The sequence below is a fragment of the Ovis canadensis genome, chromosome 12 (genome assembly GCF_042477335.2).
Source record: "Ovis canadensis isolate MfBH-ARS-UI-01 breed Bighorn chromosome 12, ARS-UI_OviCan_v2, whole genome shotgun sequence".
NCBI lineage: Eukaryota > Metazoa > Chordata > Mammalia > Artiodactyla > Bovidae > Ovis > Ovis canadensis.
The window spans coordinates 14,632,411-14,703,164 of record NC_091256.1 but is presented as its reverse complement, the minus strand read 5'-3'; the positions used below and the strand labels follow the sequence as shown (position 1 = coordinate 14,703,164).

Here is a 70,754-nt window from a genome sequence, read left to right as displayed (position 1 = left end):
TATCAGGCTAGTGCCATCAGTACACAGGACCCAACTAGGGTCTGGACCCTTGTGTCCTTTAAAACAAACCTTACCTCCTCCTTGCAGGTCTGTGCCTTCTTGTTCAACACCCGGTAACCTGCTTCCTCCGCAGCTGGAGCAGTGTTTTTGTCCCTTCTCAGCATTTTTCCTTGGTCTCGGCGGCCAGCAGCAGGTCATCCCCGTATTGTAGGAGCCAACATCCATACTCTTCCAGATGGAATGAGTCCAGGTCAGAAGCCAAGGCTTCCCCAAAGATGGTTGGGGAGTTCTTAAACCCTTGTGGGGTAGTCCAGGTGAGCTGTTGTTTGGCGCCCCCAACTGGATCTTCCCACTCAAAGCAAAGATGGGCTGTGATGCTGGGGCAAGGTGTATGCAGAAGAAGGCTTCCTTGAGATCTAGGCGAGTATAAACTTTAGTCCTTGGCGGGAAGAGGCTGAGTAAGGTATAGGGGTTTGGAACAGTGGGGTGTAAAGTCACAGTAGCCTAGTTGACTACCCTGAGATCTTGTACAGGCCTATAGCCCTGTCCTTCCTTTTTGACTGGCAGGATCGGCGTATTCCAAGCCGACTGGCACTCTACTAGAATGCCCGCTTGTTTCAATCTATTGATGTGGGGCAGTATGCCGGCCCAGGCCTCTATCGGTAGTGGGTACTGGTGCTTTCTAACCGGGATGGTGCTTGCTTTGAGTTCTATTATCACTGGGGCTTGATGTTGAACCAGCATGGGGGGAGCAAGGGGGGTGGGGGTGTCTTCCACCCAGACATCAGGGAATAACTGAGTTAGCTCTCTCTCTCTTGCTCTTCCGCCCCACCTGGTTTTTCCTTCGGAGGCTCATGCAACCTCCACTCACCTTGGGGTGGTATTGAGAGAGAGAGCAAATAAGCCATAGTGCCCATCCAGAAGGTGGGCCTCTCCTCAGGGGAGAACGTCACTTGTGCTCCTAGTTTGGAGAGCAAGTCTCTTCCCAACAGGGGTACTGGGCACTCAGTGATGTAGATGAACTCATGAATCACTTGGTGCCCCCCATCTGACATTTTCTGGACTGGCAAAACGATTTAATCGTCTCTTCTCCGATACCCCAGTTACAGCAGTAGTCTTTTTGGATAATGGTGTCACAGGTTTTGTTACTACGGAAAGTTCTGCTCCTGTATCCACCATGAGGTCAATGTTTTGGTCCCTCACTTTTAAGGTGACCATGGGCTCTCAGGGACCTGATATCTCTGAGCCTGGCAGCCCTATATAATTTCCAAGTCAGCAAGCCCCACAACTGCGGGAGCTTCCTCTTCCTTCCTTGCCTTAGGGCACTCATTCTTCCAGTGGCCAAAACCTCACACCGGGCACACTGGTTTGGCTGTAATGGGGCCCGAGGCCTCCGTTGGGACTGGTTGAAGGACGTCCTGTCCCTGGGGCAGAGGAGGTTTTCCAAAGAGCCCGAGATAGACTTTCCCAGCGCAGCAGCTAGCATTGCAAATCTCTTGTCTTTTCTCTTTCGTTCCCTCCAGCTCTCTGGCAGAGTGCAGTCTCTGCTTAATTCCAACGTCTCCCTCCCCTTCTTGTCAGTACTCACCGGGAGAGGCGGGTATAGCTTGGGCGGTTCGGCTGGAGCCGGATCCTGGAAGTGTTGGCCAGAGGCTTCTGCCACCAGGATCAGAGCCCGCCAAGGTGGCAGCTCTACGACCTCCGGGAGAGCTGGCGGAGGAGCAGCGGCTGCTGCTGGAAACTCACCTGGCCCTGGATCGGGCATCAAGGCGGCCTCTGGTCATGGTGGAGAACTGGGCGGCGGGCGCGTCATCATCCTGTATGGGGGAGGGGCAGGTCGTCCTCGTCCAAGTCCTGCCAGATCCCAGAGGGAGAAGGGGGATCGGTGTGTCTTCACCTGCTGGTCAGCAAGGCCCAACCAGAACACCATGTGGTCCAAGACTGTTTCTCCCTTTAAGTTCTGCCTTGGTGGGCTTGATCAGGTGCCGATGAAAACATAGATGGGTTAAATATCCCATGTCCCAGGCCGTCTCCCGAAAAGCCAATTCATACTCACTTATGTATCCCCCTCCTTCCAGCCTGACAATTCCGAGGGGGTCAAGAATTTCACAGCAGACGGGACACCTCCTGGGAGAGGGCAGAATATGAGCATACAAGGACCAGTTTCCTATCCTAAAAATCCCCTGGTGATCGCTGGTAATAATTTTCCCTGAGACGGCATGGACACACCTCCTAAATGACCTTCACAAATTCCCTTCCTAACCCTAGCATGCTTGTCTATCTGTGTACGATCTGTGTACCAAGCAATCGCTGCCTGCCTATTCCAGGCTCCTGTGGGTCCCCGCTCCTTCTAGTCCCTCCCAGGGGGTGATCAGGCCCCCTCTCCCACCCTGCTGGGTGGGTTCCTCCTCACCTGAGTGCTCAGTTCCCCTGCTGCCGTCCACTACCTGCTAACGTGAAAGGTCCAGGCGTTGAGAAGCAGAATCCTTCCAGAAGGGTGAGGTGCCTTTCCCCCTCTAAAAGATTCAAGTCACAAGGCCTCAGAGTAATCCCAAATGGGACTTGTCTCCTCAAAGTAAGGAGTTTCCCGGCCAAAGCACCAAATGTTGTAGCCATGCGTTCTGGAAAACAAATTCACTCAGAAGGACAATGCAGATAGTGGAGTGCAGCTTATTACACCTGCGGGCCCAAGGCAGAGTCTCCTCTTAGCCAAGGACCCCAACCAGTTTTTGTGAAAACCTTATATACCCTAAGTGTGCTTGCTCAAACCCGCCTCCCCAGATTCCCTGAAACTAATCTGGGCAAGGTAAAAGAGAGATAGGATCAAAGTTAACACATGATTCAAGTGTCACAAGAGTAGATAAACAGTGGATATTTATCAATAGGCCTGTGGTCATATCCCAATAAACATAATGGAATTTACCACTTTGTTCTGTTACAGAGATAATTAGCATATTCTTTTATGCAAGGGAGAGTCCAAGTACAAGTCCTGAGGCTCTTTTATCTGGGCGCGGTGGTTGGGGGGGGGGGGCGGAGTCTGGTTTTCCATGGGTATGCCATTTCTATAGACACCAGGCACAAAGTTCAGAGTCCATTGGGAGGGTGACCATGCTTGTAGCCTGATGTTCGCAGCCTGGCCTGAGACGGAGTCCAGCTCTGTCTGTTTCCTCCTTCAGTGGTATATTAGGTCCATGAATCGAGGTACATTAGAAGTGGTCAAACAGGAAATGGCAAGAGTAAACATCAACATTTTAGGAATCAGTGAGATAAAATGGACCAGAATGGGCAAATTTAATTCAGATAACTATTTTATCCACTGCTATGGGCAGGAATCCCTTAGAAGAAATGGAGTAGCCCTCATAGTCAACAAAGACTCTGAAATGCAGCACCTGGGTGCAGTCTCAAAAATGACAGAATGATCTCTGCCCTTTTGGAGGCAAATCATTCAATATCACACTAATTTAAGTCTATGCCCCAACCACTAATGCCAAAGAAGCTGAAGTTGAATGATTCTATGATGACCTACAAGACCCTCTAGAACTAACACCCAAAAAAGATGTCCTTTTCATCACAGGAGACTGGAACTCAAAAGTAGGAAGTCAAGAGATATTTGGAGTAACAGGCAAGTTTATCCTTGGAGTACAAAATGAAGCAGGGCAAAGGCTAACAGAGCTTTGCCAAGAAAATGCACTGGTCATAGCAAACACCCTTTCCCAATAACACGAGAGACCTCTCTACACACAGACATCACCAGATGGTCAATACTGAAATCAGATTGATTATATTATTTGCAGCCAAAGATGGAGAAGCTCTATACTGTCGGCAAAAGCAAGACTGGGAGCTGACTGTGGCTCAGATCATGAACTCCTTATTGCCAAATTCAGACTTAAATTGAAGAAACTAGGGAAAACCACTAGACCATTCAGGTATGACCTAAATCAAATCCTTTATGATTATACCATGGAAGTGACAAATAGAATCAGGGATTAGATTTGATGGAGTGCGTGAAGAACTATGGATGGAGGTCATGACTTTGTACAGGAGGCGGTGATCGAGACCATCCCTAAGAAAAAGAAATGCAAAAAGGCAAAATGGCTGTCTGAGGAGGCCTTACAAATAGCTGAGAAAAGAATAGAAGCTAAAAGCAAAGGAGGAAAGGAAAGATATACCCATTTGAATGTAGCATTCCAAAGAATAGCAAGGAGAGATAAGAAAGCCTTCCTAAGAGATCAGTGCAAAGAAATAGAGGAAAGCAATAGAATGGAAAGGACTAGAGATCTCTTCAAGAAAATTAGAGATACCAAGGGAACATTTCATGCAAAGATGGGCTCGATAAAGGATAGAAATCGTATGGACCTAACAGAAGCAGAAGATATTAGGAAGAGGTGACAAGAATACACAGAAGAATGATACAAAAAAGATCCTTATGAGCCAGATAACGATGATGGTGTGATGACTCACCTAGAGCCAGACATCCTGGAATGCAAAGCCAAGTGGGCTTTAGGAAGTATTACTGTGAACAAAGCTAGTGGAGGTGATGGAATTCCAGTTGCATTATTTCAAATCCTAAAAGATGATGCTATCAAAGAGCTGTACTCAGTATGCCAGCAACTTTGGAAAACTCAGCAGTGGCCACAGGACTGGAAAAGGTCAGTTTTCATTCCAATCCCAAAGAAAGGCAATGCCAAAGAATGTTCCAACTACTGCACAGTTTTACTCATCCCAACATGCTAGTAAAGTAATGCTCAAAATTCTGCAAGCTAGGCTTCAACAGTATGTGAACTGTGAACTTCCAGATGTTCAAGCTGGATTTAGAAAAGGCAGAGGAACCAGAGATCAAATTGCCAACATCCATTGGATCATGGAAAATGCAAGAAAGTTTCAGAAAATCATCTACTTCTGCTTTATTGACTTCTAGTCAAAGGCCGAAGACTTTGACTGTGTGGATCACAATAAACTGGAAAATTCTGAAAGAGATGGGAATGCCAGACCACCTGACCTGCCTCCTGAGAAATCTGCATGCAGTTCAAGAAGCAACAGTTAGAACTGGACATGGAACAATGGACTGGTTCCAAATTAGGAAAGGAGTACGTCAAGGCTGTATGTTGTCACCCTGCTTATTTAGCTTATATGCAGAGTACATCATGCAAAATGCCAAACTGGATGAAGCACAGGCTGGAATCAAGATTGCCAGGAGAAACATCAGTAACCTCAGATATGCAGATGACACCACCCTTTTGGTAGAAAGTGAAGAAGAACTGAAGAGCCTCTTGATGAAAGTGAAAGAGGAGAGTGAAAAAGCTGGCTTAAAACTCAACATTACAAAAACTAAGATCAAGGCATCCGGTCCCATCATTTCATGGCAGATAGACGGGGAAACAATGGAAACAGTGACAGACTTTATTTTCTTGGTCTTCAAAATCTCTGCCAATGGTGACTGCAGCCATGTAATTCAAAGACGTTTGCTTCTTGGAAGAAAAGCTATGACCAACCTAGACAGCATATTAAAAAGCAAAGACATTACTTTGCTGACAAAGGTCCATCTAGTCAAAGCTATGGTTTTTTCAGTAGTCATGTATGGATGTGAGAGTTGAACTATAAAGAAAGCTGGGCGCTGGAGAATTGATGTTTTTGAACTGTGGTGTTGGAGAAGACATTTGAGAGTCCCTTGCACTGCAAGGAGATCAAACCAGTCAATCCTAAAGGAAATCAGTCCTGAATATTCATTGGAAGGCTTGAGGCTGAAGCTGAAACTCCAATACTTTGGCCACCTGATGCGAAGAACTGACTCCTGGGAAAAGACCCTGACGCTGGGAAAGATTGAAAGTAGAAGTGGATGACAGAGGATGAGATGGTTGGATGGCATCACCAATTCGATGGACATGAGTTTGAGCAAGCTCTGGAAGTTGGTGATGGACAGGTAAGCCTGTTGTTCATGGGGTCACAAAGAGTCGGACATGACTGAGCGACTGAACTGAACTGAGCTGACGGGTCAGTAATGTTATCTCTTTGAGCCTCAAATCTCTTATTGTAAAATGGAGCTACTGAGTCCTTGCCTACTCCAAAGGTTTAGGGGTCAGTCAAATAAACCACGGAAGTGCCCATGGTACACGAGCTGTGAAATGCTATTCCAGTGCAGGCATTTGAGACCTTGTTGTTCATGCCTCTGTTCCTGCCGTACTTGGTTCATATCTCTGTATGCTCACCACTGTTTCATGGTTGGCCATGGAGGTCTCTGTGTCTCTCAATAGACTGAATTTTTGAGGGCAGCAACAGATTTACGTTCAGAGTCAGTGTGAAATAAAGGTGTCATTATCCACATGAATAATCTCTATTCAGTGAACCCCTACGAGTGCCACAGACTTCACCTTCATATTATTTCTATTGCCAGAAGGGACTCAGAGAGGTGAGTACCCTGCCCACAGCCCTTCCCCAGAGTGACAAAACCAGGGTGGGAGCTTTCATCTCCCTGACTCCAAAACCCGTGGTCTGTCAGCAACCCCAAGCTATCACCTGATTATCCATCACACAACAAAATATTTCATGAACACCTGCTATGTTCCAGGTGCTTTACTAGGAGCTGGAGGCATGGAGATGGATACGGCAGGTGTGTGCTTGTACACACAGAAGACAGAACTGATACATTAACCAAGAACTAAGAGAGGCCTGCTTGGACATGCTGGGAGTCCTATCCAGGCTGAGAGAAGGAAGGCCTACCTGAGGCAGGGGCTACAGAGCTGAGCCCTGAGAAATGAAAAGAAGCTGACTTTCAGAAGATCTTGGAGGAAGGGCCAACAAGAAAATAATCTGAGGTGTGGATGAGCGGGAAACGTTCTCCAAGCAGCAGGGCAATGAGTCGGCCTGAAGAGTCGTGAGAAAGTAAGAGGTGAGGTAGGAAAGGAAGTCTGGATCTGCACCGGAGCAGGACCTCAGAGACTGTGCAGAGGAGCGTGGGGACCTTCCGAGGTTTCCCAGTGGAAGAGTGATGTGATCTGATGTATGTTTCAGAAAAGACATTAGTAGTAGTAGTAGTTGTTTAAATACAACTGGGGTTTGCTAATACTAATTATAACAACGTTTTAAAAAACATGTTTAGAAGACAAGAGACGGGGGCAAAAAGAGTAGGGAGTAGGGACGATAGTTCAGCAAATGATTTTTGCAGGTGTTTCCCGGCATCTGAACTTCAGCGGAATTAAGCCTCATTTATTTTATATATAACAATAATGGACTGTAAATGGAAAAAACTAAATAGATTTCCAGAGCTCTGCTGTGACAGGGATCAGATTTCTTCCCCTTTCTCTTCCCACTCTCAAGGAGAGAGGTGGCCCAGCACCCTAGGGCTGAGGGGATGTTATCTGCTGCTGTCTGGAGCAGGGTTGTCTGTTTAGCAGCTTCTCTGGTGGCTCAGATGATAAGGAATCTGCCTGTAAGGCAGGAAAAAAAAAAAAAAGCTGAGGTTGAGGAGCTGAGGAGACCCAGATCCAGTGTTCTTGCCTGGAGAATCCCATGGACAGAGAAGCCTGGCAGGCCACAGTCCATGGGGTCACAAAGAGTCAGACAAGGCTGAGCAACGGCTTCCCTGGCGGCTCAGATGATAAAGAATCTGCCTGCAATGCAGGAGACCCGGGAGCAGTCTGGAGAATGCTTCTTAAGACCATTCCCTTCTCCCCAGGAGCAAGACTCTTAAGTTCTAGACACAGTTCAGTCTTGGCCAGATTGTGGCCTGGGAGTCGCGGTTCTTATTGTACAGCCTTGGTTGTCCTCTGGGAAACAGGCAGACAGCCCAGCCTCACCCCTACTGTACCGCCATGAATTTGTGAATAGAAAGACAATCCCACAGAGTAGGAACAACAGAAAGGGGAGACGGAAAGCAGAGGCCTCAGATGTCTACACCACCCCTTCTCCGGTTCAGATGGCTACACTGCCTGTCTTCTGCTCCCCATCCCCTTTACCATGCTCCTAGCCAGTCCTCTCCAAGAAGCAAAAGAAAATTCATGCTGAGGTTTGACAGATAGCAGCAAAGTTCTGTAAAGCAATTATCCTTCTATTAAAAAGTAAATAAATTGAAATTTTTAAAAAAAGAAGAAGCAAAAGAAAGAAAACTCCGAGAAAGAAAAACTTGTAAGAAGCAGAAAAGATCGAATTTGAACATTTCTGGACAACTGAGTAATTGCACCCATGCAAATTACATCGGATTATGCTCATTGTGGTGTAGCTCAGTACACTGTCACATTTCCTCTGCTATTTCCAACCTCAGCTTTTTGTACCCTAGAGGTGTCTGAACTAAGGGGATCCTGGCAGAACCCTCTGTGCTGGTGCAAAGCTGGCAGAGTTGAGTTTCCCACTCCCAGAACTGCAGATTTCCTCCTTCAGTTCAGCTTTCCTCCTTCAGTTCAGCTTTCCTCCACTCTGGCCACAAGGCATCTCCCAAAGGGACCTGGGGAAAGCCTTTGCCCGTGCCTACCTCCCCAAAACACCCTTCGTCCTAGTGCCTGGACAGAATATTTATGTACCATGTATAGAGACGATGGGGCAAGTTTGAAGGAGGGAAGGGCTTAAAATAGATTCATGCAAATAGACCTCCTTTATGCTAATGATATGTAAATACCATTGGTTTTCTTTTCTTGACCCCGTGGAGCCAAGAAATGACTTGTCTATGTGCAGTGGACCAAAAAGAGGCACAGCGAGAGAGCTAGAGAGCAGGAAAGTAAGAAAGAGTGGCCTGAGAACCCTGGCTGACATGCCACTCACACACACACACACACACACACACACACACACCCTCCCCACCACCACCACCTCCCTGCCCAGCCTAGACTCTTCTGAGCCCTGGGCAAAGAACGCAGACAAGGCTGCCCAGGCCTCCAGGGGTGGGGGAGTATCACCTGGGCTCTGAGCTTCCAGGACAGGTGCTTCCCCTTCCTCCCCACAGGGAGTGCCTCTCACCACCTCCCTCCACCTGTGGCGAGACTGTCTCTCTCTGCTATTGTCTCCTACATTTGCTCGTAAATGACAACACCCCCCACAGCGGCCCGCCCAGCACTTGAACCCCTTCTGGCCAGGCGGCTTGCCTGAGGATTAGCTCCTCTTTGGAGAGTCCACAATAGCCCTCCACATCCTTTGTGCCTCTGTTTGCTGCAAATATTGAAGCTCTCTCCTGAAACTCATTACAGGCCATCAGGACAAAGGCTTTCCACAGGTCTCCAGGACAGAGCCAGCAGCAGGATGCTCCTCAATGCCATACCTGCTGCCTCACCTGCCGCTTCTTTTCCAGTTACCCCTGAAGGGAAATGACCCACATTCACACCAGCCATCTCTGCTCCGAGGCGGTGGGCAGGCAGAGGCCGTGATGCCCTCTTCCAGGCTTGCCCATCTGAAGGGAAGAGCAGGGCTGGGCATTCTGGGGGTGAACAGGAGTCCCAGGTAGTTGGGAGATGGAAGGATCTAGGGCGAGGGAAACGGATGGAGCCGGGGACACAGCAGCAGGGGCACTAAACGCTCACTTGCTATCAGGCCTCCTTCACCGCGGCCTGGAACGTTCCTCCTTTCCTCTCCTCAGCCTCACTTTCAGGGGCTGGTTTTACTTATCCCTCTGGTCTCACCCTAGACTTTGCCTCATCACCTCCTCCAGGAAGCCTTCCCTGCTTCCCAAATTTAGGTGTCCTTCCTCAGTGCTCACACCGAGTATTATAGCTGTTTGCTCACCCTCTGCTTCCCTCGTCCCTCCGACACCCAGGCCTCTGAGGTCCCCAAGGCAGCTCATCATTGCACCTCACATCACACAGCCCTTAGAGTGTGGCGAGTGAATACTTCTGAGCAAATGAATGACTGAATGAATTTAATCAGGTGTGGGCTATGCCTGGTCCTGAGTCCTCAGAATTCTGCTTTAGCACCACGAAGGGGCCTGGGGAGGAAAGGACCAAGAATCTCTTGCTGCCTTCTGTGGAGACGCCTCTGTTTACTGAAGAGTACGGGACTGAGTCTACCTACCAGGAGACACTGGGGGAGTCTCTGATCTCAGAGCCTCCGTCCCCTTGTCTGGCAAATGGGAAAAATAACACTGGGAAGGTGAAGCTGGAGGAGACACCAAACACAGCAACAGAACTGAAGTGTGAGCATTACCTGGGGGAGGGAGGGGATGTGAGACCCTGGCTTGGGGCCGGGGAGGGGCCTGGTGGGGACGCCTCATGAGCGGAGGCACCCAGAGGTCACTCTGGACTAGGGGCCGGGCTGGAGACGAGGAGCCTGCCCGCAGGTCAGGGGGCAGCATGTGCGTCTCTGGGCCTGGGACCGTCAGGAGGCAATCCCAGAGCCTGAAAGTCAGCCCGCTCTGCCCTGGCACCTGCCCTTTGCTCACCCGCTTCCTGTGAGTGAGGGACCTGGTCAGACGGCAGGGGCTGAGTACCGCCCCTTAGTGGGCAAGTTATTCGTTGCTCTTTGCTCTAATTTCCTCCTCTCTGTTTCACAGAGAGGAAACGGTGCCACCGCACAGGCCTGCTGAGAAGCCTGGACGAGATGAATGTGCAAGCACTGAGCCCTCCTCTCAGCACCTTGAAGCACCCCCATAAACACAGCCGCTGTTCCTGCCTGTCCCCATCTCACCCTCCCCTTGTTTCAGGGGAGCCCAGAGGTCATCCTCCCATTTTACACAAGGTGATCCCAGAGCAGTTCCGGGACTTACAAAAAGTTACCAGTGACTCAGGGAAGGTTGGACGAAGGCCTGGGCTGTCCCAGTTTCTACTCCCATTTCCTCGTGGTTTGGAACTTGACTCACTCTTGCATTGCTTCGTGTGTATAAATCCAGCCACCCTTTAGGCAAAAACAGAGGTTTCTCCTGTATCTCTTACCCTCTTGGTAGTGCTGAGCTATATAGAAACCTAAAAAAATAGTGCGATGGCTCACATACTGAGAGACGGACAGCAAAGCAGAAACGGTTCCCTAATCCCCTCGGGCTCCTCAGAGAAGCTGGCCAAGGGTATCTGGGAGCCCAGACGTCCAGAGGTGGACAGCAACGCCCAGGTGACTCTGGCAGCTGCAGGAAGGTTCCTGACAGGCCTGGCAAGCAGGGCCAGGGGCACTGGTTCTGACACAGGACTGCCAGGCATGGAGGCAGCCCGGGCTGCTCACTTGCCGACAGGCTTTAGTCATATGGAAGGAGGCTTCTGTGGAAGTGTGGCGACATGCTGGAGAGCTGGCAGCCGGTCAGCTCTCTGGCTGTGTCCCTACAGGAGCAGGGGGGCAGCTGTCAGGAGACGGGGCCTGCCGCTCAGGAGTCCACCCTCGATGCGGTTGCTTCATGAGGAGAAAGGCTTTCCAGACAGACGGGACTCTCCCCCCAGCCTTCAGCTCGGGAGGGCTGCCTCGTTCACGCTTTTTCCCCTCTGCGGAGCAAGAGCCATACCCGCAAGAAACACGAAAACATGCCCGAGGGACGACTGCATGAACTGTCCTCAAAAAACACCAGGATGGAGCCTTGCACAGCCTCTTCCTGGACCATGTCAGGCCCTCAGGAGTCCGTCCTCTCATCTCAGTCCAGACCTTGAAGCTGCCACTGAATCTCCGATTGTTGGGTCAAGAGTCTAATAAATAAGCCTCTCCAAGCTCTTGGATGGTGATAAGGTGCCCCCTCAGCCTTTTCTGGAATAAGTAATCCTAAAAATATCTTTCATCACTTCCTTGGCTCTCCGCTTGGCCCATCTCCAAGCCCTTCCTCAGATTTCCTGCCTGGACCCAAAGCCGCGCATTCCTCTGCCGGGGAGAGAGCTCTCGTGTGAAGAAGCCTGAGGCGGGGGGTGGGCACCCGGAGGTGAGCTGCAATCTTCCGCTCCAAGGGCCCGCAGCCAGGGCACAGCCTCCCTGCCTGGTCTCTGAAACTCTGCTCATTCAACCAGTCTTATCTTAGCACTACCAACCCAGCCTCCTTCCTGGAATCCCGGGAGACGACCCCTTCCCAGCAGGGTACGATGAGCTCAGGCCCTGGATCTTTCCCTTTACCATCCCTCAGAACTCCTTGAGGGAGCCTATTCAGAACGCAGATTCCCGAGCCCCGTCTTCAACAGCTTTGATTCCAAGGATCTGGGGTGAGACCCAACCAGCTCCTTTTTAGCAAGCCCCCCAGATGCTGATGGCCCAGGAATACTGCTTATGGACCGTCTCCCTTATGGACCAGGAGACCAAAGGGCTGACTGAGAGATGGGTGGCTCCTACAAGGAGCGCAGACCTGGTCTTGGTACCCATGCCAGGCATGAGGCAAATGGTGAGGTGGGGGCCAGATAGCAACCAGGACCTTGGAGCTGGTCCTGGCGGTGGAAAGTGAAGCCCTCTCCCAGGTTTCCCCCAGCCGGGGCCCAGAGCATCAGGAAGCCAGCGGAGGCAGGAGCAGGAAGGCCGCAGAGAAGAAGAGGCTTTCCTCCACCCAGGGTAACTAGCAGGCAGAGGCTGGGTGCCTAGCTGATAAAGGGTGCTGGGTGCTGAGTGGTGGGTACGGAGCAATGGTCTACCTCCCCCCTGAGTGAGTGGCCCCTTGGTGACCCGTGAGCTTGTCCAGTCGTCCCTCCAGTCTCTGCCTCCCTGCCCTTTGCAGTCATTCTGGCCCCTGAAACTGACAGCCCAGCTCAAGGTTCCTGAGCTTCCTGACACCACCTGTCGGGTCCCACCCACAGAGAAGCAGCAAACACTCCCCCATCACCCCCGGACCCATCAAACTCAGGACCTCCACCGCAGTCCCGCAGCCCCAACCCACCCTTGATTCTGTACGGCTCTGTGCAATCCCACCGCACCTCAGGGGAGCTGCCTGCCTCCCGGGCATCCTGGGTGATTTAGAGTCGAGCTAGGGCAGCCTCCAGGCATTTCTGAGCCCCAATTTCTTCATCTGTAAAATGGGGCCCACCTCCAGAGTGCCCTTGAGGATGCTATGAGTGCTTGATCAGTCGAACGCATGTACGGTTGACTCAATATCCCTGTCTCAGCTGGCTTGTCCTCTGTACCACGCCCACGTGCTCCCTCTACATACCCAAACCCTGATCATCTCTCTAAGCCTGCACACTCCAGCCTGTTCCCCGCATCAGGGTCACTTGTCAGTCTTCTCTCATCACCTAGACCCCACGCACCGCAAGAGCAAGCTCTACAATTTACCTGTTTGATCCTAGCCTTAAATAATCAGGTTCCAAAGCAGCCAATATCAATAACCTCAGATATGCAGATGACACCACCCTTATGGCAGAGAGTGAAGAGGAACTAAAGAGCCTCTTGATGAAAGTGAAAGAGGAGAGTGAAAAAGTTGGCTTAAAGCTCAACATTCAGAAAATTAAGATCACGGCATCTGGTCCCATCACCTCATGGCAGATAGATGGGGAAACAGTGGAAAGAGTGACTGACTTTAATTTTGGGGGCTCCAGAATCACTGCAGATGGTGATTGCAGCCATGAAATTAAAAGGCACTTACTCCTTGGAAGAAAAGTTATGACCAACCTAGACAGCATATTAACAAGCAGAGACATTACTTTGCCGACAAAGGTCCGTCTAGTCAAGACTATGGTTTTTCCAGTGGTCATGTATGGATGTGAGAGTTGGACTATAAAGAAAGCTGAGCACCAAAGAATTGATGCTTTTGAACTTTGGTGTTGGAGAAGACTCTTGAGAGTCCCTTGGAGTGCAAGAAGATCCAACCAGTCCATCCTAAAGGAGATCAGTCCTGGGTGTTCATTGGAGGGTCTGATGTTGAAGCTGAAACTCTAATACTTATGGCCACCTGATGCAAACAGCTTCCCACCTCCACTTCACAGCACATCTCTTCATTTGAAAAGACCCTGATGCTGGGAGGGATTGGGGGCAGGAGGAGAAGGGGACGACAGACGATGAGATGGCTGGATGGCATCACCGACTCAATGGATATGGGTTTGGGTGGACTCTGGGAGTTGGTGTTGGACAGGGAGGCCTGGTGTGCTGCATTTCATGGGGTTGCAAAGAGTCAGACACGACTGAGCGACTGAACTGAACTGAAAGAAGCCAAAAATATCATAAAAGACACATCACACATGCCATTCCCAAATCCATCCCTCTCTAGGAACTTGGAAACTAGCTGAGGATTTTCTAGTATCATGGTGGCCCAGCACAGAAATTCAAGCTTGGGGGCATCCCAGTGATGGCCTGCCAACCAGTGTTCATCAGATCGAACCAGGGTCTCCTGCATTGCAGGCAGATTTTTTCCCAGGTGAGCTACCAGGGAAGCCCTTCGAAATTCCTATTCAGGGGCTTTGGTGAAAGAAAGAGCCCCTCCCTGGTTGTGCTGGCCACTGGCAGAGAACTTTGTGCTCACATCCAAATGGTGGTATGAGGACTCAGGGCATTTGACTTTTCAGAGCATATAGAATTCTTGAGTTGGAAGCAGTCTTAGGAACCATGTCCCTTCCCACCTCCACTTCACAGAAAGTCCCAAGGTCAACTCAGGAGACAAGGACAGAGCCAAAAATTCTCGATTTCCTAGCACGCTGATCTCACTCTGAACTCCACTGGGAGGGATGTAGGCTAAAGAGCTACAAAATGTGCAAAGCACTCTCCCATTTGTATTTCAGTCTCCTCCTCTCGCATTTGTATTTCATTTAGTCTCCTCTAACCTTTGAGGTAGAGCTTCCCAGTGGTGCTGGTGGTAGAGAACCTGCCCGCCAATGCAGGAGACGTGAGAGATACAGATTCAACCCCTGGGTGGGGAAGACCCCCTGGAGGAGGGCATGGTAACCCAGCCCAGCATTCTTGCCTGGAGAATCCCATGGACAGGGGAGCCTGGTGGGCTACAGTACATGGGGTTCCGAAGAGTCAGACACGTCTGAAGTGACTCAGTACACACGCATGCGACCTGTGAGGGAGGTATAATTAGTAGCATTCTAATTCTAATATTGTGGAGGGAGGCTCAGGGGTTGGGGTACCTGCCTGAGGTCACACAGCTGACGCGTCTGGAGCTCTGGCCTCGGAGCCCGTCATACCAAGCTCTGTTAGAGACCCGAGCTCTCTGCGTCTCACTGGGCTTAAGGGAAAAGGGCCCTTGGCCTCCTAAGTGGGAGTGGGAGAGTGGCCACTGTAGGCGGTGGGAGAAAACCTCACTCCTTGAATTTTTAACCTTCACAATATCTCAAGAAGATTGTTCCCAAAGTTATACAACCGCTGTAAACCAGTGGTAGCTCTTGGAACCAGGCAACATGGAGATCTGCTGTTCTTGGCTGGTTTCTGTAGCCTTCCACTTGTGCATAAAATCCCATGGTGGGGACAGCTTCTGTGACCCAGAACCACTGACTCACTCACTCACTTACTCAACAAACAGCTACTGAGCAGCAACCACAGACCAGGCAGGGTGCTAGGCACTGAGGCTGCTCGAGCAACAAGGAGGGTCAGCAGAGCCAGAAGGGACGGGGCTGCAAGTGGGGCTAGGGTACTCCCTGGCCTTCGCCTCTTGGCCACTAACCTGTATGGCCTATATTCTAGTTGGGGGGTGGGGGCGGGCGGGGAATCAACTAGGACTTGTATATTCACCGTGGTAGGTGCTCTGATAAGGCTCACAGGGGCTCAGGTAGCCCAGGGAGGGGCACCTGGTCCAGGCTAGGGGATGACAGGTGCAGAAAGTGGGCTGAGTTCAGAAGTACGTACAGAGGTAAGCCTGGCAAGAGAGAAGAAACGGCGCTCCAGGAAGCAGGTTAGACAGCACGAGCAAAGGTGTGTAAGCTGTTTGTGCATGCTTAGAGAAAGATCTGGAAGGGGGTACCCTCAGCTGCTAGGCTGGCTATCTCAGAAAATTAGATTACGGAAGCTTTTGCTTTCTTATTTGCACGTTATTTCGCTTGAAATTTTTACAATGAGCTGGAATTACTTTCATTAGCAGAAAAAAGAATAACACACAAAGCAAGAATGTTTTGTGTATGACAGAAGTGAAAAAGCATAATGTTTGACGAGTGTAAAACTGAAGGAGAAAATGCAGGGAGCTGTCCCCAGGCCCTGGAGCAGTAGAGGGTTGACTCTATCTAGCCCGCAGGCAGCAGCTGGAGAGCTCAGTCGTTGGGTGTGTCCTTTCCTGGGGAGGCTCAGGGCAGCTGGAGCCGATCCCTTCCAGCTAGAGCTCCTTGGGGCTCTGGTGCCCCCCAGTTAAAGCTCCCACTTTCCTTTAGGCTGGGAACCGTGCTGAGGTCAGGCAGAAAGGTGATTCCACTGGCAGCATCAGGGGGTTCTAGGCTCCTATTGGGGTATTTCTCTTGGCCCCCATCTCTGTTCCACTACCTCACTCCCAGGCCTGCAACTGGGCTAGACCAGTGAAGGACAAAATGCCTGAAGCTCTTTAAACAAGGTCGTTTACAAAAAAAATATTTTGATCTTATTGACCTTTCAAAGGGATTTTCTATAGACATCATTTTTTTTTTTAACAACCTCAGTATTAGTAGGCTCTTTCCCTATTTGTCCTTAGCCAGAGAAGGAGGAAATAACTTGCAAGCTGTAACTCAGCTGTATCATTCAAACACATACACGCTCAGTTTGTTCATCCATTCAGCAGAATCTATACGAAGAGACTGCAACGAGCCCAATTCAATCCAATCTCCTTCACTTATATTTGGAATTTTATTTTAGAGTTAGACACTGCTCATCCTCTTCCTAAAGCTTCTATCTTCCCCCCACCCCCACACTATAAATGCTAGGATCAGGTTAGAGCCCAAAAAGTTAATGCAGGTTTGTGGGTGGTGCATATTTTTCTCAGCAGAGATTTCAGATCAGTTTGGTATTATTGGTTCCACTGTTTAAAAAGCTCAGAAAGTGGAGAGTGCCTGGGAACAAATCAGGGGTATGGGTTTGGTGTGCCTTATCCACGCCCTCCTCCCACTAAGGACTGTGAAGAGTCTCCCAAGAAAAGAACAGGAGAAGTCAGCTTTCAGAGGAGGAGCTTGGTTCAGAGCCAATCCCCAGTCTGATCACTTCTCTTTTGGTTAGAACTAGGTGGAACTGCTCTCTCTCCCATGAGGGAGGTATGCCTTCAGAGCCTCAGCAGATCAGGAACCCTCCAGAAGACAGGGACATGTCTCATTCAGCAATACCTCTGGTGATAGAGATGACAGGTGTCAGTATCAGGGTGGAAACGGCACAGGAGACAGAGGGACATTTCAGAGAATTTTTCATTTTAAAAGTGATGATGTGAAAGATCATCAATTACCGACCAAAATCGCATCGTTTGTGCCAGGAGACAAAACACATATTTGGGAGTCTAGGGAGGGAAGAAGGCAGGGTTTGAGTTACGGTGGGGCTTCCCTTACCTAGCTGAGTATTTAAATAGTTGACAGAATACTCATGACCAGGACCCCGGCAACACTGAGTTGGAGTATCTAGGGACAAAGCCTAAGAATGTTTTGAAAAGAAGCGTGCCCAGCTCATTCGGTCTCCCAGAAGCAGAGGCTCTGGCGGGGAGGGGTGGGGATGGGAGCGGGGTTTGCAGGGCGGGCTGCAGCCCACTCAGCACCCTCTCCCATAAGCAGTGTCCTGCTGAACAGACAGCTTGGTTTCCCTTCGGGGGCCAGCAGAAGGGACTCAGAATGGTTTTCCGGGTCCCTCAGATCCCATTTCCCAGCAGTGCCTAAAATGCCTTTGCACAAGTCTCATCTCCAGGGCTTGCTGGTGGGGTGGAGGAGTCAGAGAACCCCCCAGGCGAGGGGGAAACCTGCCAGATCCTAGAACCTTGCAGAGACCCCGCAGGGGGTTAGCGGGGGATGGGAAGGGTGGGGGTCATATTCCAAACAGATCCAGACCCAGTGGGCAGTGGGATGCCTCACACCCATGCGCTTGTGAGGAGGTGCCTCTTCAGCGACACTTCTCTGACACTGTTTGGGTCCCCACAGTCCCCTTTCCTAGTTTGTATTTGGTTTTTTCCTGAGTCTTCCGGCAGCCACCTTTGGATCTCAGTATGTTTCAACCTTTATTTATGATGATCATTTTTGCGCTGTCATCTCTGGATGGTGACCCATCTCCCCCCAGGGGAGGACACGGAACTGGCCCCCCAACAGAGCATTCGGCCCCTCCTCCGTCTCCTGCACAGCGTTGCCCACATGTCATCACAGAGTTGAGCCTCCTGGGCTGGACCTGTGACTGATTCCAAGAATGACTAAAAATCCATGACGTCAGAGCGCAGCAGCTCGGTGGGGGCCGCGGGGCTGCCTGTCCTTAGGGAGCCTCAGTGGGAGTCAGAGAGGTCCAGAGCCGGGAGCCTGTCGGCCACGATCGGAGATAAAAGAGGGGACAAGTCAGTACCGGTAGAGGCAGCACCTCGGTGGAAGGCGGTCCAGTTACAGTGTAACCGGACTATCAGTTATCTAGTGTAAATGACTGGTTATCAGATCCTCCTGGTGGGGGTTCGGGAGGAGGGGAGGGCGACACGGCCCGATCCTCAGCGCCGGAGTGGGGGAAGGATATAAGGGCCGGGGACCCCGAAAGGCCAGCTCAGTTCACAGCAGCAGGAGTAGGCTGGGGGTTCAGAAGTCTTGCCAGCCTCCCCGCACCCGCTCGCAGCTCTCTGGAGCCAGTGGGAGCAGCCCTGTTTACTTTTAGCTGGTCAAGGACACACAGAGTGGGCACTGAGGTGTCGATCATGCCTTTGTAAACACAGTGTCCCGGCTTGTAACGAAGATTAGATTTGGGGACGTGTTTCCTGCTGGTTTAAAAAAAAGTCTGACTCTATGTAAAACAGGCTCTTTTCCAAAGAAGGCAGGATCCACTCTGTGAAGGGAAAGAAGCCCTCCCAAGAAATCCAATTGTATGATTTCATTTGTGTGAATAAAGTTACAGCAAGGCCAAACTAATCTACGGGAGAAAGAAATCAGAAGAGGTTTTATTTTGGGGGGGTGGGACTTCTTAAGAACGGGTCTGAGGGGACTTTCTGAAGTCATCACCGTGCTCTGCGGCTTGATGGGGGTTGAGTTGCACAGGTGTATGCGCTTGTCAGAACTCATCCCTGGCACACGAGATCTGTGTGTTTCATTGTGTGCAAACCTTATCTCACACACACACACACACACACACAAAATAACTGCAACAAGTATTGACCTCTTGCTCATGATATGATGCTGACGTACTGGCCTAAATGGGTACTGATGTCTGCACCTCACTTTTTAAAATTGTGTGTGATATTAAACTATGGTTGATTTCCAATATTGTGTTAGTTTCAAGAGTGCAGCTTCAGATTCTTTTCCATTATAGATTGTTACAAGATTTATAATATAGTTCCCTGTGCATCTATTAATCTCAGATTCCTAATTTATCCCTCCCCCTCCCCTTCCCCCTTCACTAACCATGTATTTGTTTTCTCTCTGTGTGAGTCTGTTTTGTAATAGAGTTGTATTATTTTTTTAAGATTCCACATATAGTATTTGCCTTTCTACGCATGACTTACTTCTCTTAGTACGTTAATCTCTAGGTCCATCCATGTCATTGCAAATGTCAATATTTCATTCTTTTTAATGACTGAGTGATATTTTATTACATATATCATGTATACGATGTATGTACGTATATCACACCTCCTTTACTCTTCATCTGCTGATGGACACTTAGGTCGCTTCCATGTCTTGGCTATTATGAATAGTGCTGCTGTGAACATTGGGGTGAATGTATCTTTTCGAATTTGAATTTTTATCTTTTTCAGATATTTGCTCAGGAGTGGGATTGCTGTATCATATGGTAACTCTATTTTTAGTTTTTTTAAGGAAACTTCAGACTGTTTTCCATAGCTGTTGGACCAATTTCTATTCCCTCCCGCAGTGTAGGAGTGTTCCCTTTTCTGCACACTATCTCCAGCATCTATTATTTGTAGATATTTTGATGGTGGTAGTTCTGACCGGTGTGAGCTGATTGTAGTTTCAATTTTCCTTGGAAGGAAAGCTATGATCAACCTAGATAGCATATTCAAAAGCAAAGTCATTACTTTGCCGACTAAGGTCCGTCTAGTCAAGGCTATGGTTTTTCCAGTAGTCATGTATGGATGTGAGAGTTGGACTGTGAAGAGGGCTGAGCGCCGAAGAATTGATGCTTTTGAACTGTGGTGTTGGAGAAGACTCTTGAGAGTCCCTTGGACTGCAAGGAGATCCAACCAGTCCATTCTGAAGGAGATCAGTCCTGGATGTTCATTGGAAGGACTGATGCTAAAGCTGAAACTCTAGTACTTTGGCCACCTCATGCGAAGAGTTGACTCATTGGAAAAGACTCTGATTCTGGGAGGGATTGGGGGCAGGAGGAGAAGGGGATGACAGAGGCTGGATGGCATAACCCACTTGATGGACGTGAGTCTGAGTGAACTCCGGGAGTTGGTGATGGACAGGGAGGCCTGGTGTGCTGCGATTCATGGGGTCGCAAAGAGTCGGACATGACTGAGCGACTGAACTGAACTGAACTGAACTGAATAATCAGCATTTTTTTCAGGGCCTGCTCCTCACCTTAAAATGCATCCAGAAATTAGATGGATAGAGGGGTGGATAATGTGACATGTGATAAAGGGCATACAGCAAATGTTAACTGTAGAATCTAGGTGGTGGGTATCTGGTGTTCAATGGAGAAGTCTTTTGGCCTTTCTGTATGTTTAAAATATTTCATAATAAAATGCGGAAATAAAAGTAATTAGAGTATCCAGGAATCATCCTACCTCCTTAGGACCTTCTGATCCCCTCTCACAGGTCTTGGTTGGTTTGGCTCAGCAGAGTCTGGCTAAGTGAGCGGAGAGCCCAGCAACCCTTCTCTAGCCCCCCTCAGCCCTTTCCCACTTGTTCTGCCCACTGAATTCACATGCCCAGGCCGATCTGATGACAACTCTAGATGTCCCTGGCCTCCTGAATACAGGGAAATGTTCCTTCTCACAGACTCCTCACCATTTCCCTGTTCTAAGGATCAAAGAGTCCTTCTTCTTTGAACACTTTCTGTCCAGCAGTCAAGCAGTGCTCCCACTGTAATACTCCGAGCCCGAAATTTCCTCCCTCTCCCATTTCCAGGTACAGAAATCAGCAAGGGGGAGAGTCCTATGCGCCTCTCTCCTTTGTTCCTTTATTGCCTCTCCTTCTGCCTGGGCTTCAGGGTGTTCACCAGTAGGGACTGCACATCTTATTCATCTGGTTGTCTCTGGACAAGTCCCTCGGCCCTACCCTCACCCCAACAATCAGAGAGATAAACATTTTTTCCACATTTATAGGGACTCTCAAGCTTCCTTCAGAAGATTCCACACTGCCCAGTCTCTTATCTAATACCCTCACCCCAGAAGTTCTCCTTTGTGTCTAACTTAAATCCTGCATGCTGCTTTACTAAAGAAGCCAGCGGGGCCTGAACCTGGGGTCTGTGGTTCTAGACGTGTAGGTGTGCTCATGTTGGGTGCTCAGGACTGTTTGTGTAATTGGTGGGGCAGCAAAATCAGGAACACTGGGGTCAAAACAACCTTTCTTCTCCACTGGACTTTATCCTGCACTCCGCCCAAGTACCTGGTGTGGTTGAGCCACTGGAGGTGAAAGCGATCCCTGCCCCCTCCACTTGAGTCTTCCTAGGCTGAGGACTCTCTCAGTTAACACTTTCCAGGAGCAGTGTTAGTGGGGTTCACCCCACTGGGACATCTCTCCCCGCTGCCCAGACCCCACCTTCCCCATACAAGCCTCCAGACCTGTTTGCCTTGCAGTCTTGGAGTAAGGGCAGGAATTGGTTGGGGACAGGATGTGAGGGAAAAACAACAAACCCTTTATTTGGTCTGGGAACTTCAGGGAAGTCCTGGGGCTTCAAGGTGTTCACCAGTAGGGACTGTACATCCCATTCAACTGTTTGTCTCCAGACAAGTACAGTTTAAGCGTTTCCCTTGCCCCTACCCGCATATCGAGGAAGTCCTTCCCTTTTCAGAAGAAATGCAGGTCTGGTACTTCCTGAGCATAAGTCAAAACATAGCATTTTTTCAGCCTGGCAGGGTGGAGACATAAGAGCACAAAGCTAGAAAGTCGGGAACCCTGATGGTCTGATGCAAGCTTGGGCATTTCCCAGGCGTGGGTAACTTATCCTTGGTTTCCACATATGCAAAACAGTGATGAATAGCCCCTGTCCCTGCCACAGGGCTGTGGCCAACAATTAGATGAGATGGCGCAAGTGGAAAGCATCCTATAAATTGTAAGTGCGCTATAAATACAATGCCCCATTTTTCCTTAACCTTAGTTAGTAACACAGCTCCGTTTTTCATCTACTTACTAATCCCAGGGAGATCCTAGCAGACTAGAAACTACCAATCCATGGGGTTCCTTCCCAACCCTGAGACCCCCAACCCTTCCCATATCTTCTCATCCTAAGCAGAAGACAGAGGTGAACTAAGCAGGAGGGTAAAGCCCTCATCCAGGAAGGCTCACCTTAACCGCGGGCATCAACTATACAGATTTTGCTGTTGCAGACAGAGAACAGACTTCCGGTTGCCAAGGAGTCAGGGTCAGGGAAGCAAGGATTGGGAGTTTGAGATTAGCAAATAGAAGCTACTTCATATGAAATTGATAAACAACAAATTCTTACTGTATAGCACAGAGAATTACATTCAATATCTTGCGATAAACCATAATGGAAAAAAAATGAAAAATATCTATATATATATATATACAGAGAGAGAGAGAGATAGAACTGAATCACTTTGCTGTACAGCAGAAATTAACACAACATTATAAATCAATAATTCAATAAAATCTTTTTTTAAAAAAGAGAGAAAGGGAAAGGGGGAAAAAATGATTCTGTTGTTGGGAAGCACAGGGCTGGGAGTCTCAGCCGACCCAAATTGGGATCCAGAGACTGGGTGTGTCTTATAAGCCGGTGAATCAGAGGTCCTCCAGACCTCTGTTTACAGGAGAGGAAGAGTTCCTGTGGTCAAGTCTCCAGGGCAGAGGAGGAGAACCCAGGAAATGGGCGTCTACATTCTCTCTCCTGAGCCAAGCCGCGGTGATTACAAGCAAAAGCTGAAGGGCAGTGTTCTCATCATACTCGGGGCCCATGTGTGGGTTAAAGACCAAACTACAATGCAATGGAGAGGACCCCAGCACAGTGGCCTGCAGAATAAAGTCGCTCTTTTTTCCTACCGCAGTCTCAAGGCTGCCGGAGCCCTTGACGTCATAAGGTCATTCATGAGCTCAGAGGCTTTCCATCTGTTGCTTCCCGTTTGCCAGGCCACTGTCATTGTGCACGGTTGATGCTGGGTCATCAGCATGGCGGGAGGAGGAAAGAGCCTGGAGACTCGCCCAGCACCTCAAGGCCCAGACCTGGAAGGGGCTCCTCTGGCTCTGCGTTGCCTTAGGGCACACTCAGTCACACAGTCAGGGAGGCTGGAAGATGGACCCCAGCATGTCATCACACGCCCACAGCAATGCTGTCACTGGTGGTAGAGAGCAGTCTGCGCCGTGGCTTCACAGCCTGGAGGGGAGCTCCCGCCGTACTCCTGAGGGACACACGGAGTGCCGCTGGTCACAGGGCTCACTGAGACACTGGGCCTCGAGGGCAGGAGCCCCAGGAGGCAGCAGAGCAGAACTCCCCAGAGGGGCCCTCTCTCCATGGCCCGTGGGCAACAGAGAGCAAGAATGAGCTAAGAGCAGAAAAACCTACCCAGGGTTGCCCAGAGACTCCCAAGCCTGCCCACAGGAGCCTCAGCCCTGGAGGGGAAGTGGGTCTTCAGTCAGAGGGATGCGGCACAAGCAGGCAAAATGGGGGTTAGTCGTGACCCTTGACTGGGTCTCGTCAGCTGCTGGGACGCGGCTGCAAATGACGCACCTTCTGGAAAGCTTGGACCCTCACTGAGCAAGGTTGAAACCACAGTGAACGATGGTCCTTCTATAATTGCCCAGAGGCAGGACTCAGGATGGGCTCTCAGTCCATAGGTAAGCACTCGTATTAATAAGCTCAGGACATTTTGGTCCGTGAAGGACACAGTAGAAGCAAAACACCCAAATCCTATGATCCAGGAAGGGATCCCTTGTAAACCATTAAAGCCAAATCCCTAAGAGCACATGATCGAGTGTCTAGTTGCGGTTATCCCCTGAGAGAGCTGCAGGAGTCTGAACGTGGTCGGAGCAAACAGGCTGGCTGCACGGGGGACAGGTGGCTTGAGCTGAAGGACATGGAGAGCTGAGAAGGAAGGGAAAGCATTTCAAGGGACAGGGACAGGGGAGAAGAGAAAGGACCAAGTGGGTAGGGTGGGCCCTCTGAAAATTGCCAGATCTTGCGATAAATGTTTTTCCTGAATTGTTGTTGTTCAGTTGCTAAGGTATATCTGAGCTGACTCTACAACTGCAGCACGCCAGGCTTCTCTGTCCTTCACTATCTCCCTGAGTTTGCTCAAACTCACATCCGCTGAGTTAGTGATGCCATCCAACCGTCTCATCCTCTGTCGTCCCCTGCTCCTCCCGCCATCAATCTTTCCCAGCATCAGGGACTTTTTCAGTGAGTCAGCTCTTCACATCAGGTGGCCACAGTACTGGAGTTTCAGCTTCAGCATCAGTCCTTCCAGTAAATATTCAGGGCTGATTCCCTTGAGGATGGACTGGTTGGACCTCCTTGCTGCCCAAGGGCTTCATGAGTTACCTTGTTCAGTCCTCCCAGTATCACTCTGCGGCAGGTGCTGCTATCTCTCTCACTTTGGAGATGAGGAAGCCGGGAGCTCAGAGAGGCTCAGCAGCTTGCCCCTAATCACACAGCTTTCTCCCCAGGAGCCAGAGCCAGTCCCGGGACACGCTGGCAGTGGGGTCTGCTCTCAGCCTCCTGGCAGGGCCAGCAGCGGCATCAGAACTTCCCAGGCAGACTTGCCACTACCCTTGGCAAACAGCCCCAAGGGTCACATTGAAGGCTGGTGAGCGCCCCTTCTCCCAGCTCCCTGCTCGACGAAGCAGTCCGGGGCCTGCCCGCAAGCCTGGCGCCCTGCCTGCCTCTGAAGATGTCCTCAGTGGGAATCACAGCCAACGAATGTACCAGCAGGACAAGACGAGCTCGAGCGGTTCCCCGGGAACAATGCGGCTCTGTGAGCGGCCCGGGCCGGAGCTCAGCCCTGGACAGCTGACAGAAACTAGCCCCAGCGACCAAGTTGTCCTAAGGACTCCTCCAAAGCCATCTGTGCTGCGGCCTGCTCACTGAAATCTGGAGTTAGGACATGAGCTTCTGGAGCCTTGGACCTCAGAGCCTCACAGCCAGCCTCCGTCATACCCGCCTCTGCCTGCTGTGCTGGGAGACCCAGCGAAGCGGCCCCAGCTGAGGTCCCAGCACACTGGCCTAGGCCCCCTCCTGCACCATCCGTCAAGCTGGGACCACATTCTCCCACATTCTCAGGGAATTCCATGCATATCTTACACCCCCACCCCCAGACTCCCAGAGGGAGAATGGTGTTCAGACTGCTCAGGACTGAGGAGCTCTGAGTGTGTCCCGGGCTGAAGCCTTGAGCCAGCCCCAGTCCCCTACCAAGAGTGGACAACCTCTTCTCTGGGGCTGAAAACCTACCCCAGCATGCTCCCTCCTCTGCCTGAGCCTGTGATGGCTGGTTCTGGGCAAGAAGAGGGCGGAATCAGGATGCTAGGTGGCCTGACCTTGGAGGGCTGAGAAAACACAGCAAGGAAGGCTTATCTGGGGAGTAACTTTCTGGACGTAGCGCCCAAACACAGCCCCTGGGGGAAAACTTGGGAAGACACCTTCCCCTCAACTGTCCCTCTCTCCAACATGAACTGAGGGGAGTCCCAGCTGCAAGGCTCTGTTCCTGCAAGGGCTGCCCACAGCTAGTGCGGGTTCAGCTCTTGAGAGTCTGGCATATTCCTCAGGCAGGAGGGTACCAGGACCCAGAGAGTGAGGGGACTCACCCCAGCCCACCAGCCCACGGGCGGCAGGGTGAGGCAAAGACCACAGGCAGAAAGTAACTGGGGAGCTTGTGAGGTGGGGGGGCAAAAGTAGGGGTGCATACATGCCCCGAGCCCCACTCCCTTTCAGAAAAGCAACTCGTTCAGCGCCCACATCGTGCACACGCACACCGACGTTCACGCTCACACCCTATCTGCTTGGCACCTCCCAGAGGCAGGAGGGGAAGGGGGGTGGGGGCTCCAAGGCCCAGGCGTGACTAATGCCCTGATGTTTTGTTGCAGCAACTCGGGAGGAGAGCCTTCTTGAACCCAGTCTGCCACTTGGCTGCATCCCTGGGAGGCCAGGAGGGCAAGGCCTGCAAGTGGGAGCCCAACACTCCTGACTCCTGAGACGAGGGAGCAGGGTCATTGAGGTGCAGGGTGGCAAAGGGTGTCACTGGCTGGGGTGGGGCCAAAGGGCTGAGGGTAGCAGGTATTGGAGAGGTAATGGGTATGGGCGAAAGGCCAAGCAGTCATGCCCCAAGGGAAGGAACTTGCTTACAAAAGCATTTCCTTTTCGTCGTGTGTACCCTTTCACAGGTGGACAAACTGAGCCCCAGAAATGAACAAACCCAAGATCACATGACCAGCAAACCCAGAGCCAGAGTCTCAGCCCGAAGTCTTTATTCTTCCCACTACACCCTGATGCCTCTCACGTACCTGTGACATAGTCACTGGCTTCAAAGAGCTCTTGGGGAGACAGTAACTAGAAGACCCAAACTGCCTCACCTTTGGCCAGTCAGGGTTCAGCGAACACAGCTGTCAGCACGCAGAGGAGAGAGGCCTGTGTGGTCAGCGGTGATGGGGAGAAGAGCTGGGAGGACTGGACTGGCTGGTGAGTGATAGGTACCTTCCCGTTTTATTCTTTCCAGAAAAATGTGGGATAAGAAAGGGGAGATGCGGAGGCATCTTTTCCAATCTCTTTGCGAGGTCAAGTCCCTCTTGTGATCAACTTCTCTCGCTGCCCAAGCTAGACCCTGGAGCTAGGGCGAGACCCTGGAACCAAGGTTGTCAATGCCTTCTTTCTCCAGCTATCTCAGTTCTCCTGGAATTGGGAGGGGGTCTAGGTCGTCTTATACCCCAGCCTCTATACCCCTCTTGGAGGCAGCCCTTATACCAGGCTAATACATGCTTGGCTTAAGGGCCCAAAGCCAGAATTGCAGTCAACGTGGCTAGACTTGGAACTCACCCCCGCCTCACCTCCAGCCTCATTCACGGGGTTCCCAGGGCAGTGTGAAGTGCCTTGGACACCCTCACCCAGCCCGCCAAGGTCCAGTCCTGAGCAGAGTCTTCTCCTCTGTCTGGCAGCTGCAAGACCAGCACACGGGGGCTCCCAGGCTCGACACTACGGACCTGCTTGTCCCAAACCTCAGGGCAAAGTGCTCAGGCCCCACAAGCAGGGAAGACCTCTGCAGGCAGCACTCTGGGTACCCGGTGTCTCTGGGGAGCCCCTGGGTGACACAGACAAGGGAGGGAGGGTCACAAAGCCACCTCCCACCTGCTGTGTGGAGAGAGAGGCCAGACTGGAGGGCCAGGTTGGGGTCCTGGGTGGCGCCCAGCCTGGGCTCTGACACGGCCTCCCTGGGTGACCTTAGGCAGGTCTCTCCCATCTCTCTCTCACCTGTAAACTGAGAGAGAGGACTCAGAACCCTGAGACCCCTTCTTCCACTCCTCATCCAAGGGTTCAGCAACGTTCCCCTTCCTCTGGTCCCAGATGCTGTGGGGTCTTGGCCAGCGCTGATCCAACTCTTTCCAGACGGATCCTGTCCTCACTGTACAGCCTTCAGAGCCCCCCTTAGCTTCCTTCCGACTTACTGCCCACCAGCCTTGTGGCCATGTGTGCCCTCGGAAGCCTCCCTCTGCCTGCTCTTCAGGATCACGGCCTCACGGGGCCTGGCAGTCTTCAGCCTCGGTCGCCAGCACCTAGCACAGTGCCGGGCACACGGCAGAAGCTCCGGTTCCCTGAGTTAAGACTGGACACAGTTTGGCATCCCTGGGGCTAGCCTTGCCTCCCCTGTCCCCTGACCCATCTCAGATGCTCACCGCTCTGTGCTCTGGCTTCCCTGAGGAGAGAGGTGCAAGCTGGCTTCTCCGTGGGTACCCCTGCAGCCCTGCCAGCTCCCGGGAACTCAGGAAACTGGCACCCACAGGGCCAGGTCAGATCCTGCCACCGCAGGGCAAGGTGCTGAAGATTTTTCTGACTCCAGCCTTGAGGTGTTTGCTTAAGTTGCTGGGCTGCTCTGCCCAAAACATGATCCTGCCCGCACGCTTGGCCCAGGCCCCACGCAGGGCACAGGTACAAGAAGCCAGCAGGTGCAGATAAGGCTAGAGGTGGCAGGATTCGTCTCCTTCTTGAGGTCTAGCCTCAGTTTACTAGTGTGGAAACTAGCTGCTCCTTAGCTGGACCAGCTCCAAGGTGACATAGTCAGAAGAGTACTTTGTGACTACTTTGGCTTTACCTACATAACTCAGTAAATCCCCCAAATCTGTTTGGTGTGAGCTTATGTGTGTCTGTACACACACTGCTCTAAGATCTGCTGAAGAATAGGGTGGAGCTCTGGTCAGATGGAAACTCAGGGATAGGCTTTAAAGGGAGAACCTGGGATGGAGTCAGGGGTCAGAGTCTTGGAGACACGCTGGGACCCTTCCTCTATAAAAACAGTGCTTCTAGAACAGTCCCCATCCCCCTTCCCCCTGGGAGTGGCCACCTGGGGTTTAAACCTCAAGTCCCAGGCTCTGGCACGATCGGCCCTTCTGTGTCCCCTCCTGGGGAAAGCCTTTCCCGACCACCCCCACCATCCCCACAGCCTCTCCTCCGCATGGCCCTGGTACTGTGATTGCATGCGACAAGGGTCTCTTCACCTCGCTGTCTTCCCCCCAGAGTGAGATCTTCTTAGGGCAGGGGATGGGCCTTGTGGATCTCAGTATCCCCAGTGCAGCATCCTGGCATGGGGGCAATGATTAAGTTAAGTGAATGAATGGATGGATGGATGGATGGATGGATGAATACAGTCTTCAACTCTAGGGGTAAGGTTGTCACCAAAGAAGAATCTATACTCTGGGAAAGTACAGGGTTGATGCTGAAATGTTTTTACCATAAAAAATAGACAATGATTTAACAAGCATCAGGACTGTGAGCTGCTGGGATGCTGCTGTGCTTGCTCTCTGCCGCTTGCTCTTGGTTTCTGAGTCTGCCTCTTCTCTGCGCTGTCATTTCTGCCATCTGTCTCTCCCCACCTTTGTTTTCTCCCCACCTGCCCTCTGTTCCATAATTTAACTCTATCTAAGATAGCCCTAAGATGTCCTGTTGAGCCCTCTGCCTCTCCCTCCTGTCCTCTGCTTCTCCAGCTTCTGATCTGGCTTTCCCCAGATTCTGAGGGCTCCGTCTAGCTCCCTTGGTGACTTCAGAGAACCCTCTTAGGCTCCATGTTTCCTGTCACTATTATAAAAGATCAACCTCCCCAGAATTTTGCTAAGACGGTTGGAGAAGGATTAGGGAGGAGCCTTAACAAGTTGCCAGCCCCATTCTGTAGGCCTCAGCCATGTTTATCCAAGTTATCTTGGAAGGTATACCTGATGGGGAGGCTGAAAGTATATAAAAGGTGGAGTCTTAAAAGGTGGGTGTCATCCTTTGCTTTGTAGGTCAAAGGTTAAAGTGATAAAATGGACTAAGCATAGAATTTGAAGCCATAATATCCAAATTGGATTTCTGCCTCTTAAATCCAGGCCTTTGTGACTTTGAGCAAGTTATTTCGCTTTAGTCGACTTCAGTTTACTCCTCCTAAAGACGACAGTAACATGACTGCATCACATGGTTGCTGTGAGAATTAAACCAGATAACCTGTCTGAAAGCCTAGTGTCACTGTCGAAAGTCAATCAGATTCAGGAGAGACTGACTCACATTAACAAAACTCACACTAGATCAATTGATAGACGAAAATGTCCATGGGTCATTTAAAAGAGAGAAATGTACCTGCAGGCAGTCCTAGATGCTCCAGACAGCTGGACAGTACATTCTCTGCACTAAAAGAACCAAAGTACAACTGAAAGATTTCCCTTGCAGGCATGGTATCCCAGCAAGGGAACTTAGCTGTCTGTTCTCGGTATTCATGGTCACCTGGCTATAGGGAGAGTCTGATAAGGAAGCTCAGACTGTAAAGAATCCGCCTGCAGTGCAGGAGACTGAGCTCAATCTCTGGGCCGGGAAAATCCCAGGGGAACGGCTACCCACTTCAGTATTCTTGCCTGGAGAATGCCATGGACAGAGGAGCCTGGTGGGTTATAGTCCATGGGGTCTCAGTTGGACACAACTGAGCGGCTAACACTGATAACTCATCTGTGCAAAGTTTAGGCCAGGTCATGCTACCCATGCCCCTGGGCAATACTGGAGATGGATGTGCCAGCTCTGGACCTCTGGCTCTACTTTGTTTGAAGAATTCATCACACAGTCATTCACCCATTGCACAAATCTATACTGAACTTTTACTAAGTGGCAGGCACTGCGTTACACGATAGGGATGCAGGAGTGAATGAAACAGGCACAGCCCTACCCTCCTCGTGGAGTTCACGGTCCTTGGAGAAAGTCAGTGACTGAACACATAACTTCCATCCATTGTGACCTGAAGCAGAGGGAGCCGTGGAACACAACAGCTAGGCCTGTGCGGGGCCTGCGGAAGGGCTGCTGGAGGAAGCGTCCACGCACATACCCTGCCTTCGGCAAGTGGCAGGGCATTCTCGGGCCAGCTTCGTTCAGGCCCCTGGCTACACCCTGACAACTCTGAGTGACCTTGGGTGTTACCCTCGGCCCCAGGAGCAATGCGTCTGCAAACTCTCCCTTGGGCTGAGAGTGGCAGTCCAGTGGTTAAGACTCTGTGCTTCCAATGCAGGGGGCATGGGTTCGATCCCCGGTCAAGGAACTAAGATCCCACATGCTGCACAGCAAAATAAACAAATAAATAAATAAACCCACATTTTTTAATTGAATCCTTATTATGTGCTGAAGCTAGCTCATTTCACCTTCTCAGTGGGACTTTCTCCTTAGCTTCCAGGGGGACTTACTGAAACCCTCTGTACTGATTCCAACCCATCTCAGAGCCTATGTTGTCTTCTGGAGAGATGAGAGGACAATTCAGACTAACACAGTACCGCCCCAGATACGAGAAGGAAGGGGCTTCTGGCACCAGCTGGGGTCTCCCTCTCTCAGGAAATATGTCAAGAAACTCCCCTAACCCACCCCTCTGCCCTGTCTGAGGTTCTCAACAATGCTCAGTGGGCACGGAGTGGGTGGGCAGCTGTAACCCAGAAGGCACGTGGCAACGTGAGGTGAGCCACAACCGATGGGCGTTCACTCATTGATTGAAGTGACAGAGGCCTGAGACAGAGATGTGCAAGCCTTCAGGCCACCTTACAGATAACTGCTGGCCCTCCAGTTTCTTGAGTGCCTTTACCATATCCCAAACCCCCATGCACCCTGCACACCCTACCTGGGAAGTTAGGAGGGCATCGGTCCAGACACAGAACTTACGAGTACCTTAGGTTGGGGACGGACCTGGGAACCAGGTCTCTACCACTGCCCCAAGCCTCTCAAGGGCCCTCAGGCCTCCCCAAAAGTGGCCTGCAGCCTTCCTCGGGGGTTCTCAGAGCTCTACTGTCCCCCTCTAACACCCCAAGTCTCCAACCTTCAAAGCAAGAAGCCCCAGGCCCCCTCCCCTTGGGTGGCCTCAATGCGTCCCCTTGTCCAAGAGGCCATGCGGCTTGACCCCAGAAGCAGCAGGACAGCCAGCTCGGAGAGGGGTCTGCTTCGACCCCTCCTCAGCCACGGCTGGCTGGCCAGGGGGAGCCCGTGGGGCCGGGGCCGCTGAATGTGACCTATTGTCTCCGGGGTGGATTTAGGAAGTGCCAAGCTCCCATCAAACAGCCCTGCTCCTTGGGCAAAACAAAAAAAGGGCTGTTCATTTGGGACCTTTCTTCCCTTATCTCCTTTTCCTATCTCCCCAGGCTTAGCTATGGTGTAGTGTTCAAAACCACTTCCCCTCCGAGCCAATCGGAAGCCGGGGCTCACCCCGTGGCCCTGAGGTAAAGTTATTTATAAACGCCTCCCTGGATTATTTGAGCAGAGCCCTTTCGCACACCTCTCACACACCTTTCGGCTGCCCGCTCCCCAGACACGCCTGCAGCCCTGCCCAGACGGCCCTGCTCACCCACCGGTAAGCACCAGCCAGGTGCCCCTTGGACTGGGGTCATCCCTGGAGGAGGGCAGGGGTGGGGGGTCTGTGAGGGGAGGGATGACAGGGACCAGCTGGCCACGGCGGCAGCTGTTTGCCAACCTGAGCACCTGTAGGGAGCAGGCTCTGGGCCCCCAGGGTCTGAGAACAGTGCCCAGCCCTTCAGCCCTGAGAAGCCCCTGGGGCTCTCACTTCCATGTGAAGGTCTCAGCTGCAGGGCCAGGGGCCAAGGGAGCGAGCAGGACAGAAGCTCCAGCGGAGAGACCCGCCAGACCCCCAGGGCTTCTTCCCTTTGCAGAGGAAAGAACAAAAATATTGGACCTTCCCTGGGGCGCCAGCCTTCTAGGCTGCTGGCTGCACCTCTCCTTCTTTGCAGGTCTTGGAAGCAGCGGGTTCTTAATGCTTGGCTCTCCAGTCTCTATGCAACTGTCTCCCTGTCCTTCTGCCCCAAGGTGTTCTCTCTCACTTGTTTGCTTCTCCAACTACTCAAGGCACCTGCCCCTGTCCGCTGTGCCCCCTGAGTCCTGAGAGGTTGGAGGAGGTTGGAGGGCAAAGGGGCGCTTAGAGACAGCAAGCAGGGCTCCATCAGGCAGGCAGGCAGCAGCAGGACCCGGCAACCTGACTCCTTGGTGAATGTTTCGCTTAGGAGGGTTGGACCAGCTCCTAACTCCTCATCCGACAGCTCAGAGGGGGCCCACATCATCCTCAGGCAGGAACCGCCTCCTCCCAACGAGCCCACACGGTCCCCAGGCTCGGCCAAGCCGATCTGACATTCGAGCACAAGCTCCCCCACTTACACTTGATCGCACTGAGCCTGAGGACCAGAGAAAGACCAGCTTTAAGGTCGTGCCCCTTGGAGAGGCGCAGCATGCCAAGTAGGGCAAACCAAGAGAGGCCTTCCTCCCAGCGGCATCACTCCCACTGCCACCCCTCTGGCACGGCCCTCCCAGCCTCCCTCGGCCCTGGCATTCAGGGTCTGGCAAGACCCTCCCTGGGCAACACCAAGACTGGCACACACAGCTCTTTCAGCACCAGGATGGTCTCTGTGGGCGCCTCCCAGAGCCTGGTCGACTAACCTGAAGCCTCATTTCTATGAAAGCTTGGGGGACAGAGGAGGATTCATTTCTATCTCTTGGTGTCCAGTCTTTCAAGGGATGGTCACAAAGCAGGTATTTAGTGAATGCGTGTTGAGCTAAATCAACCAACCCACATCTGATCCCAGGGAAGTCCCTGAGGGAATGAGTGACCAGGTCAGCACTGAGGAAGCTCCAGATTTCTTAAACCAGAGCAGCGGGCCCCTCACTGGAGTCCTTGGACACCCAGCTGCTTCCAAGAGGTACACAAGACTAACCCTGGTCTCCATACAGACCTTCAGGAGCCTGACCTGAAGTGTTTCAGGCACCCATGACCTTGGCCAGGTCTCACTGCTGGGAAGTGCCTTCCTGCTGGAGCTGATTCCTCAGCCCAGCAGCTGTCTCCAGCAGAGAAAGCAGAGAGGGGGCTTGCAGGCTTAGAGACGAACAATGGGATGGGGTGGGTGGCAGGGATTCCCCCCGGCGGGGAAGCCAGGCCCTAGAACAGCCAGAGAGCAAGAAGGCAATTCAGGGAGATTTCACGCTCTCCCCTGGCATTACCGGTGAGGGAATCGGCCTGGGGTTTGGGGGTGGGAAATTTGCCCAAGAAACATGGAGGCGGTAGAGATAAAAGGAATGTTGATAAAAAGGTCTTGGAAACTCACAGGCCTCTCCGCCCACGCTCCTTCATGCCAGAGACGTGGTCGCCAGCGGAGACCCCAGCCCTCCTCTCCCATCATTAGCTCCCACCCGACACACCCCAGCACCCACCCTTTCCCTCTGGCTCCCACCCTGGATGAGACGGGGAGGAACCAGCAGCTAGAGCAAAGGGGAAGCCTGAAAGTGACCTTTCCTCTGCCCAGGACACAGTGATTGCTCGAGTAGGGACCAGTGATAAGAAGACCAAGGGGGGTTGGCCAAACTGGGCTTGTTCCTGTGCCTGGCACGTGCGCACATCAAAGGACTCCCCTCCAGTCACACACACGCCCCACAGGGCTGAGGAGGAAGTCAGCCTGGGCCACAGTGACGGGACCACCCCCAGGCCACCGAGACCCCACAGACGGGCTCTGCAGCTCTCTGTTTCCCAGGTGTCCTGCCCCTTCTGAAATGACTTCTCGGTCCTCCTCTCACCAGTCCTGGAAGCTTTCAGAGGAACAAGGGCATGGGGAAGGGCACATGGGAGGCAAGTAAGAGCAGAGTGGAAAAAGAAGCCCAAGAAAAGCAGAATGACCTGCCTGAGGTTACAGAGGCGCAATGAAGAGACCCCTCCAGGGTAATCGGAGTAATAATGATCACAGTGCAGATTTGTTGCTCACATACCGTGGCCGGGCACCGTTCCAAACCTTTCTATGCATTCACTCGGGCACGATGCCCAAGCCCATCTTTGCCCACAGTATTCTCGTGGGCATTGTAGACAGACCTTGTCAGAAATACAACTGGGAGGAGATTGCAGTGGGCTTTCTTTCGAATGAGCTCACTGCAGGGGGATTAAGATTCTGAGGAAGAACCCAAGAGGAGTGTCTGCTCTGTCTGTGCCCTCCCAACAGAGTCCATTTCCCCCTGTCCCCACCCCCAGCTCTGCAAAACCCCCATCCCCCCTTGCCCCAGATGTGACCCCAGTCCCCTGCCAAGCCTTGGGGACTATCCAGACACCCACTTCTCCTGCCCTCTCTCTTCTCTTCTCACCTTCTGCTGCCCTTAAGCCCCACGCCCCCCTCTAGGTCTCTCCGGTGACTCAGGACCTGCTCTCCTTGCCTCCACACTGGGGAGGGGCCGGGCACCCTTTTGTTCCTCCATATTGTCACATGGCACCTGCTGTTTGTCCCCGATCCAGTGGGGGATGGGGGGCTCTGGAGGGGCCCACACCGTTTGACGGGAGGCAGGCTGGGTGATACACACCTATGGCAATGGAGCACTTGACTTTTTTCAGCCATGCTGACATCATTTGGCAGGGCTGTGTGTTTGTTTAACCAGGAATCAAGTCTTCGTGTTCCCTACACCCCCTCCCTTCTTGCTCCCTCTTTCACCTTCGTGCCCCTAGCCAGGCATTGTAGGAGCCCTTTCTGGGGGACTGGGAGGCCCTGGACTCTCTGAGAACCTGGGGAGCCACCTAGGAGAGGTGCCTCCCACCACGCTGCCAGCTAGCCATTTTCCGCCTCTCCCTCCCATCCCCCTCTCCTCCAGGCCAGAAGGGCTGGCTGGGGATGAAGTAACCTCCCCTCCGAAGCCCCACCCAACCTCAACCCCTAGTCTTGGAATTAGGAAGTATGACTGGGGCACCTCCTCACCAGGAGCTGGGGAAGCTCGGGGGTTTGCAGGTTTGCCACTCTGTCCGTCCCTGTCCTGGGAAAGTCCAGGCCCGGGGAGGAGCCAGAACCTCCCACAGGGCCCTCAGGAGGAAAAGCAGAACCTGGACATCCTGTATCACTGGCTGGGGTGGAAGGTCACGGGGTGTCCGATACCACTCAGGGATGCCACAGAGCAGAATCAGGGTCGTCTCTGGAAAGTCTGGGGCCTTTTCAACAGGAGCACTTGAATTGGAGTCAAAGGCCTGGCTCAAAGTCTCATCTCTGAGACTCAGTTTCCTCGTCCACAAAATGAGAGATTTGGACCTGCCTGGTCCTCAGGTCCCCTTCTGAACAAAGCTTTCTGAGGCTGATGGGCTGCTGGGCTCTCATTTTTATACATAGTGCCCACTCAGGTTTGGGAAAGCTCCCAGGGCCTTCTTCCCTTCAGCACCCATGTCTAGATGAAGACAAGCAACCTAAGGGGAGAGAGACAGATTTTACATTCCACAGAAGGGAGGGATCTTTTCTCCTCTGTCAATGGGAACTCCCCCAACATCTAAGCCCCATCTGTAAAAAGTCTGCCCACAAGGGCAGCAACAGTCCCATGTCATCCAAATCCATCTGTGCTCTCGAAAGGATTTCCAGCACCAATGCCCTCTTTCCTGCCTCCCTTTGCTGGAAGCCAATAGTGGTGTGCAGGCTGGAGGGGTCCAAAGAAAGGAGTTTTGAGGAGAAAGAGATCCGAGGTGAGGGTGTTCAGGAAAGGCATCAGAGAAAAGGAGGAGGAGGGCAGGCAGAAGGAAGAGAGGGAGGAGGAGGAACCTAGCAGGTCTTAAGACTGGGCAGGGCTGAGTGAGGGCAGAATGAGTCAGGGCATCTCAGGTAAGGTGGAAAGTATGGAGGGAGCCCCAGAGGGAAAACTGAAGAAGCTTGCTCAGGTGGGGTGAGTGGACAGCCCGGATACAGAGGGCAGATGCAACCCACAGATCTACTGAGTCCACCAAAACAGGGTCAGCTGATGCATGGACAAGCATGCCAAAATAAGGAGTCTGGACTTGATCCCCTCCTGGACACGAAGAAGCTGAGAGTTTCTGAGCTGGGGGTGTGGGCTGGGGAATTGGTCAGAAGGCTAATGCAATAGTCCAGGTGTGAGATAAGACCTGGGAGTGACACCAGAAGGAAATGGCAATGGGGTTGGATGGGCTGCTGAATGTGGAGGCTGCAGGAGGGAAAGGGCAGGGACAAGTATGCCGGGTAGCGAAAGGTGCCACTGAGGACCTGAGGGAGCCAAGCAGGGGAGCCGGGTGAGTGGGTTCTGTAGGATCAGATCTGACCACCCTCTCCCCCAAACACGCACAGCCCTAGAACGCAGAGCCCCTGGTATCGCTGCGTGCTGCTTGGCATGGAAACAAGATCTTCCATTGCCTCCTCTTCCCTCTCCTGGTGCAGCCCCCTTGAAAATCCTGGCTATTCCTTTATAAGTGGTCCGTTTGGTGGCCAGGCATAGACTCCCCAAGTCTATGAGTCTTCCTCTGAAGCCAGGCTGGAGCTCTGGGTCCCTCCAGAGGGTCATGATCCCCACTCATTTCTCCCACAGAGCCCACCAGGCAAAGCACTGGGAAGGTCGGACCCTTCCAGACCCACTGAGAGGGTGGGGCGGGAAACGGGGAGCGAGGCCACCCTGCCTCATTGGAGGTGAAGGGCTGGAAGCCTCTGAACAGTCTCTCCCAAGAGGGAGGGAGCACCCTCCCATCTTAATCATAGTAATCATTGCCGTTACCATTCACTGGGTGGCCTTGGACGACCAGACTTCACACTCATGATCTCATTTAGTCCTCATGGCAAATGCCTGGGACTGTTATTATCCCCATTTACAGATGAAGAAAACTCTGAACCCAGGTCATCCTGGCTCCAAAACCTGTGCTGTTTTCCTTATGTCATGCAGTCTCTCTACTTGTCCCACTGAAATGTCTTACAGGCCTTTACTCTTATTCAGTTCAACCCATGTGTTCTCCAAAAAGAACATTTATTGATTCACTCAACAAGCAATTGTTGGATGCACACTAAGCACCAGGCAAAGGGCTGGGCGGGCCCAGGCGCTGTGGGCAGACTCACCCACACCTGCCCTGCCAGCTGAGTAGCATCTGGGGGCTTCTGCGGGGCACCGTGCTTACAGGTCCTGGTGGAACTCAGGGTCCTGTGACCCAGTGAATGGGACGCACCAGCCTGACCTTCATCTACCTGGACACAGTCTTATCCACAATAGCAATTTACATTTATATCACTCTTACATTTTACACAAGCCTTTCTTGTCCATTTACTCATCTGACCCTCAAACAACCTTGTGAGGTTATGGTCCCGCAGTTTTGCTGATGAGGAATCTGAGGTTCAGAAAGGAATGCTGTTCCTTCCACTTCACCCGTAAAGCCAGCACTAGAACCCAAGTCTCTGGGCCCTTAGTTAATGCATTTCCCTCCTCTCCCCCAGGGTGCTCTTCCACAAAAAGTATCAACCAGCCTGCTCCCCTCTGACAACCTGACACTCACCCAGCTTCTCCCCTGGGAAGCCTGCGGAGGAGCATCTTGAGTCCCCGTGTGGTTTCTCACTTGTAACTCTCTCTCAAACCTTTTGCCGAACTGGTTACAGCCATCCCACACTCTCCCCCTGGGAGACATCATCTCCTTCTAAGCGTATGCCATCTCTTTTCTCCCCCTCCTTCTTCCTCTGAGGTCGTCCAGGCAGGCTTCTCCCAGCGCTGGGGGGCAGGGGACAGGAGGGGGAGCCAGCAGTTGGAGGATGGAGGAGGGAAGATCTCTACCGGGAGCTCCTCTGGGCCTCGGGGGCCTGGCACTTAGCTCTGCTCTGCTCAGCTCCTGGAACGTCAGCAAGGTTGCGCAAAAAGCAAGGAGAGAAACATCAGTATACAGGGTGGGGGAAAGGTTAGACACAGGAAGCCGTGGGAGGGCCAGCCAGCGCAGACCATCTTGGTTTCCCCAAACACCACTGTCCCCCTGGGAAAACCTGTTGGTGAAGTCCTAGGCGGCTCCTTTAAGAAGAGTCCTCCCAAGGTCACCCTGGCCATCCCCCTGCCTCCAAGCAGCCTGCTCTCTTTCTTCCAAGCTGACTGACAGGAAGGTATGAGCCTTTCTGCCCTGGAAACTGAGGTGGGAGGGCAGGGCAAAGGGGCTTGCGAGGATACCAGGGGCCAGCGTGGGTCGCGGGGAGCATGACAAGGGAAGGAGGGAGAGGATCAACCCGCTGAATCCCAGCCATGACTCCTGCCCTTGCACTCCCGCCTCCTTGTTGCCTGGTGTTCAGCGGGGGTGACAGTGATGTCATAGACGTGGAGTGCCAGCCACGTGCTGAGTGCCAAGCAAAACAGCCAGGGCAAGTGTATGCATCACCTGTGCCTGGGAAGGAAGGCCACCAGGAGAAGTGAGTCTGGTGGAAAGACTTGAAAGAGGGAAGGGAGGCACCTTGCTGGCTGGGGGCGGGGAAGACAGCATAAAACCCTGCTGAGCTAGGACCAGAGAGAGATGGCCCAGGCCGGCGCTGAGAAGGGATGCCCCTCATCCTCCCGACTCTGTTTCTCCCAAAGCTTGTAAATGCCCTGAACATGAGCCAGCCCAGGCCCCGCTACGTGGTAGACAGAGCCGCATACTCGCTCACCCTCTTTGATGACGAGTTTGAGAAGAAGGACCGGACATACCCACTGGGAGAGAAACTTTGCAACACTTTCAGGTAACATGGCTGGAAGCCCAGATTCCTCTCCCCTCTGCTCCCCACCAAACCCTCCCTGCACCAGGGCACAGCTCCTATACCGCTGTCCCTCAGACGGTACTTGGGAACCCTGAATTTGAGATCCTACACCTCATCTTTACTGAGACCCTCGAGGAAATGGGGAACCGGGACAAGGACCACTCACAGGCCCAGAGAGGCTGGCAGGTGTCCCGACCCCTGCATGGGGTCTCACCATGCTCTCAGCCCACGAGAGTCCCTCCTGGTTCTCAAGGGTGCTGGGAAAGGGTGCGTCGCCACAGCAGGTCAGAGCCCTTACTTCTGCTGTGCCTTCTCCGGTCCTTTCCTCACCAAGGAAAATCTGAAGCCTCTCCCACCCCATGGCCTTTGTCCTCTTTCTCTCCTGGATGCTCTTTCCCTTCCGAGGTCCAGACAACGCTTAAAGATAGCACCTAATTTCCTGGGCTCCCCTAAAGGATACTTACCAGGATGTGGTCTCACCAGCTTGTCCCACTCTCAGATCCCTGGAACTGGGCTGGTGGGTAGTGAAATCACACCCATACTCCACGAGGTGACCAATACCTGCACTCCAGGAACCTGAGGCTATGAACTTTACCTTCCCCCCTTTGCAGACAGCTGGTAGACCTCCCTCAGGCCTCACTGTGGTCCGTGGTAGAAGTCACTTCCCCACTCCCCTGGGGAAACAGCTGATTCACTTACCTGAATTGAGGTCACTGTCAATGGCTGAAGTGGAGATGCAGGTGGAACTGGTTCAGGCTGGGGGATCACCCACTTGAGTCTTCACTAAAAGCACCAGCCCAGCCCTATCTCTCCTGGGAGGCTCCGTCTCTGCCTGGTTATATAAAGACCTTGTCAGCATTTGTGCCAAGGAGTTTAAGTCTGTGTTGTTTCTGTACTGGAGGGATGAGGATATCTGCTGTTGTCCTAAAAGAGGATGATGGAAACCATAAAAAGATGTAGGGAGCTAACAATTCCCATGTGGCTGGCAGGGGGGCCTTGAACAGTGCCTGGCACACAGAAGGTACTCCAACAAATTTTTGTTTAATGAATGAATGAATGTCAAGAAAACTAACCCACTTCCCACTATCCTCTTCCCACTTGGCTCCTAGAACCTCTCTATAGGTGTTTAGCATCTGTTTCCAGATCTTATCTCAGACTTCAGAGAAGTCAGATTGCTTTGCTCAACTATGGCAGGCTTGCAAGTAAGGCTGGACATGTACAAGCCCTTGAGTGGGTTGTTTCACTCCCCCAGCCAGCTCTCCATTCGTGAGTCCAGTTTTCCCTGCCATGAACAAACCTGAGAACAAACCTAGGGGCCTGCTTCTCTCTTAGGACAAGCCTATAGAAATGCTTTAAGCCATTTACTACCAGTCCAACTCCCTGCCCATCATCCCGGGGATGGGAGAGGCCCTACCCACTGCAGAGGGGCCGGGGGAGTCCACAGGCGATGGTGATGCTCTTCCATGAAGTGCTGGTTGGGACAGAAAATCTACCCAGATTTTAAAGGGTACAAAGCATTGTCTGTGTTGATTTCAGTTTGTGGTGACATCCAGGGGACCCAGGGTCAGGGAAACTATTGTTGAGCAACAGTAAAGAACAGGAATCGGTGCTGGGCAGGAAAGGAGGCCTAATCACAGCAAGCCAGTGAGTCACCAGGTGGGCCCTGAGCATTTGAATTCCCTCAGCTGGGAGAAGAAAAGCGAAGGCCTCCCCACCTCTTCCGGGCATCAATCCACCAGCTGTCATCCTTGAGATTGAAGGCCCTTGTTTTTACCGCTTCTGAGTTTCTGATGAAAGGACCTCAAGGTGTTCAGCAAACAGGGGAGGGATCAATGCTCCCCACCCTGTGCTGACCAACAAATAGTTTCCCCATTCTTCCCTCTTTTGATGAATTAACAGGGGAAAGAATTCCAGCATTGGAATCACCCACAAAGGATGGTGGGTCAGCAGAGGCGTACCCTGCGGGGACAAAGAAGCCTTCCTGTAGGGGGAGGTTCCAAAAAATACAGCAGCCGCCCCCATTCAGACTGAGTTCTGATTCAGGCCCATTCTTTCATTGTTCATCCACTCATTTTTTCAACAGATATTCACTAAGCATCCCAGTGTGACGCATGAGGTGTACAAAGCTGGACAAGAGACCAGGCTTCTTTCCATGCTAGTTTCACTGTGTAGTGGGGGAGAGAGATGGAAAGCGAGAAATTACAGCCCGAGGTATTGCTACAGGAGCCCAGGGGAGGGTAACCAAGCCTGTTTTCAGTCAGATCAGAGAACGGTGGTCTGAGCTGGACTTGACACCTCGGAATGCTAGGCATCCACCAAATCCATGCCTTTAAGAGAAGTCTTGTAGACTTCCCAGGTTAGCAGAAGGCAATCAGAAGACCTCCAAGCAGTGTCTGGAGCAAGGTAATGGCTCTAAAGAGAAAAGTCTCTGCCATATAGAGTGCGTGCTCACTGAATTTTGCATGAATGCATGACCAAGAACAGGATATTATGACAATTCCCAACTCTGAATGCAGTGCTAACTGAAAACCTGCCCTCTTCCCCTCCAGATGTTCCTCAGCCAAGATCAAAACCACAGTGTTCGGGCTGCTCCCCATTCTCTCTTGGCTCCCCAAGTACAAGATCAAAGACTACATCGTCCCCGACATTCTTGGCGGCCTCAGCGGTGGATGCATCCAGGTCCCACAAGGTCAGGGGGTCCCCTACGCCAAGCCTCTTCCCCTTCCCACTCCGCCTTCTGTGACTGCATCACCCAGCTGTGCCCCAGGGCCTTGACTCTCTGTGTCCTGTGCAGGCATGGCATTCGCGCTGCTGGCCAACCTTCCTGCCGTCAACGGCCTCTACTCCTCTTTCTTCCCCCTCCTGACCTACTTCTTCCTGGGGGGTATCCACCAGATGGTGCCAGGTAAGGCCCCTCCCCTCTTAGCAGGCGGGTGACCTGGACCGCGAGGATGGGTGGTGGGTGGCAAAGGGGATTCGGGTGCTTTCCCATCTGCATTCTCCCCCTGCTGGCGCTGCTTGGTCCCAGAGGGACCGTCACCATGAGTGTCCATCCCAGGTCTTCTGTGACCTTGGAGAAGCCGCACAGCTTCCGTGAGCTCAGTTAGCATGACCCGTTGAGTCTCCCTCCCTGGAATGTGGGGAAGACTTGGCAGAACAAGAAAGGCCATAAGGGGTTGAACAGATGCGAGAAATGGCCGTCCAACAGCCATCATCCATCAGGCCAATTCAGGGACATTCGGAGTTCTCTGGTGTGAAATGAGACAGAGGAAAAAGGCCTGGTCACAAAGCCTGTTTCCAAAGCAGGCTCTGCTTATATTTCCAAGCCTGTTTCCTCTCGTTTCCAGTAAAGTAATATTAACAGTTGGGGTGAAAGCACCTGGAAGAGTGTAGATCATGGTCAGATACGAACGGTGACTGTGATGCCGGAGAGGACCCTGGAGGCCCTGAGCGCCATCCCTGTGGGGCTAGGGAGCGTTCCGGGCCCTCTTCTGGTTCCCATGGGTGCCGTCCAAACCTCTGACTTTTGCTGGCTGGGTGGGGCACCACAGGTACCTTTGCCGTTATCAGCATCCTGGTGGGTAACATCTGTCTGCAGCTGGCCCCAGAGTCGAAATTCCGGGTCTTCAACAATGCCACCAATGAAAGCTATGTGGACACGGGGGCCATGGAGGCCGACAGGCTGCACGTGTCGGCAACGCTAGCCTGCCTGACGGCTGTCATCCAGGTGAGGAGCTCGGCTTCCGTCTCTGCCAGGGCCCCCCCTTAGGACAGCATCAGCTCACATCGCCCCTTCCACAGAGGCCCAGCCTTGACCTTAAAGCTGATTGAGGCCTCTCCATCCTCCCTCTTCCCCATTTGGAGGCCACAAATGACCCTAAAACAGAGTATCTCACCTGTCCTCAGCAGATGCCTAAGACCAGCATCCACACCTAATAAAACTGTCCTGAGCTAATGACTGTCTAAAGGGCTCATGGCCTCTCTCCGATATCCTTTCCAGTGCCCAGCTCTCTGCCAGCAGTTTTCCATTTCTGTAACATTCCTTATCCCCCTCCAGCCGCCTCTGCTCCAAGCCACAGCACCTCCCGCATGAGATAAATTGCATTTCCGCCACATGCAAAGGACTCTGCTAGATTTTAAACAGGCAAATACAGCAGGACAGAATGTAAGAGCAGGAAGGGGCCTCAGAAGTTTCATTCATTGATTCATTCAGTTAAGGGTTTTTTGGTTGTTTCACCATGCCAGGAACTGGGCTAGGCTCTGGGGATAAAAGATAAGTAAGAAAGAGGCCCAGTTCTCCAGAAGCTCATAGCCCAGCGGAGGAAGTAGCCATATCAACAAATAAATGTGTAAGCGGTAAGATAAGCAGCAGAATCGAGCTATATATGAGCAGCTTAGGGAACATCAAAGAGAAAGAGAGGAAGTGACATTTGACCTCAGTTCCAAAGGATGAGTAGAAGTTGACCGGTAACCACAGGAAAGAGGTACAGAAGGCCAGTCCAGTCAGAGAAAACAGCACCCCAAAGCACTGAGGCCTAACAGAGCGTGAACTGACCAGGGAATGGAAAAACAAGGCATTTGGTGTGGCTGAGGGGCAGGAGGCCTTGGGAGAATGAGCCGGAGAAGAGGCCGGAGAAGCAGGCAGGACCAGTCAGTGAAGTCTGAGGTCTGTCCCTTAAGCAGCAAATTCGGTTCCTATTTGGCAGTCAGATTGGATCACTCAGACTCTGGAGAAGACGATGGATGGGAAGTAGATTAGAATCAAAGCACGGGACCAGTTGGGAGACTATGAAGAGGCCCACACAAGAATGATAAGGGCCTAGACCAGACTGGAAGAATGCTTTGCCAGGATAAACAGGGCTTGGGATATTAGAAACGAAGGGTGAGGGGGGATGACTTCCAAGTTCTGGGTTGGCCAGTTGGGCGGACGGGGGTGTCAATTGCTGAGAGGGCAAACACTGGTGAGTACTAGCTTCATTCCACAGTGGAGGAAACTGGAGCCAATGAGGTCAAGTGTCAAAGGCCTGTGACCCGAGGGACTAACTTTCTCTGTCAGCACAAGGCAGGACAAGGTCACAAGGGACTCGTTTTCCTAGAGCTACCACTATCTCGGGGCTGCATGGGCTCCAGTCCTGGGCTTGGGCCAGGCAGGTGTGAGAGCGGCTGGCCCGCCGCGGCCTGACCCCACCACCCCTCTCCTCTCAGATGGGCCTGGGCTTCATGCAGTTTGGCTTTGTGGCCATCTACCTCTCTGAGTCCTTCATCCGGGGCTTCATGACGGCCGCTGGCCTGCAGATCCTGATCTCCGTGCTCAAGTACATCTTCGGACTGACCGTCCCCTCCTACGCAGGCCCGGGGTCCATCGTCTTTGTGAGTCCATGAGTGCACCCCTGCGAGAGGGTCTTGAGCAGACACGTGAGCCGAGCTCACTGTCTTAAGAAGTTGTGAGCACCTCACCATGACATGTTCTCAAGCAAAGGCTGTCTGACCCATTGTTTAGAGTGGATTTCAAGAGGTTCCCATTTGGGGAGGGAGGATCAAACACATGACCTTGAAGGCTGGCTGAGGTTCTCTGTGGTTGTTGTTCAGTTGCTCAGTCGTGTCTGACTCTTTGCAACCCCATGGACTGCAGCATGCCAGGCCTCCCTGTCCATCACCAACTCCCGGAGCTTGCTCAAACTCATGTCCACTGAGTCCGTGATGTCATCCAATCATCTCATCCTCTGTCGCCCCTTTCCCCTCCTGCCTTCAATCTTTCCCCGCATCAGGATCTTTTTCAATGAGTCAGCGCTTCGTATCAGGAAGCCGAAGTATGGTTAAATCTCTGTGGTTAATTCCTGCAGAAAAGGAGAGGTGCACTCTCCATCAGTTCCCCATTCCAATGCCTCAACCCCTGCCTACCTGGAAAGTCTTTCCTTATGTCTAATCTCCATCCCTCCTCCATTGGCTTGAACTCTCCCTAGAGGAAAAGGAAGGGAATCAGCCTTCCCGTCCCAGCATGGAGACCGGGGTGGGAAGCGGGACCATGAGTAGGGTCCAGATTCTGCTTTGCTGTGCCTCTCAGAGCACTGACGACACCTCTCGCTGGCTCAGATGCTGGGTGGTGGCGGTACAGGAGGAAGGGGTGGGAGCCCACGGGCGTGATGCTCTCTCCCCCAGACCTTCATTGACATTTGCAAAAACCTCGCTCACACCAACATCGCCTCGCTCATCTTCGCTCTCATCAGCGGTGTGGTCCTGGTGCTGGTAAAGGAGCTCAACGCCCGCTACATGCACAAGATCCGCTTCCCCATCCCAACAGAGATGATTGTGGTAAGGGCCGTGCCCAGGGCTGGGGTGTTGGGGCCCAAGCAAGAGGCTGTTGGAAAGGAATCTAGCTCCAGCTGGAACCAGGAGAGCCCCTCTCCCCATCCCTCCCCCACCCGCTTGCCCTCTGTGAGCTGGTAGGACAGAAGGTCTGGGGTGAATCCACTCCACCCCCGTGTGCGGCTGCCACTCTTCCCGATCCTCAGGTGGTTCCCTCTCAAGGAGTCAGGGGAGTGGGATTTGGGGTCCCCAGACAAAAGGGAGACTTGAGAGGGACCCTTACCCTGGCCCCAATTTAGAGCCAGTCCTTGTTCTCTGTTCTGGGTTTTGCAGGTAGTGGTGGCAACAGCTATCTCCGGGAGCTACAAGATGCCCAAAAAGTACCACATGCAGATCGTGGGAGAGATCCAACCTGGGTGAGTCCAGGGGGCTGGGAAGCCTGGCCCCACTCCCACTCTCCTCCCCACCTAGGTTCAGAGTCAGAAATGAGATGAACTCTATAAAGTGTGTTATAAAGTCTATGACACTGACCAGCTATGAATTGTTACTATCACTTATTATGAAGAGCCGTACAATGCTAGCTGTTTCACGAACAGTGGGTCTTAACAGCCACATGTGTGCATGCTAAATCACTTTAGTCGTGTCCAGCTCTCTGCGACCCCATGGACTGTAGCCCACCAGGCTCCTCTGTCCATGGGATCCTCCAGGCAAGAACAGTGGACTGGGTTACCATGGCCTCCTCCAGGGGATCTTCCCAACCCAGGGATCGAACCCTCATCTCTTACGTCTCCTGCATTGGCGGGCTGGCTCTTTGCCACTAGCACCACCTGAGAAGCCCCCTTAACTCCCCCCAAAAGTTTCATCTGACAGGTGAAGCCTCTCTGATCAGCCCTCCTCTGGTTCTTTGCCTCGCTTTAATGCACGGGCTCTCTTATCCACATGGGAAAAAAGCTATTAGGATCAACAGAATTCACCAGCTATCTACTCTGTGCCAGGGACTGTGCTGGGCCCTAGGAGGAGAGGACCAGTGTTCATACGGCAGAGCGGGAGCAGACAATGGAGAAAAGGCCTCAGAGCGCTGGGGGCTGTGGCTCTGGGACCAGGGAGAGTAAGGAGTCCAAATTCTGGACGTGAACGAATGAGGCCCTACCACTTACTAGCATGGTGACCTCAGACAAGCTGTGTTCTCTACGTCTCGAATTTTTGCGGTTTCAAGGGGAGTGGTGGTGGCTGCCCTGCAGCGTGACACTGAGCATCCAGTTTGGCAGTGGTGGTTCGCACAGAGGCCCTGGCCCCCTGTGGGTGCTGAAGGACTCGAGGTGACCTCCTCACACCCTTGGGCCCTGCCCTCTTTCTGGCTCCTTGACAGTTTCCCTGCTCCCGTGTCGCCTGTGGTTTCACAGTGGAAGGACATGCTTGGCACGGCCTTCTCCCTGGCCATCGTGGGCTATGTCATCAACCTGGCTATGGGCCGGACCCTGGCCAACAAGCACGGCTATGATGTGGATGCTAACCAGGTAGGTCCGGCCACCCCCAGCAGGGCTGAGCAGGATGGGCCAGGGCCCACAGAGGCCTGACGAGGGATGTCAGGCCTCTTTGGCTGACTTCTACTTGGTTGGGAGTGTACGGCTTTAGAGCAGCTGGGTCACGCTCAAGTCCCAGATCCAGCTAGCTTGAACGACCATGTTTGGTCTATACCATGTGCCCCACCCCCCAGCTTCCAATCCTGCCCTGTGCCCATAGGAGATGATCGCCCTGGGTTGCAGCAACTTCTTTGGCTCCTTCTTCAAGATCCACGTCATTTGCTGTGCTCTCTCTGTCACTCTGGCCGTGGACGGAGCTGGAGGAAAATCCCAGGTGAGCACTGGGTCAGGGCAGTGGGAAAGGGATTGGGCGGGGCAGCACGGCTGCCCCAGAGAAGCCAGGTCAGCTGGTCTCCAGCCTCCCTCTGCCCTCCTCTGGCTCCACTCCGCCAAAGGCATTTATTGGGGAAAAAAATCAAGAGCAAGAATTTCACACCTGCGCCCTGTTTCCATCTCTTTCTCTGGATAGGTGTCAAGCCTGTGCGTGTCCCTGGTGGTGATGATCACCATGCTGGTCCTGGGATCCTATCTCTACGCTCTCCCCAAGGTAAGAGCACAGCATGAGAGCAGAAGCCAGCGAGATACTCCAGGAAGAGCAGGCCTTAGGAGCTGTGTGATGCCTCACAGGCTGCAAAGTACCATCACTGTTACCCTCTGTCCTAGCCACAACCTGCGAAGTAGTTAACGTAGGTTTTACTCTCGCCATTTGACAGGTGAGGGAAAGTGAGGCTAAGAAGCAGCGACAAGGCTCAGAAGCGCAGGGCTGGCCTCAAACTCCAGCCTTCTGACCTCAGGGTCCACACCCGAGTCAGTGTTTACAGCATCTGTGGGCCCCTGGCTCAGAGGGCCCTAGACACAGGCTGGGGATGAAGGAAGGGGGGATGGCAAAATTCAGGCCCAAGGGCCCTCTGGCTCCAGCACCTGCGCTTTCCAGCCCTAAGGTTGAGTGCAAAGATCTGGGGGCTCTGCCCGTTCTAGAACTGCAACTCCGTCCTGCCAGGCTCCAGAGCCAGGTGTCCATAGGAAGGGCAGGGAGAAGGGGCCACACAGCAGGTGACGGGGAACAGTGTTCTCCTTCCCCAGTCTGTGCTAGGAGCCCTGATTGCTGTCAACCTCAAGAATTCGCTCAAGCAGCTCGCCGACCCCTACTACCTGTGGAAGAAGAGCAAGCTGGACTGTGTGAGTAGCAGGCGGCCCCGGGTGCCTGTCATGCCTGGTACCCCAGGCACTGCAGCCCCCAGGCCTGGCATCCTATCAGTGGCTCCCTGCTTAGCGTGCACGCAGTCGCTAAGCTGTATCAGACTCTTTGTGACCCTATGGACGGTAGCTTAACAGGCTCCTCTGTCCATGGGATTCTCCAGGCAAGAATACCGGAGTGGGTTGCCATTTCCTCCTCCACGGGATCTTCCCGACTCGGGGTTTGAACCGTCATCTCCTGTGTCTCCTGCATTGGCAGGCAGATTCTTTACCACTGGGCCACCTGGGAAGCCCTAATTAGCATAACCGAGTGTTAACAGCTCAGCTTTTGGAGTGAGACAGCTTATGTTCAAATCCTAACTCAACTGTTCACTGACTCTGTGACCAATGGCAAGACCCTTAACCTCTCTGAGTCTCGGCTTCCTCATCTGTGGTCACAGGTATTTTATACCCTCCAACCCCCGACCCCGACCCCCAGGGATGCTTATGAAACGAGATAAAGCAAGTAAGGAACACATTGTCTGAACTGTATCTTGTGTTCAATAAAACTTAGCTATTATTATTTTTATAGTTCCAAAAAGCAAAATGAAGTCATTTTAAAAAACAAAAAACCTAGAACACAAAGCCAGTGGACCAGGATCTTGGGCAAGCTAAGACTTCTGTGGAATTCTATCTCCCCATCTGTACGCAATGGGGGTGATATTCACGGCTGCACCATACACTGGTTCTGAGGATTAAATGAGATCAGAATTGGAAAGCAGCATGTAACTGTGAACACTTAGCAAACATGACTTATTGCTTTGATAGTCACATTCCCAACACATCTCCCACTGGGCAGTAGAAATGAGGCTACTGTGTACGGACCACACTGCTTACCACACTTGAGCCCAGCGTAAGCTGTGAGAGAGGATTTCCTAGCCTCCTTTCAAGATGAGGACACCAAGCCTCAGAGAGGTTAAGTAACCCATCAAAGGCCGCAAAACTGGTTAGCGGCAGAGGCTGGAGCCTCTGGAGTCTGTACTTGGAGTCTCAGCCTCCAAGCCTCTGAGCTGTACTGTCTCTGGGGGAGGAGGCACACTTACATGGTAAGGAAGGAAATCCTTAAAGTCTGAGAAGTGAGTGGTCCATCTGGAGTCCCCCTCAAGTGAAGGACGAGGATGGGGAGAAAGATGAGGCCCCAGCATCCACCCCAAAGGTCTGCTTTGCCGTATCCCAACCATCACCCCACAACAGCAATAGTCCTGGTATTCACATCGTGCTTTGGGTTCACATCTTACCCTCCCTCCCTCTGCCCTGCACCCTCCCTCTCGCCATCCCCCACCCTCCTGGCTTGCACAAACAACCCAGCCCCAGGCCATCAGGTCAGGAAGCTGAGGGCCGGTCGAGTGCACACTTTCCATCAGATGGAGGAATGGAACTCACGTTATTGCACCCATCACTAGGCTTGGCAGGACCCTATCTTCATTAATCCTTCAGTCCTTTCATGAAGCTGGTATTATTATTCACATAGCTGTGTGCGCGCGCTAACTCGCTTCCGTCCTGTCTGACTCTTTGCAACACCATGGACTGTAGCCCACCAGGCTCCTCTGTCCATGGGATTCTCCAGGCAAGAATCCTGGAGTGGGCTGCAGTGACCTTCTCCAGGATTCACATAGCTAGTAAGTGAATATTCACAAGTAGGACAATGAAACTTGGAGCCCAGGCGTATCTGTCCCAAGACTCACAGTCTTTGACTGTGCCACGCCAGCTCCCAGTGGGCTCGGGGGTTGACTACTAACAGCCAGACAGGACCAGGGAGCCACCCTCAGTCCTCTGGAAGTGGGCGGGTATCACCGAAGCTCGCCTACGTGAAATGCTGAAAAACTGCCATGAAGAGGGAAGGGTGGTCTGAGGTTGGGCTAGCAGAGAAGGGCCTCGGCTGACCCCAGAAGCGGGGAAGTACCCCTAGGCCTACTCTGACGTCTCTCTCCTCACAGTGCGTCTGGGTGGTGAGCTTCCTCTCTGCCTTCTTCCTGAGCCTGCCCTACGGTGTGGCGGTGGGGGTCACCTTCTCCGCCCTGGTTGTGGTCTTCCAGACCCAGTTGTAAGTAATGGCCCCTCCCTCAGGGCATGGCCTTCAGGCCCCAGCCGGTCTGCAGGGACTGCCGTGGGTGGCCTGGCACAGCTCCTGGGCCCCGCTGCCCGCGGGATCTGGCTCTGGAGGGGCTGCCAGGCCCGAGGAGAGCCCAGCCCCGCTAGGACTGCTGGCACAGGCGGGGCTGTCTGACTCCCATGTCCTGAAAAGCTAGGGGAACCCATCACGGTTGTAGAGGGCTAGGGGCCGAGGAAGCGGGGTCGGGCAGGCGGGTGAGACTCGGTGTCCTTCCAAAAGTGTGCCAGACCCCAGATCAGATGGGATCCCACCCCGAGGGAGCCGTGGGCCAGAGGACAGCTAAGTCTCTCCCATAAAATGTTAAGTGAAGCAGACAGGGGGTCCAGCCCAGGGCAGGAAGGGTCCTGAATGTCAGCGACCTGTCTTCTCCTCTTGAGAACTCAGAACCAAGAAGCGGTGACTTTGGGGCCGCTTCCGCTTGTGTTCTCCACCTTCCTGCCCACTGAGCCCCCGCCTGGCAGCTATGTCAGGGAGCTGCCTGCCATCTCTCTAATTATAGCCCAGCCACAGGCCACCAGGCGTGTGTCTCCAGCGCAGAAAGACAAACAGAAAAAGCCCAGGATCAGGACGGGACCCTCTCCTCCCCTACCTCTGCCCAGCCCCCAGCCCAAGCGTCCCTCCAGGCCTGTCTGCTAATAACATTCTCTTATGTTTGTCTTTCCCTTCTTCACTCAGCCGTAATGGCTATGCTTTGGCCCAAGTCATGGACACTGACATTTACGTGAATCCCAAGACCTACAATAGGGTGGGTAATCCAAGCTTATGACCGCCCTCTTTCTCCCTGCATCACCCCACATAAAAGGGTTTTGTGAAAAACCGATAAAAGATATTGCTGCTGACTGAGCTGACTCTCCCTGCCACAGGTCCAAGAAATCCAAGGTGTAAAGATCATCACTTACTGCTCTCCTCTCTACTTTGCCAACTCAGAGATCTTCAGGCAAAAAGTCATTGCCAAGGTAAGGCTCAGTCCCCTGGTGACCAGGGGGGGTGGACAGAGTATGCCTGGCAGAGACAAGAAAGGGAGCTGGGAGCCAAGATCCGGCCACCTCCAGAGAGGGCAAAGGTGAAGACTGCTCTCGGCCCTCTTCCTCCAGACAGGTGTGGACCCCCAGAAAGTGTTGCTGGCCAAGCAAAAGCACCTCAAGAAGCAGGAGAAGGGGAGAACAATGCCCACACAACAGAGGAAGTCTCTGTTCATGAAAACCAAGGTGAACTGAGGCTAGAAACAGCCCACACCCTCTCCCTTGCCCTCTCTGACCTTGCCACCTCGTGCCCCACCTCCCAGCACCCTCGGAGGCAAGGACAGCAAGCCTCTGTGGCCACTGCCTGGTGGACGCTGTCTGGTGGGCATCTTCTCCTTGGATGAAGAGCCATCAGCTCCCGGGGTAACCACTTAACTCCCATGGCCCCCTCCTCATTTTCTGGCTAAGATGGAATATGTCCATGGACTTATGAGCAACCCCAGATCGAGAGTTGCAGTGAATTTCCTGGGGTCCCCAGCCAACCTAGCACTAGCAAGGTGGGTGTGGATGTGGGAATTCTGCAGAGAAAAAGGTAAACACAGCTAAATGCAAAAAGAGTCTCCGTTGTTTCCAAAAGGGCTTCCTCCCAGAACAGAGTGGGCTGAAGCTTCAGTGCCTCTCTTAGAAGGGTCCTCTAACTTTGCCTGCGTTACGGAGACCACATGTGCAGACCTGCTGAAGGAGGAGGCTTTGGGAGGTGCCAGTCCTCAGGGAATACAGTAGCTTGGATTCCCCACCACAAAGTCCGGTTATTCACCTCCACCTGCATGCATCTTGCCCCACCTTCAGCCACAGTGAAATCTGATTGAGCCTGATGACCCTAACTGCGCCCTCCCACTCCCCCTCCAGACTGTCTCCCTGCAGGAGCTGCAGCAGGACTTTGAGAACGGCTCCCCGACCGACCCCAACAACAACCAGACGCCTGCTAACGGCGCCAGCGTGTCCTACATCACCTTCAGCCCTGACGACTCCACCGCTGCCCGCTGCGAGCCCCCAGCCTCTGCTAAGCCCAATGACATGCTGGCCAGCGTCCCACCCTTTGTCACCTTCCACACCCTCATCCTCGACATGAGTGGGGTCAGCTTTGTGGACCTGATGGGCATCAAAGCCCTGGCCAAGGTGAGGGAGCCCCAAGGAGGAGGGAGCCCCAGCCCAACCCCACCCCGACTCCCTCACCCCTACCCTCCCACACTCCCTTTCCCTGGAGCCTTCATCTCAAACGACTGAGTGAGGAAGCTCACCAGGGAGCCTACCATCTCCTAAAATCCCTTTTCCCAGATTCCACCAGGACAGGACGCTGCCTGCAGAGCAGGCCCAGACAGCACAGAACAATGCGTGTCTGGGCCCTGCTGGTCCACCCCGTCCTAGCACCCCTCTCTAGCAGATGCGGGAACCCAGCCCAGGGTCCTCTGAGTAGAGCTCGTTTGGGCCCAGGTTCATGATCTACTGCTCCTTCCCACACTCACCCAGACACTCTAGCATCAGCCGGGTCTGGCCAACGGAGGGAAGAAAAAGAAATAATATCAGCGGCCCTCACCTTCAGGCCAAACAGACAGCTCACAGGGCCGCTTGAATAAATGCATCCGTCTGATAGCTTTTCAGCAGCCACTTCTGATGGCAGAGTCATCTCAGACTGGCCCAGAGAGGCAGCACAGTGGAACCGAGGAAGAGAGAGAACACGCAGGCTGATGGCCTCGTCAACCGGCGCACAGCCGGCTCCATCCCCAGACAAGGGCTCGGCCTGCTCCCGCAGCCTGGGTCTACTAGGATCCAGGTGGCTGAGGCATTAGCCTTTCCAGGCCATGGTCCTCTCCTGCGGCTTCTGCCTAAGCCTCGAAGGCAGGCACGAGGTGGGGTCTGGGATTCTAAGCTATCGAAAGAAAAGATCTGGCCCCACAAGAAGGGGCCACCGGGACACCAAGTGGCTGCCTTGTTGGCAAAGCCCCAAGTCTGCCCCACTTTGCAGAGGAGTGGCCAGCCAACACTCCAGGGAGGAGTGGTGTGCTTTGCTGCTATTTTTATCTTGGGCTGCCAGAGCTCTCTTGATTGCTTATTTGTTTGGCTTCCCTCTCAACTGCGTTTTGTGAATCGCTCTGGAGGCCCACTCAGAACATTCCTTTCCTTCTGTCTCCCTACCCAACTCGCTCCCGGCCCCTTCAGCTGAGCTCCACCTATGAGAAGATCGGGGTGAAGGTCTTCTTGGCGAACATTCATGGTAAGAGAAGAAGGATGTTTCGGGGACCGGAAGGCTGACGAGGGGCTAGGGTGGGACTAGGCAGGTGGGAGGCCGAATAGTGAGGGGGTAGCAACTAGAACAGCACCTGTTCCCCTAAACTACTGCCTGCTCACAAGAACTCAGGCACCAGTCAGAAGGGACTGCAGCTGGGTTACGTAACATCCTATACGCTGTGCTGTGCTAAGTCGCTTCAGTCATGTCTGACTGTGTGACCTAATGGACTGTAGTCTGCCGGGCTCCTCTGACCATGGGATTCTCTCTAGGCAAGAACACTGGAGCGGGTCACCATGGCCTCCTCCAAGGTATCTTCCCAGCCCAGGAATCAAACCCACGCCTACAGCACTGGCAAGCAGGTTCTTTATCACTAGGGGTCCCAATAAAAGTGTTGGAGGAGGGGACTGTAAAGTTAAGGAGAGGCAACTAAGATTCTGATTTGCCCACCACTAATTTGCCATGTTTGGAGAAGGCAATGGCAACCCACTCCAGTACTCCTGCCTGGCAAATCCCATGGATGGAGGAACCTGGTAGGCTGCAGTCCATGGGGTCGCTAGGAGTCAGACATGACTGAGCGACTTCACTTTCACTTTTCACTTTCGTGCATTGGAGAAGGAAATGGCCACCCACTCCAGTGTTCTTGCCTGGAGAATCCCAGGGACGCGGGAGCCTGGTGGGCTGCCGTCTCTGGGGTCGCACAGAGTCGGACACGACTGAAGCGACTTAGCAGGAGCAGCAGCAGCAATTTGCCATGTTTAGCTCAGTTGGTGGAGAATCTGCCTGCAATGCAGGAGAACCCCGTTCGATTCCCGGGTCAGGCAGATCTCCTGGAGAACGGATAGCCTACCCACTCCAGTATTCTTGGGCTTCCCTTGTGGCTCAGCTGGTAAAGAATCTGCCTGCAATGCGGGAGGACTGGGCTCGATCCCTGGGTTGGGAAGATCCCCTGGAGAAGAGAAAGACCATCCACTCCAGTATTCTGGCCTGGAGAATTGCAAAGAGTCAGACATGACTGAGTGACTTTCCCTTTCAATTTGCCATGTCACTTCATCTGCCTGGGGATCGATTGCCACCTGTGTAACATGAAGAGGTTGACTAGATGAACCGGGGAATCTTCTCCAAATCCAAAAGCCCATAAACAGGCAGAAAGCACAGATATGCCATAACTCCCCAGACGCGCAGGAGAGAGGGAAAGGCCCACGTTTGCACACCCCACTGCCTCGGAGGGTCAGCTCCTTCCAGCAGGACCAGTCAGCCTGGGTGCCAGCCTGAGCGTGGCACAGACTCTGTGCAAGCTCCGCCTGGGGAGAGTCTGCACTGGCTCTGCTCTGTGCGTGTGAGCTGTGCACTGCTCTGTGTGTGCTCTGGAGCTGGACTCAGAGGCTCCCTGCCCACCCTCACTGGACACGCCTCAGGAAATCATCCCCAGGACTACGGCAGAGTAAGGGCTCTGCCACACACCGGACTCTGCAGGAAAGGTCTGGGTGAACAGGAGGAAGAACGGACCCTCAAGAGACAGAACTGGCCCGTGATTTCCGCTTTCCCTCACGGCCAAGTACCGACACCCTGAATCAAGCTATTTCCTTCTGCCCAGGGTTGAAGGTTCAGCATCCTCAAGCTCACGTTGCCCTCTGCTGTCCAGAACTGATACTGCAAGGCCAAGGCCCAGGCCCTGTGACGCAGCAAGGGCACGACCCCCAGGCCGCTCTCTCTCCATCTCCCCCACCCCCAGCTCCAGGCCACAGTGGCGTCAGCTTTTGAAGGTGACCTTTTCCTCCTTGCAGCCCAGGTGTACGATGACATCAGCCATGGAGGCCTCTTTGAAGGCGGGTGTCTAGAACGCAGTCACATCTTTCCCAGCATACATGATGCGGTCCTCTTTGCCCAGGCACAGGCCAGGGAAGTGGCCCCAGGACACGACTTCCAAGGGGTAAGCTCTCTGCGCCTGGGGAATCCTAGGCCCCAGGGCATTGAAATAACAGACAATCAATTAACTTTCCTTAATCTCTGTTTTCTTATGTGTGGAATGGGTGCCTTAAGATAACATTATCTCTCTCACAGGATCTTTTGTTTTGGTTTTAGGATTAACTGATAATTATATCTTTTGTGTCGCTTGAAAAAGCTTTGTACATTACAAATTCTTTATTAGTATCAGTTTTGAGATCAAACACCCAAAGCACAGTAGGTTATGCCCTGTATCCTGACATGGCTCAACCATCCTGTTCCTTCCCTCTTTCTACAAGACGTTTTGGAGAAGGAAGGGGAGTAAGCCTGCCTGTTTTAATTTAACCGAGCTTAGAGATTTCAGGCTGGTGATGGATGAAGAGTGTGGATCAGAGTTTTGTCTCATTTTCTTGACATTTAATTTACTAGCTCAGTCAGTGGTATGCCAATGAGCTACCAATAACAGTGTCTACAAATAACACTCCAGAAAGCTGGGGAGGCAGAAAAAGCCCATCCAGTCGGGGTCCCTGCCCAGGCCTCCCCAGACAGCTCCATCTTCCAAGCTGCCCTGCCAGCTCATCTTCGGCCCTCGGCCTGCCAAGCCTCTGTGCCCTAGTCCATGATGCAAACCCCTTCTACCCTCCGGGGATCATAAGAAAGGCTTTTCTGGCCCTAGAGCAACCATTTACTCTTTGCTTTTTGAGACTCATGAAGCTGGAGCCATCTGTTCTGGGTGCAGAAAGCCTGTCCAGGGAAACACAGGGCCCGGTGCCCGCCCACCACACACACAGGCAAACCGTGAGAGCAGTGGCCTTCTTGGCCTCATGCTCTTTGCCAGCAGAGCAAAGAGAGGGAGATTCTGGGGAAACCCTCATCATCATAACTGCACAAATAATGCCCAGTTTTTACAGTTTAAATTCTTAAAGATGTATATGATACCAATTGTATATTTTCATATTACAGACTCTATTCATATCTGTAAATTATACACACAGACACTGTTTTCAACAGCGTGGTAAGGCAGAGAGTCAGCAAAGTGAGTTGATCATCCTGCTTTTACAGAGAAAGGAGATGGATTCCCCAGGTAGGGCAGCTGGGTAAGCTAGGTAAAGCTTTCCTGCTTCTGAAGTGCCCGCCAAGGGAGCCGACTCTGATGCACACCTGTCTACAGGGAAGAGGGAAACTGCGGCTGTGCTGTATTTTGAGAGGCAAATGAGGGAGGGGAGGGAAAGGACAAGAGGCCAAGTTACGCATCAGAACACATGACGCCCTCCCCCACCCCGCCATTTGTGCCAGACCACCATTCGGTCGCTGCAGCTCACTCCGCACTGGTTTCCCCCACCCAGGCGCCCGTGGACCCTGAGCTTTCTCTGTACGAGCCGGAGGAGGACAGCCCCAGCTACTGGGATTTAGAGCAGGTAAGCTGACTAGCGGGGGTCAGAAGGGGAAGGAAGGTGAGCCTCTCCCACCCAAAGTGTTGGCTGGGCTCTCCCACCAGAAGCCAGAGCAGTCACCTTGAAGGCAATAATGTTTCTTTCTCGCCTTTCTGTTAATAGCAGATCTTAATTCTTCTCACTCCCTGAAAGGCATCATGGGGGACAGGAGAGTCACTGGATCAAGTCCTAGAGAAACAACATCTATTCTTAACTCTCCCACGCACTGGCCACACGATCTTGGGCAAGCCACGTGACACCACCAGGCCCCCAGTGTTTATCACTGTAAAATAAGGGAAATACGAGGAATACCTGTCCCATCTACCTAACAAGATTAGTGAGGGACGCTTTTGTTCTTTTGTTAATTCAACCGGTATTGATGGTGTGCCTACTACCAGCCTGACACTGTCCCAGGGTGGGCGCATATCCAATCAGATGAATTCCAGGGGTACAAATACTACTGCAGGTGGGCAGCCCTTCCGAGCCATGCGGATGTGGCTCGTACTTCATATAGAACTGTATGGTCCCGACATGAGAAGTAGCCCCACCCCAATGCCCTGAATCAAAGAAACCAAAGCTTTAGAGAAATCCAGCTCTGGGTCTATTAGAAAGAACAGCTCACTCTGTGCCTCTTCCCTTTCTCTTTGGGCGTGAGTTCTGACGGTCCTCTGAGCCCATCGCCGGGAGGGCTGGTGGCATGCAGCAGGCATCAGGGAATAGAGCCAGGCCGCAAAGACTTGGCACACTGATTTCTGGGCTCCCGCAGAATCTCCAGCACTTTGCAAACACCTGGCTAGGACAAAATAGCTTGTCGGAACAAGAAACAACTTTAGAGCTTGTCTGATCTCAATCCTCACCTGACCTAATGAAGAAAGGAGAGCAAAAACGGAGGGAGGGACCTGTGACGGCCACACAGCACAGCAGGGGTGATTCAAAGCTAGATTTCAAGCTTCCTCTCCTGTCACCTCTTTCCCAGTTCACCTCTTGGGCTGACCCTGCCCCTCTACTGTTGACACACACACATGCACACACTCACCCTCACTTCCTCATAACGCCTCTTACTGGCCAGCGTGTCGTAGGGTCACCTGGCAGTTGTGACTGCTCGGATCTCGTCTCTCTCCCCCACCCCCTTCCTGTGGCCGCTGCAGGAGATGTTCGGAAGCATGTTTCACGCAGAGACCCTGACTGCCCTGTGAAGGCCCAGGCCGCCTCCAGAGCACCTCGGGCGCCCCTGAAGGATGAGCCTGGGACCCCAGGGAGTGGAGCGTCGAGGAGAACACCTCCACTGGAACCCCGGTGCCTTTCCGTCCTCCTCGTCTCTCACTCTTGCGCCCCCCCCAGGCACCTCTAGAGCTAGCCGATCTCAGCAGCAGGAAGAGACACCTCTCCGCCCTCCTGCTGACCCGCGGGGCCCCAACTCACAACGAGCACGCCTCCTGCTGGCTGCTCTGCACCCGCCCACACCCTGCCTGTGGCCGCTGAGGGGACCCTTGACTGCCAGGCTTCAAGAGTGACTCGGGAACGGAGGGAAAGCTCGAGCTGATGTAGCGTGCAAGCTCCAAGAGTGCCCTGAGACCCGCACACCTCGGTGTCAGGTGGTGTCACGCTGTCACAGGACACAGGGACAAACCAGCCCATGACTCTGTGGCTCATCCCCTCCCGCTGCCCCAGGTCCATCCGCGGCAGCTCTGTACCCCTGGGCCCATGGGCTCCAACCACCCAGGAATCTCCGTCTTGGTGACTGTGCCCCATTCCTCCTCCTCTCAAGGCTGCTGAGACCCCCACTGCTATTTGGCACATCAGACTCTAGCCTGGGGAGCGGCCACCAGAACTACCTTCCCAGGGGCAGCCTCCTGAAACGTTATCAGCCCCACTGCCCTCGAGGGCTGCTCCCCTCTACTTGAGACCAGGTAGAAATCCAGGAGGAAGAGAGGGTCGCTGGCAGAATGCTCTGGCAGCCTAGCAACAGATACCAGTTATTCCGCACAAAAGCTCTGGGCGGTCCCTGTACTGGAGACATGGAGTTGAAGGGACGCTCCATCAGTCCAGGGCCAGCTGGTGGGGCCCGAGCCCTGAAAGCCCCCCAACCTCCCCCACTGGAGAAGTCTGCCTTGTCCTCTTCTCCGGCAAAGAGCCAATGGCTTTAACTCTCCCTCATCAGCTCGGGCCTGAGCGGTGCAGGCAGGTGAGGGAAGATGCCTCCAAGGGCATATCCCAGCTGGGTGCCCGGCGCGGAGAAGGGCTGACCCAGACTGAGTCTTCCTCCACAGGCATCCCGTAACAAATTCAGGATCTGAGGCCATCTCCTTCTAGGAAAGATGAGAAGAGGGGTTAAGTGCTCCAAATTTATAGAAAAATGTAGAAGAAACCCACAATTGACTTGAAAATAAATAGGTTCCATGTGCAGGTGTTTGGGGAAACTTTCCACGGAAGTGCACAGAAAACACTCTGGCCTCTCCGCGCTGCGTCTCCCGAGCTCCTTCGTGAGTGATCCCTGCCTGAAGGGTTGGGCTGGCCCAGCCTGGAAAAATGCCGGAGTTCCTACTCTCAGCCTGAGCTGCACTGTGTGTCTGTTTAGCATGAGCTGGTCAGCTAGCAAGTCTTCACAGAGTTAAAGGGGGGGTTGCTGGTGAAGAGCCAGCAGATTCTTGGCCTACAAGCACTGCTCCTCTGTGAATTCATTATGCCATCTGGCTGCCAGTGGAACTCAAAACTTGGAAGGCAGAGGACAGTGTTATCTGGAATTCACCGTGCCCAGCACCCGAAGTGCCAAATTTCGGGAGGACAAGAACCGTAGCCAATGAAAACTCAACCTCCCCTGCTCCACCTCCTGCAAAGTCCAGCTCAGGCCCAAGAGGTGGGGGAAAGATCACAGACTCCCAGGACATCCCAAGTCACAAGTGCTTTGGGAACCAAGTGTCTAGAACCCTTGAGGACTTGCTGAAGTGACCACAAACCCCCAGGCCAGCCCCAGACCTGAAGGGGATTGCTGGCGCACAGGGGCCTCGAGTAGGGGCTCGGGGAGGGGTCCAGCATCACGTTCAAGAGTGTAAGTACTACCAGAGTCAACGGCGGAGGTAAGGTGGGAAACACCCAGGGTGGAGAGAGACAACCGGAAGAGAACTTACTGCTGGAATGCCTTAGCGAGAACACAAGCTCACACAGACCACTTACCGAACATGACTGAGGCAGGGAAGGCGGGAAGGTAGAGAAAACATCCACAATTTCAAAACTTCTGAATGTTCTTAGTGATACTGATGTGGTTCCCAGGAACCAGGACTCTTGAGATATTTGTGTAATTTATTTAATTTAAATGCCATTCTCCTTTTGTTCATTTTGCTAATAAAGTGGTTTTGAAATGTGTACAAATGCATGTGTTCAGGTGGTTTTACAGAGAAACAAACAAGTCACCTCCAGAAAGAGGTGGCCTTGCTTTGCCCAGTCCCTGGGGGGAAAGAAACAGAAAGCTGACTTCTCCTTGAGTCTCCCAGCTCCTCTCTGGGGTCTGGTTTTCCACTCCTGGGAATGAATAAACTCCCATGATACAGCTGAAGAACAGAAATAGGGTGAAACACCTGGTCCAAGGGATCCTCCAACTCAAGCCAGTTGCCAGAGCCAAATTTGTGATTTCTGTGGCTATCAGGGAAGTCGAACCTGCACTGGTTCATGTGCTAGTACTTCAGCACTCATGAGATGTCTCCCGAACGGGCCAATCCTATCAATACGCAGCAAAGCTTTCCGAATCCCCAGTTCGGGGGAGCACACAGCCTAATCCCACATTTCCTTCCCCTGTTTGTGAGACAATGCAGCGAGCAAAAGGCCAAAGGACTCGAGTGTCCAACAAGCTTGGCTGACCCAGAACTTTGTTTGCTAACTGTAGGAAATAAGAGGAACCACGGAAAAACAGCAAAGACTTCTTCTGTCTGAAAGAGACAGAAATAGGATGAAGCGGCAAGAGATGGAGGGCTAGAGATAAGACAAAGCAAAGAAGGAAGGAAGATCAGCAGGATAGACGCATGGAAACAAAGACACCAAGAGCGCTAGAAGAGGGGGAAACAGGCGAAGGACGAAGAAGATGGGTTGCAGAGGCAGAGAAGCCATTGAGTTCCAAAACAAGCACGTATCGAAAATAATCTTGCCTCACCGTGCTATTTAAATGCCCTTCAAGATCTGAGTAAGCTCCCAATGGGCATCCCTCCCCCACCCTTTTTTTAAATTTAAATTTATTTATTTTAATTGGAGGCTAATTCCTTTACAATATTGTATTGGTTTAAATAAATAAATCCGCCGCAGGTGTTTCCCATCCTGAATTCCCCCCCCCACCTCCCTCCCTCCCTTTTGAATTTTATATGAATTTTTAATGATGCTATCTTAGCCTGACCACTAAAAGTAGAAGATGAGACAAAAGCAGGTATTTGGGAAGTGACCCCAGGGAGCAGGCATGAAAGGCAGAATTAGTGAAACAGGCAGGGAGGGAAAACCCACAAAAGGATGAGTCACTGTGGCAGCCCCAGCAGAGGGCAACGGGGGCTCCGACCTCCTGGAGGCTGCGAAGCGCACCGCCAGACTGACCTGGAGAAACGTTCAGCCATCTTTCCCAGCTTCTCTGCGTCAAGGGTGGCCTGTATGGGTTACAAGGACGTGAGCACAAAGTAGTTCCCGAGGGGCCCTTTGCTATGGCATCAGGGAAGCCCCCCCAGGGCAGGAAGGAAGAGATGTGTTTGGCTCCAGGTAAGGCCAGCAGGTAAGACTGCTCAGAACTATTACCTCTCAAGAGGGTTCGGAGGAGAGTTTTGAGTGGCATATAAGCAGCAACTAACTCAGATGCGTTTCTTTAACCTATCTTTAAAACCCATTTTTACCATTAGTTGTAAAACTACAACATGGCTTTAGCAGTCTTTAGGGAAGAAGTGTCAAAACTTTTATGTTAGCTAGACTTATTGTGGTTATTATTTCACCATATAAACAAATATCAAATCATTATATTGTATACCTTAAACTAATAAGTTATTATATGTCAATTATATCTCAATTTTTAAATTCTATAAGATGATCTCCCCATTCTACCATGGAATGGAGTATTTTAAGACTATGCATTCCTAAACATGGTCTCTAATACAATTCATTATTAAGAGGTACCAGGGCCCCTCAGAACAATGACTGGTTACAGGGCCAGGGCAGGGTAGGGACGAAATGAATCTGAAACAACTTTTTATGCCAGGAGGCAAGAAATTGTTCCCCCAAAATGATGGAGGCATATCACAAGGTCACAGGAATCAGATTCAAGCACCTTCTACTAACCAAATGTAGGGTAATTGGGGCACCAAAATAAACACAATGGTGGATTTTAAACCACTAAAAACAATAATTGTGACTATACCAGTACTAGGTAGATAGATCTCAGGTGCTCTTGCCAGTGATTCAGTCATGTCCAACTTTTGTGATCCTGTGGACTGTATGTAGCCTGCCAGTCTCCTTTGTTTAAGGGATTTTCCAGGAAAGAATCCTGGAGTGGGTTGCCATTTCCTCTAGATAGGTAGATAGAAGATAATTACAGAGGATTTGTAGTATTTTTTTAACATCTGGAAAGGTTAGTCCCCACCTACAACATTTTTATGATATAGTCTTCTTAACTAAGGATGTAATATTCTTTCCTATTTAGATCTCCTTTTGATAATTTACGTAGTGTTTTCTCATATAGATCTTACACTTGTCTCAAGTTTATTCCTAGTCTTCTTTCTTTTACCTTTTTGTTATGTAACATAATCTTGTATTTTCTAACTGGTTGATGTTTGCTATTGATTTCTGTATATTAACTTTGTACCCAGAGTACCTGCTGAATTCTTACAATATTAATAGTTCTGTGATAGTTTGGCTATTGAATATTTCAAGTTTGTCAGCAATACAGACTATGTCTACAAATAATTATAATTTTATCTCCTTTTCAAATCTTTATACCTCTAATCTCTTTCTCTTATTTATTTGTCTTGACTAGTTCCTCCAAAACTGATATTAAATCATGCTGGCAAAAGTAGACATCCTTCTCTTATTCTCTGACTTTAATGCTAAAGTTTCTACTTTTTATCATTAAACATCATTCTGACTTTAGTATTGGAAATATACTTTATAATTTTTTTCGCGTTTTTATCACAAAAGGATTGAGAAAAATCAATGTCTTTCATGACAGTGTGAGACACTACATTGACCAGCTCTCCAGTGAAACTGGTAACAATTGTTTTTTTAATTTAAGCCTCTATAAATGGTCCTAAAAGGGAAAACAGCAAATTAAGAAATATCTATTCAAGATAGCTATTAAAAGAATATAGATATAAGATATTATAATAAACACAGAGGTAAATTTTCATGACCTAGGATTTGGCAAAATATTCTTAGACACCAAATGCACAATAAAAGAACAATAAAGGAAAAAAATAGGTACATTGAATTCATCACAATTTAAAACTTCTGTGCTTCAAAAGACACCATCAAGAACGTAAAAAGACAACCCACAGAACGGGATAAAATATTTGCAAATCATACATATGATAGCAGCGACTTGTATCTAGAACATTAGAAAACACTTACAACTCAAAATATTCTAATAGACATTTCTCCAGGGAAGATTTACAAATGGCCAATAGGCACATGTCAACATCATCAACATCATTTGTCACCTGGGAAATGCAAATCAAACCCACAATGACCTATCCACATATATACATTCTTAATATTCTTTTCCATTATGGTTCATCATAGGATATTGACTATAATTCCCTGCGCTATACACTAGGATCTTGTTGTTTACACATGTATAACTGAGTCACTTCACTGTACAGCAGAGATTGGCACAACATTATAAATCAACTATTCTTTAATATACACGAAGGTTTATACTAACATTATTCATAACAGTCAAACAGCGAAAATCCAAATGTCCACCAATATATGAAAAGATGAATAAATGAAATGTGGTATACTCATATAATGTAATATTATTTGGACGGAAAAAGGAATGAAGTACTAATACAGGCTATAATGCGGGTGAACCTTGCAAAATATGTTGAATGAAAAAAACAAGACACAAAAAATCACATATGATATTGTTCCATTTACATGAAATGTCCAGAGTAGGCATGTATACAGAGACAGAAAGTAGATTAGTGATTGCTTAGGTCTAGGAAGGAACTGAACTGAAGTCTCTCAGTCGTGTCCGACTCTGCGACCCCATAGACTGTAGCCTACCAGGCTCCTCTGTCCATGGGATTTTCCAGGCAATAGTACTGGGATGGATTGCCATTTCCTTCTCCAGGGGATCTTCCCAACCCAGGGCTCGAACCTGGGTCTCCCACATTGTAGACAGACGCTTTACCGTCCTGAACGGAATTAGGGGATGAGATGATGGTTAAAAGGTACAAGGTTTCTTTAGGGGGTGATGAAAATGTTCTGGCGTGCTGTGATTCATGGGGTCGCAAACGGTCGGACACGACTGAGCGACTGAACTGAACTGAACTGAAAATGTCCTAAAATTGACTGTGATAATGGTTGCACAACTCTGTGAACACACTGAATTGTACACTTAAAAAAAGAGAAATTTGACATCTAGACACCTTGTAATGAAACTTAAGAACACTAAAAACAAAGAGAAGTCCTTAAAAGGAGCCAGAGAGAAAACAGTTCACTACAAAACATCAATAATTACATTATCAGCCAACTTCTCAACAGAAAAAAATGGAAGCCAGCAAACAGTAAATTAATGTCTTCAAAGTGCTAAAACAACCATCAACTTAAAATTGTATACTCAAGAAAATTGTGTTGCAAGAACAAGTATAAAATAAAGATATTTTCAAATAGACAACAATTGAGAGAGTTGACTATCACGACTTTCAATAAAGTAGCTTCAGAAAGATGAATATTGGGAAGAATAAAAATTATTCCAGAAGTAAGGTTTGAGATTCAAGAAGAAAGATTAAACAAGGAAACTGGTAAACATATTGGTAAATAGAAAGAAATGTCTATATAAATAAATTTAAAAATTAAAATAACAAACTACAAGAGTATATAAAGAGAAGGCAACCAGAGTTAAAGTGTTCAAATGTCTTCTTATTTTTCAGAGGAAAAGCATTACAGTATTAAATTCAAATCTATTAAGTATGAATATAAAATTTGAATAGTAAATCATAAGATAGCAAAGAATATAATTTCCAAACCAGTGAGGCAGAGGAGAATAGGATAATAAAACAACTCACATGATGAAAATTTAATAAGCTGTTTAAAAAGCCAGTACATAGGGGGGAAGAAGCATAGAAAATGTAGAGCTGATAAAAAGAAGATAGAAATAAGCCCAAATACACAAATCACAAAAAATATAACTAATCTCACTAGTAAAAGAAACTGTCTGATTAGATTAAAATTAAATTCAGAGATCCTGTAAAACATAGGGACACAAAAATGGAAGAAAACATTTATAAGACAAATACTAACCAAAAGAATGAGGTAGCTATATTAATTGCAAAAAATTGGCTTCTAAGACAAGGAGGCCACGAAGCATAAAGAAGACTACTATGTCATGATAAAATTTTCAACATTTCTAAATTTGAATGTACCCAATCAAAGTCTTAAAATAAATAAAGCAAAATTGGTATTTTAAAAACTGGAAAAGATGGCAAATCCAGCAACATAATGGAAGATTTCAATATACTGTTGGTAACTCATACAGATTTTTTTAAAGTTAGGTATGAAAGAGTTAAGCAATAAAATAAACAATCTTGATTTAGTGAACATACATAGAATTCTGCACACAACAACTAAACTGTACACTTCTTAAGTACATACGAAATATTTACAAAAATTGTTCATATACTAGGCCCTACAGCAATTCTCGACAAATTTCAAACATAGGTATCATTCCACATTTTGTGACCCTGCACTGTAGTTAAAAATCAGTTACAAAAAGGGAATTAAAAGGTATGCATTTTAAAAAATTTTAAAAACAGTTCTGAAAAACTCATAGTCAAAGAAGAAATTATATGGAAACTTTGTAACACTTAGACCTAAACAGTAATGAAAATGCTACCTATCAAAACCCATGGCACACAGGGAAGAGTGCATCAAAGCAAATGGATAGCTCTGCTGCTGCTGCTAAGTCGCTTCAGTCGTGTCCGACTCTGTGCGACCCCATAGACTGCGGCCCACCAGGCTCCTCCGTCCATGAGATTTTCCAGGCAAGAGTACTGGAGTGGGGTGCCATTGCCTTCTCCGTGACAGCTCTAAATGCCTTTATCAAAAAAGAAAAAAGACAAAAATTAACGAACCAAATATTCAACTATGGCAGCTGGGAAACAAACGAACATAAAGAAAACAAAAGAAAGGAGACAGTAAGAATCGCTAACGTCCTTTCAACGGTTACTATATGCCATGCGCTCTTCTAAGTCCCTCATGTACAGAAACTAATTTAATCTTCCCAACAACTCTAAGAGGTACATACTGTTAGTATCTCCATTTTACAGATGAGGAAACTGAGGCTCAGAAAAGTTAAGTGAATTTCCCAAGATCATTCAGCACAACTCAACGAATGTGGAAGGCCTAGGAACTTAGTTCAGACAATCTGGCTCCAGAGTTTAAACTCTTAGCTAATATAAAGTTGAAAACGTAAATGAAATGAATAAATTGCTAGTAAATATAATGTACAAAAAATGGAATCAAGAAAACAGTAGAAACCTGAAAAGTCCTGTAACTATTAAGTGAAATCATCAGTTTAAAATCTTCCCACAGAGAAAACATCAGGTCCAAATTATTCTATTTTTTAGAATTATGAGAAAAATATCTTAGATATTTGACTCTACTTTATATACACTCTTTCAGAAAATGCAAAAAACAAACAAATATAACAAGTGGAAGGAAAGTCAAGCTCAGATTTCCCCTTCTTTCCTCTTCCCTCCCCTTCTTCTCTTCCTTCTTCTCTCTCCGCCACCTCCCCCCACAACCAACTCTCTCTCTCTCTCTCTCTCCCTCCTTCCCTCCCCATAAAAGCAGATCCTCATAGTCCTGCATGCCTGCTAGAGCTGCCAGCCATCACATGTGAAGCTGGAGAAAGTGATTTAAGCAGAGAGTATCTACTTATCCTTCATTCTCCAAATTTAGTCACATGGCAAACCTAGCTGCAAGGGTGGGTCTGGGAAATTTGGTTTTTTATCTGAGTGTCAACGTGTTGAGTTCTTCGGGGTTCTTATTACTTAGAAAAAAGGAGAAATGAATATAGGGACAGCTAGAAATCACTACAATATCCTCTAACTAGATTTCTACTATACACTTGATACCAAATCCAAAAAAGAAAAATTACAGACCAATCACACTTAAAAACAGAATTGCAAAAACCCTAAAAGAAGACCCAGCAATGGGTTCATCCAAGTTGAGCTTATCCTAGGAATGTCAGAGTTGTTTACATTTTTTCAGCTTATTAATATAATTCATTTCATTAACAGGCTAAAGAAGAAACATGCTCCACCAGATGTTGAGACATATTTTAAAGTTATAGTAATTAAAACAATCATATTAGCATAGGAATAAACAAAGCTAATAGAACAATATAGAAAGCCCAGTAATGGGCTCATTCAACTGAAAACTTAGTAAATAGGAAAGTTGCCCTTGTAGATCACTGAGGAAAGGATAGACTGTTTAATGAATGGCCCTGGGAAAACTGCTCTCTAGTTGGAGAAAAATAAAATTGGACCTGACCTCACACCATTTATAGAAAAGCAATTCCAGATGGATTAAGATCTTTGATGTAAAAGGCAAAAGTTTAAAAAGCTAGCATATCAAAATATATGTATAACTTTAAATAGGAAACAACATTAAACAAGAAAACAAAAGATTGATAAATTCACCTACATTAAAATTAGACTTCAGTTCATCAAAAGAACATAAAGTAAAAATACAAACCACAAATGGACATAAACATTTGCAACATAAATATAACCAACAGAATATTACTATCCACAATATTTAGATACTCTGAAGAGTCAACAAGAAGGAAAACAACTCAAATCAAAAATGGGCAAAAGAAATAAACAGCCATTTTGTTGGGAAAACACAAATAGCAAATAAACATATGAACATATACTTAAACTCCTTAATAAACTGGGAAGTACAAATTAACACCACAATGAGATATTATTTTCCAGCCACAAAATAAGCCAAATTATTCATCTGAAGTGTCTACTGCTGGCGAGAAAGTAAAGCAACAGGAACTTACAGGCTATGTGCAGCCCAATGATGGGAATAAACTGATTCAGTAGCCTTGGAAAATGATTCAGAATTTCAAGTTGAATACTCTCATATAGTACAACCAGCAATTCCACTCTGGGATATACACCAGAGAATCTCTTTCACCTGTAGCCCAAGAGACAAGTACAATAGATGTTTATATCTTCCCAGGATGCAATATCATGCATAGTGGAATTGAATAGACCACAGCTAGATATAACAGTGTAAATAAATACCACAAACAACATTTTGAGTGAAAAAACTTCATAGGACTATGGATTGCATGCTATCATTTTTATGAAAGCAAGCAAAACCAAACTCTCCTCTCACACATATCCATATATGTCAGGGCTCACACATATGTGGGAGAACTATTTAAAGCACACACATAGACACGCAGGATTTCAGATAGTGGTTACTTGGCAGGAATTGAGGGATAGAGGCAATGGGTCACAAACACATCTTCAGTGTTATTGATCATTGGGGGGAGGTCACAGTTGTTTGCATTATTACTTGCTTTACATAGTCATTGCATTTACTCATTAACTTTTAAATATTATATGATAAGAGAATTTAAAGAATATTTAAGGACAGGGTAATACTCATGATAATGCCAAAAGAAAGAAGCAGAATATAGAACTATGTGTATAGTATGCATCTGTTTCATTTTAAAACAGATACATACTTCATGTGTGAATATTTGTGAGCATAGGAAAAAATTGGGCAACAACAAAATATCATGAATGAATATCTTTGGATATTGGGATGGCACCTGATTTTTGTTTTCTTTCTCTTTCCTGTGTTTTCCAAATAGTTCACAGGAGCATAAATGTATATTAAGTTGACAATTAAAATTTTTAAGTTTGGGGGAAGTTCCCTGATGGCTGGTGGTTAGATTCTGGGCTTTCACTGCCATGGCCCAGGGTTCAATCCTCGGTTGGGGACCTGAGATCCCACAAGCCTAGCAGCTTGGTCAAAAAAAAAAAAAATTAAGTTTGGTAAGAATTAAACTACTTTTAATAAAAATTCTGTCAATATCCACTTTTTAAAAATCACTTCAACTCTATTTTTTTTTTCACATTCAGAAATCTCATCTAATTTGTGGTGCAAAAAATGGACACATCCATTAGGACCTTGAACTTCCAGAGTAGCTTTGCTTGAGGGATGACAGGGGAGGTGATAATGGCCCCATGGTGAAAGGACAGACGCTAACAGGGCGTGACGGGGGAGCCGCTGGCACTATGACCCACATTGGGGCACAGGTATAACTACAGCCCTGCTGTACCCCTGTCCCAACCCACTGCCTGACTTCAGGGCTGGCCAACAAGCAACTTCAGTTCAGTTCAGTTCAGTTCAGTTCATTCACTCAGTCGTGTCCAACTCTTTGCAACCCCATGGACTGCAGCACGCCAGGCCTCCCTATCCATCACCAACTCCCAGAGTTTACCCAAACTCATGTCCATTGAGTTGGTGATGCTATCCAACCATTTCATCCTCTGTTGTCCCCTTCTCCTCCTGCCTTCAATCTTTCCCAGCATCAGGGTCTTTTCAAATGAGTCATGTCTTCGCACAGGGTGGCCAAAGTATTGGAGCTTCAGCAAGAGTCCTTCCAGTGAATATTCTGGACTGATTTCCTTTAGGATTGACTGGTTGGGTCTCCTTGCAGTCCTAGGGACTCTCAAGAATCTTCTCCACAGTTCAAAAGCATCACTTCTTCAGTGCTCAGATTTCTTTATAGTCCAACTTTCACATCTATACATGACTACTGAAAAAAAAACATAGCTTTGACTAGATGGACCTTTGTTGGCAAATTAATTTCTCTGCTTTTAAATATGCTGTCTAGGTTGGTCGTAGCTCTTCTTCCAAGGAACAAGCGTCTTTTGATTTCATGACTACAGTCACCATCTTCAGTGATTTTGGAGCCTGAAAAAATTCAGTCTGCCACTGTTTCTACTGTTTCCCCATCTATTTGCCATGAAGTGATGGGACCGGATGCCATAATCTTTGTTTTCTGAATGTTGAGCTTTAAGCCAGCTTTTTCACTCTCCTCTTTCACTTTCATCAAGAGGCTCTTTAGTTCTTCACTTTCTGCCAAAAGGGTGGTGTCGTCTGCATATCTGTGGTTTTTGATATTTCTCCCGGCAATCTTGATTCCAGCTTGTGCTTCCTCCAGCCCAGCGTTTCTCATGATGTACTCTGCATAGAAGTTAAATAAACAGGGTGACTATACAGTCTTGACGCACTCCTTTTCCTATTTGGAACCAGTCTGTTGTTCTATGTTCAGTTCTAACTGTTGCTTCCTGACTTGCATACAGGTTTCTCAAGAGGCAGATCCGGTGGTCTGGGATTCCCATCTCTTTCAGAATTTTCCACAGTTTTTTGTGATCCACACAGTCAAAGG

General features: G+C 50.7%; 1 protein-coding gene across 2 annotated transcripts; it reads left to right on the top strand.

The window, feature by feature from the left end:
* Window positions 1-31,996: 31,996 nt before the first annotated feature.
* Window positions 31,997-60,460, top strand: SLC26A9 (solute carrier family 26 member 9). 2 transcript variants are annotated; one of them, XM_069545244.1, is made up of 21 exons: window positions 31,997-32,086; window positions 39,064-39,206; window positions 41,774-41,913; window positions 42,019-42,129; window positions 42,776-42,951; window positions 44,430-44,594; window positions 45,384-45,536; window positions 45,864-45,946; window positions 46,900-47,047; window positions 47,274-47,387; window positions 47,583-47,660; window positions 48,197-48,292; window positions 50,287-50,393; window positions 51,138-51,207; window positions 51,326-51,418; window positions 51,557-51,670; window positions 52,334-52,603; window positions 53,645-53,699; window positions 55,499-55,644; window positions 57,005-57,076; window positions 58,240-60,460. In XM_069545244.1, the coding sequence occupies exons 2-21, from the start codon at window positions 39,082-39,084 to the stop codon at window positions 58,285-58,287; spliced, it is 2,364 nt and encodes a 787-aa protein (XP_069401345.1). In that variant the 5' UTR covers window positions 31,997-32,086; window positions 39,064-39,081; the 3' UTR covers window positions 58,288-60,460. The 2 variants fall into 2 exon arrangements, 1 of the variants encoding a protein (XP_069401345.1); XR_011247622.1 differs by lacking the exon at window positions 53,645-53,699.
* Window positions 60,461-70,754: the final 10,294 nt, after the last annotated feature.

Excerpts from the sequence above, each read along its gene's own strand:
- SLC26A9 (XM_069545244.1), top strand. The coding sequence starts at position 39,082 with ATGAGCCAGCCCAGGCCCCGCTACGTGGTAGACAGAGCCGCATACTCG. Across the intron at positions 47,388-47,582 it reads GAGCTGGAGGAAAATCCCAG|GTGTCAAGCCTGTGCGTGTC; the intron begins GTGAGCACTGGG and ends TTCTCTGGATAG. Across the intron at positions 51,671-52,333 it reads CTCTGTTCATGAAAACCAAG|ACTGTCTCCCTGCAGGAGCT; the intron begins GTGAACTGAGGC and ends CTCCCCCTCCAG.